At 40.8% G+C, this 72,089-nt stretch overlaps 2 long non-coding RNA genes across 2 annotated transcripts; one reads left to right on the top strand and one right to left on the bottom strand.

The window, feature by feature from the left end:
- The first annotated feature begins 31,049 nt into the window (after window positions 1-31,049).
- Window positions 31,050-42,817, top strand: LOC144382404 (uncharacterized). Its single transcript, XR_013449305.1, has 4 exons — window positions 31,050-31,220; window positions 31,779-31,904; window positions 38,347-38,558; window positions 40,858-42,817. It is a non-coding gene; the product is annotated as an uncharacterized LOC144382404 (long non-coding RNA).
- Window positions 42,818-60,723: 17,906 nt separating this feature from the next.
- Window positions 60,724-65,866, bottom strand: LOC118526693 (uncharacterized). The gene is made up of 5 exons (XR_013449304.1): window positions 65,551-65,866; window positions 64,899-65,049; window positions 64,245-64,353; window positions 63,537-63,619; window positions 60,724-61,263 (listed from the first exon to the last, which is right to left on the bottom strand). It is a non-coding gene; the product is annotated as an uncharacterized LOC118526693 (long non-coding RNA).
- Window positions 65,867-72,089: the final 6,223 nt, after the last annotated feature.

Here is a 72,089-nt window from a genome sequence, read left to right as displayed (position 1 = left end):
CCACAGGATGCACCATATCATTTGTGTTTATTTGAGGTGTCCTCCAGAGACCTCAGGGGTGAGGACTTACATTTATTAGCCACCTTCTGTTTGCCATGTGCTATGCTATCTGCTTTACACATGTTATCTCATTTTGCTATTTCGCAGTCCTGGGAGCTATGCCCTCCTGCTCCTATTTATAGACAAGGAGACTCAGGCTCAGAGAGGAGGTTCAATCACTTGCCCAGAGCTCATCGTTTTCAAGGGACAGCTGTCTGCATTATACATACACAGCCAATAGTTTAGTCAATTTTTAAGGTAAAAGTCAGGAGAGTAGAAAAATATAATATCAATGTCATTTCTAAACAAATATTTAAAATGTTGCCTGTGAGTGATACATCATTAGTAATCACAAAAATGAATTAAGTGGAAAAAAAAGAAAAATAACAGCAAAAAGAAATAAAATAAAACAGTTGATGTGTACCTTTCGGGACCCAAATGGCATAGAGCATGTCATGTAGCACATGGAAGCAGGATGTATGTGTGTGTGTGTGTGTGTGTGTGCACGCATGGTGTTGGGAGCTATAGTCTTCTGAATTGGCGCTCTGCACATTTTGGTACTTACTAATGGGGTCAATGTCTGATATATTAGAATTCAGCTACAAAATGATGAAGAGCAGTTCCACTCAGACTCTCAAGGTGACGGATGTTCTATAGCTAAAATATTGCTTTGGGAAAACCAGAATAGATCCACTGTACCCAAAATAATGAGCCAAAAATATGAGGGAAAAAAAGAGAAAATGGAGACTCAGGGCAAGGCAGAACATTTGATGTGAGTGACAGCTCTCAGATTTTCCTCTGTGGGTCGTATTCAGTTCTGGACTGTCTGTTCTTCTTCTTGTAAAGTCGTGGCCCTTTCCCACTCTTGGCCACCCAGCCTCTGCCGTCTCGCATGAACAGAGTAATGGAGGTTCCCGAATGCCAGCCCCCGGGGTAGTGGTTCGGGAGGGCAGGAGACTGGGGAATGTCATGATGTGACTTGAACAAGCAGCTCCTTGCAGACTACAATTTTGCCTGGTGTCCTTTAGCTATTCTTGGTAAATTTCCAGAAGGATAATGCCTTACAGTAAAGCCCCATTCCCTCCCTGACCCTTGTTTGGAAACATCACCTGGCCCTGTAGGTCTTGCGCCTGCGTTTTGGGCTCCTACATAGATCGGTGAAAGTGAGCATCCAGGGGGGCTACAACCAGGGCTCGGGAGAAGGTGACTTAATCTCTCCTGTGCCGCCCTCTCAAGTGTTTGTCCCTTCGGAGCTTGCTGAAAAGTGACTCAACCCAAGTGTTTCTCTTACCAGGACCACCTGACTCCATAATCTATGTCAGGCTATATTTTGAGGAAAGAAATGGCTAGACTTTTGTATTAAAACTTTGTCACGGGAACATAGGACACACATAGAGAAAAGTACACTGAACAAATTACATGGCCAGCACCTCAGAAGTTTGCTGAGTGCTCCTTTCCAACACACCCACCCCTTTTCTCCCAAGAGATCCCCTGCTCTGACTTAATTGGGAATCATGTCCGTGTGTGTGTGTGTGTGTGTGTGGGTCCCTGTGTGTGTGTTCCAATCGTTTCATCCATAAACACTATAGTTTGGAAACTGACAGACTCTTTTGGTCTTTGACCCTCTTGAGCTTAACATGGAGAGGCCCCATAACAGGCTGGGAGGTTGAGTGGCAGGAGACCTTGGCCTCGGACAAGGCTGGGGGAAATATCTGCTTTGCCTTTTTCTAGGCATGTTGGATGTTTCCAAACAGGGGTCAGGGAGGGAATGGGGCTTTACTGTAAGGCATTATCCTTCTGGAAATTTACCAAGAATAGCTAAAGGACACCAGGCAAAATTGTAGTCTGCAAGGAGCTGCTTGTTCAAGTCACATCATGACATTCCCCAGTCTCCTGCCCTCCCGAACCACTACCCCGGGGGCTGGCATTCGGGCACCTCCATTACTCTGTTCACGCGAGACGGCAGAGGCTGGGTGGCCAAGAGTATGGCGCTGGCAGATCCCATAGACACTCTAAAGTTCAGTTTCCTTATTTATGCAGTTGGAACAACAAACCGACCCACAGGGCTATTCTATTGGAAGTGAGGTGACAGACACATGAAGCCATTTAATGTGCTGTCAGATGCTTGGTTGTGCCCAGGGCCCCTTCTTGCTCAAGAGGAATTATGAGACATGCCATCTGGTGACATAAAAATGACTTCCTTTGCTGTTGCTGCCCCCCATTAAAGCTTCTGCCTTCCATCTTCTGCCCCAGACAAGGCTCTCTGGGTTGTGCGAGGTGATCATTCACACATACATACCACAATGCACAGGGCGGGTGTGCGGAGGGATACACACACCGCCTGGTAAATGGTCGTCATGGGCCGAGTGCTGGTGGAATGAATGGTGAGTGAATGGGTCATTTGCTCTGGCCCCTTCTCTCCGACTCTATCATCTGGTGGAGGAATTAGATGCGCAAAAATGACGAGGAAAGCATCCTGAGGAGGCCAAACGGAGCGTTAGTTGAGAGTTCCAGCCCAGCTGCTCCACTTCTTAACTGGGAACTGGGACAATTTATTCAACAGTCTCTGCTCTAGTTTATCCACCTGTGAAATGGGGCTAAACCAGTAACTATCTCATAGACTTCTTGTGAGAGATAAATGAGAACAATAGGTAAAGTGCTTACAGCAGAGGAGGGCACATTGTTAAGTCTTGATTAAATGCGGTTGGTGGGGCGCCTGGGTGCCTCAGTCGGTTAAGTGTCTGCCTTGGGCTCAGGTCATGGTCCGGGACTCCGGGATCGAGTCCGGCATCAGGTTCCTTGCTCCGTGGGGAGTCTGCTTCTCCCTCTGCCCCTCACCGCACTCGGGCTCGCTCTTTCCCTCCCTCTCTCTTTCAAGTAAATAAGTAAAATCCTTAAATGTGATTGATGTGTTCTTACTGTTATTTTTATGACTGACAAAATGCCAGGAGAATTTGCAGAAAAGCTGAGGTAGAGACGAAATATCTGAGGGGAAATTTTTAGAAACTTCTCGGGAGACGAGCTTATTTGCACTGAACTTTCCACCTGTGTAGGATTTAGATTTAACTTCTTTTCCAGCTTCGGGTACTTAGAGGTGCTGCCCTCACACTTGAGTTGTTCTTGCCCCACCTTCTAGGCCTGACTAACCCTTACTTGTCCCTTCATGTCATTTTGCTCCAAGAACGCTTTCCCTGACCTGCCTGCCAAGGTTAAGACATGTGGTCATAAAACACTCAAAGACACTACATGCTTGGGTTTTAGAGCACCGATTGCAATATGTATTTGTGAATTTATTAATGTAATTATTTTTTAAATTTCTAACTCCCCCCGCCATTGTCAGATTCTTGAAGGAAGTGTTTGTGGCTTTTTTTCCACGACTTTATCCTCAGTGCCTGTAAACACAGTGCTGAGCCTGTTGTAGACCCCAGGAAATACTTGCTGAGTGATTTCATGTATAAATATAGAAGTGGGGGAAGGCCTTTTAGGAAAAGGAACAAATAGAGTGAAGCCCTGTGGGAGGCCTCAGGGCAAACTAATGCGCCCTACTATGTGATAGCAGTGAGCTTAGTGGTCTCTTCCCTCCGTATTTTTCTCTGTATCTCTATCCAAGAAATAAAAAGGTTTAATTTCCAAGAAAACTCTTCAAATCTTTGAAAGTTGCAGGTGATCTTGCAAATTGCCTTCTGTTAGTTCTGCTTGACTTTCTCTCTTTTCAGGCAAAGCAAGTGACTTTACTGAAAGATTTATTTGCTTCTTTTTTGGAGAAAGACATGGCCTTCGATCTGGAGGATTTAGTCAGTCTCTGTGTCCTGTCAATTAGTTTTAATTTCCTCTCTTTTAGCCATGGTGTCATCAAATGCATGACATTTTTTTTTTCAATGCCCCACACATGTTTCCCGGTATTTTCCTCCTCTCTCCTGCTCTCCTTCTCTCCTTCCTTGATTTCCTTCCTCTCTCTTTCCCTCCCTCCTTCCCTCCCTCCCTCCTTCCCTCCCTCCCTCCCTCCCTCCCTTCCTTCCTTCCTTCCTTCCTTCCGTCTCTTCTCCCCCTCCCAATAGAAGAAAGAATATCTCTCTTTATGCAAATCCACCCACCTTGTATCTCCGGAAAGCTCTGAGGGCTTGGACAACCAACTTCCTTTAATGATTCCTCATTTATGTTTTTTGGCATTCTAAGACTTGTGCATTCTATGCATTGTGAAAATGGGAAATAATAGACATTTCGCAGGGCACAGAGGCTAGTGGGAGTCCGTCAGGGTGAGGGTTAGGCTGGGGAAGCTGTGGGCTCCTGAGAGGGAATGAGAACTTGATAGACTCCTGACTGGTGACCTTGCCTATAACGCCCCCACCACACCTGCTAGAGATTCATGCCACTCCACTCAATAAAACCATTTGCTGAACACTCACTGTGTACTAAACATGGTGCTAACCATACAACCATATTTCTCGAGGTATGTATTATCATTTCCCGTAATGGATGCCCTGCCCAGATCCCTTTTACTGCCGCTCACCCATCCCCTGGCTGCCCTGAGAGATGGCTGATTAACCATTTACTGCCACATCCTTGGGGATGGGGAAGGGACAGCTTCCCTTGGCCAATGGTAACCGCCTCCCCACCCAGACCTCAGCCAACGCCTGACTAACCCGGGGAGTACAAAAAGCCAGTTCCTTTATCTCAAGGCTGCACTAACTCTGATGTTATTTTATGCTTCAGAGTTTCCTTGTTTGGCTTTTTCCTGCCCTGTCCTGCTTCACCCACTCTCCTTCTCTGGAGAATACTCTCCCAATACACTGCTTGAAGAGAAGTCTCCAAATCAAGTTCTACTCCTAGGGAACCTGACCTAAAACACTCCCCATTTTACAAGTGAAGAAACTTGAGCTCAGAGTAATTAAATTGTTTGCCCATATCCCACAGAAGAGTAGGGATACAAAGTCCAGTTCCATCCGACTCTGTTCTCTTATCATTTGATAATTCCTCCCAATGTCAGTTTTGATCAACAAGCTTCCCCCTCCAAGGGGATGTGGAATTCTCCTGGCCAGGTGGGCAGCTCGCTGGGTTCAAGTCCCGAGCTGCAGGGCCGGGAGGCTGGGATCCAGCCAGGGAGCAAGCAGGTGGTATGTATGAGCGGTCTTTACACGGTGGTGCTTCTCCCCGGGGATCAGGGATGGTGCTATGCCCCCACTCCCCACCACAGACTAGGGTCAGTTTGCAAAGTTGTATCCATTTTTTGGTTGTCACCGAGACTGTAGAGGAGTCCCTACCTTAAATGAGCATGGCCAGGAAGGGTGCAGAATCTGTAGTATAAGGGGCAGTTCAGCTCAGCAAAGAAGTGTTTTGCACGGAACGCTAACAGTGCTGCTGTTGAGAAACACTGTGAAGTATTCAGGGTCAAAAAGTAAGTGAGCCAAATGCAGTCGTCAGGTCCAAAGGGCAAGGGAATGACGACAAAGGGCAGCCAAAGCCATCGAGGGGCTAGCCAGGCAGCTCTGGGGCTGGAGCCGGCTGTGCTGAAGGAAAGGGAGCGAGGGTGGTGGCTGTACCCACAGCTTGCTGTGCTTAGCCTCAGCTCTGTGGGCCATGGAGAGTCAGGAACACTTGAAAAGTTCAGGACAAAAGGAAGAATCGGGGTGGATGTCATGGGAGCCCAGGAAGAAAGAAATTATGTGGCCTTAGAGTCACTGTTCATTTATTTCTTCCAACAAACAGGCAGTGAGCAGAGCACTGTGATTTTCTGGAGCCGTAGTGAGTGCTAAGAAAACCCAACCACAAGAGGAGTTGGACTCTAGTCAATGCTAAGAAGTAGGTGCAATAATGATTTGCTGTATTTTAATTTTGGTTGCCCCCACATTTGACCCTTATCCTATGTAGGAATTCTTGAGCTTTTAGTCTTGCTGGGCAGGAGGCCATGTCTCCTGTGAGAGGCTGAAAGTGCTAGATTATCAACTTTCTTACCTCCCTTGCCGGCAGGCATGGAGAACCGTTCTGGATTTTTAATTGGGAAGTTGTTACCAAAGAATAGAAGGAGAGAGAGCAGAAGTATCTTTTTGCCCGATCAGTATCATTCATCTGGTGCTCTTGGGGGCCTTGTTTCTAGCCACACAGATCTAAAGTCTGGATCTTCAGGCTTCTGGGAGACTCTGGGAACTACCCAAAAGCCTTTGAATAAATTCTTTTCTTGCTTAAATCAGCCATAATTAGCTTCTTTTGTGGGTGGATAGGAACACTTACTACGTACCAGTTGTTGGGAAAACAAACATCCATCAGACAAAGGTCCTGTGTTCTCAGTCTGGATGACAAACAGGTACCCCAATCAGACTCAGGGAGTGCTCCTGCGTGGGTAGAACCAAGAACCGGGGAAGCCTGGGATGGAAAACTATGAATGATAACCGGTATCACGGTCAATTTGTCAGGGAGGCAAAGGGCCAGGGAAGCCAGTGTGACATATTAAAAAAAAAAAAAAAGATGAAGGGAGAAACTCATGGACATTTTGTTACGAAGAAGTATAGAAACGAGGCACATCCAGGCCAGCCTGATTTTAGGAGGGTAAATGCTGCAAGCAGGGATTATGGTGGGACAGGGCGACAGGGTGCTGGTTTCCCAGGCTCACATTCCTGGGAATATAGAGGACAAAGAGCTGTGTACCTAGCAGTCAAACTTCTGGCCCAGTATATCAATGGTCCTAAAGTTCCCAAAGATTGTTTTATTTCACCCACTGTAAGGTTGAAATCCTACAATTTACAGTAGACAATCCGGCCTGCTATGGTTTGTGCGATCTTGTGTAAATTAAATAGAATTTCACTTTAGGCAGTTGGGGGAGGGAATGAGTTCAATGCTCGATTTCCCTTTTACTACATCACTGTCTTTCATTGAGCATTACTTCCATGTCGGGCTCTTTCCACATATTATCTGTAATCTTCAACACAATCCTCCAAGCAGATATTATGGGGTTAGTTTTACAGGTGAGGCCCAATGATTTGGCCAAGATCACAGAGCTGGTCGGTGAACAAAAAATTTGAATCCATGTGAGTCTGGATCCAACCTGACCTGCTTTCCATGACACACACCACGGTGCCTCTTTCCCAGATACTGTAGATCGAGAAATCATGCATCTGACCTTAGGGATAATATGTCCATTGACCCATCTTAAGTTTGTAACTCATTCCTGGCCCTGGGTGCCTAAGATATATATCAAGCATTCTTAAGGGGTTAAGATCAATTACATAATCAGGAAAAATCTGTGGTGAATATATCTTTCTGACTTAAAAAAAAAATCTATGATTAAGACACTGGATTGTAAGACCTCTTTCAGGCCTGATTTCTCTGAATACTGATTAGTTGGGTTGGTGGGAGAATGCTGCTGCTAGTTGGAAGAGTGTTGTCCTGAGGTCAGAGGCACAGCTGTGGGCCTGTGAGCTCAGATTTGCCAAGCCCTCACCACTGCTCCCGGAGCGCAAGAAGACAAGCTACGTGAGCAAGCCAACTGTTAGTAGGAGTGATAATGATAATAATTCACATTTTTGAGCATCTACTGTGCATTAGCGCTGCAAAGCATCATCTTTAGTCCTCTGCACAAACCTATGAGGTCCCACTTTTTAAAGGAGGAAACAGACTCTGGGAGGTTTAGCAACTAGTTAACATCACCCAGACAGGAGGTGGACTATCTGGGGTTTAAATCCAGAGCTTTCTGCCTCCAAAGCCCAAATCTAAGGGTTCCTGTAATATTACCATAGATAAGCGGTTCAGCTACACCTATGAAGAGTTACTTTGAAGCCATTACCCATTTATTGAACAATTATCGACCAAGGCCTATTTTAAGATGAACAACGTCCTCCAGGGGCGCCTGGGTGGCTCAGTCAGTTAAGCGTCTGCCTTTGGCTCAGGTGATGATCTCAGGGTCCTGGGGTTGAGCCCTGCATTGGGCTCCCTGCTCACTGGGGAGCCTGCTTCTTCCTCTCCCTCTGCCTGACACTCCCCCTGCTTGTGCTCTCTCTCTCTATCATATAAATAAATAAATATTTAAAAAAGAAAGATGAACAATGTCCTCCTGAACAAAAGAGAGATGGCCTCTGCCTGCATGGTAGAGGAGGAAAAAAATCAAATCTGTTCACAAATAAACATATAATTATAAAGTGTGCTCTGTGCTACAGTGGAAAGGCAAAGGATGGTGGGAGAGCAGGAGATCATGGCACAAGGGGGCCCAATCTAATCTACCAGACCGGGGAAGATTTTTTGGAATCAGTGGCAATTGAGTAAAGACCAGAGGGATGAGTGTAATTGACCAGGAGGAAGAGAAGGGAAATAGGAGGAGAGAATTATGGGCAGAATAAAGGACTTGTGCAAAGGCCCTGAAGCAGGAGGAAAGAATTTTTAGTCTTTGGTCATTAGACACTGCTGGCCTGTGGGATAAATTTAGTTTGTAGATATTTGTTTTGGCTCACAGATTCTTCTGGTAACATTTGAGCCTCCCAGAGGAAATGTATAAATATTCTGACTTGAAGCTCTTCTCAAAAAAGCCTAAGCCCTGGCACCCCTTGGCCCTCAGGGCTTCGTGCCACAGTGACAAACGCCGAGCGTCTGAGCCCCTTAGGTGGGGTGCACACTCTCCGCTTCCTCAGTGCTCCTCCTCCGTGGTGTCTTCACACCCCCTCAGCTACCACTTGTCATCTTGTTTGCTCTGTTGCTTTCCTCGCGGTGGAGTTTTTCTCTGTATCCCTGTCTTGATCCTGAATGAAAGATAGACTGAGAAAACCCTGTGCTTTTCCTCAAACTCAGAGTCTGCCACTCAGGGGCCATGTCTTGGTGCCGTGGGCATTTAAATTCCCCCCACTCCTACCTCGGAGGAAACGTTGACTTTTTTCTCAGTGCAAATGACTGCAAATACTTAGTGAGAATGGGATGTACTTTACATATCGCAAATCCCACCACCGAAGAAAGCACGGAGAGCTGAAGCTTCGATTGATACATAGTCAAATGTATACAAAATGCTGGTTCTGTGCCCCTAAATGTCATAATACTGCATCAGTTTTTAATTGTTATTCAATTTATTAAGCATTTCTACTACACTAAGCAAAATAGATCATAAGATAGCCCTGCTCCGGAGACATACGTGTACCCATTCCTTCCTTGGTCAGATAAATTAATCTTAACATCTCCAAACCAAGATGGCAAAAAATTAGTTTTGATTTTTTTCTAAACATTTATAAGCATTTATCTATTTATTTTTTAAATTTTTAAAGATTTTATTTATTTATTTGACAGAGAGAGAGAGAGAGAGAAAGCACAAGCTGGGGGAGAGGCAGAGGGAGAAGCAGGCTCCTTGTTGAGCAGGAAGCCCGATGCGGGACTTGATCCCAGGACCCCAGGATCTTGACCTGAGCTGAAGGCAGATGCTTAACGACTGAACCACCCAGGCGCCCCATACATTTATAAACAGGTTAAGTCATGCAGACATCTTTGGTATGGTGTAAGAACCCTAGGCTGTGATGCAAGAAACCACTTGTTTTTCATCGTTAATCCGTTCTTGAAAGCCAGGGTGGAAGTCATGTCACCTGTTCAGAGCCCGAGAAAAACTCACTGGGGGAACTTGTGGTGGACCGTTTTGCAAAGCAGAGAATTTGAATGTCATATGCAAAAATCCTTCTTTAATATATCCTTTTTGTGAGAACAATGTATTCTGTTAAGATTTGACTAAGTACACATGCATCAACTATGTGGCATGATGCCTAAAATGTCCGTTTCCTTAGATGTCACTAAAATTAGCCAGTTTTTATTTGTGTTTGCCTTTTACCTCCTGGTCTGTGGTTTTCACCTTGCTTTCCCTTCTCTCTTGTCCGTGTATTGTCAGTGTCTCAGCCCTGCTACAAATCAAATCTTCAGCTCAAACTCAACCAGCAGAGGGTACTGTTTGAGCACTTAAGTGGACTTCTCATCTTTGTCCTACCAATCCAAAGAGAACAATTATCTGAATAATAGCCAGGGATGATATTCAATAGGCAAGGTGCTGCCAAGATAATATACATCAATGATCATGTTTCAGCATCATTTTGCAGGAAATTCCCTTTGTTCTCTGCTGCTCACAAAGGACATGCCCCGCAAAATGCACCTGTAGCTCCTGGTGGTAACTGTATATGAAGGCAGATGAATAGGGGTGGTGGAAGGGGAATGGAATCTGCCTCTAAATCAACCAAGTCCTTATATCCACGTTAGGTTTAGGGTTCTGCAATCAACACATCAGCCCCATGTGTTCTCAGCTTGCTGGTGAATGGGCATGAATAATTCCTGCAGTAGCAAATGACATAATAAAATAATCAGGCAGTCTGTGCACATTGTAAATCGATGAGCACAGATGTCTCCAAATGGAGGGGATATTTAAAGATACTCTACATCTTGGGTTTGGAACACTCGAGTGTTTGTTAGGGACTGTTTATCAAAATTGAGCATCTCTCCATTCTGGAATCAGTTCAGCATTAAATATAATTAAATATGTTGTAGAAGAATACTTTGTCATTTCGTTTTTACATAAATTTGATCAACTTGTGTATAGTGGTGGATTCTGCATTCTAGATAAAATGTATACACTTGGATTTTTATATTAATAATTTAAAAATTTTTATCAAAGCAAAAAGTGCATATAACAACAAAAGTTAGAAGCTTTTATGCTGACAAACAATAGTCTCCTGTAGCACTCCTTATCTTCAGTGTCTTCTCAGATGTGACTTTTAACTTTTATAGCATTTCTTTTTGTTATTTACCTCTGTATCTCTAAACAATATTCTTGTACTGCTCATTCTTGGGCTCTTAGTTTTAGATACTATACATTGTCTTCCCAGGCTGATAGATGAGATTGTAACTCAAGCCACCCAATACCTCTTGTTAGTCATATCTCTGCTTCAGATATTTATTAGTTACCTATGCAATTTTAGATAAAATACTTATTCCTTTAATAATTGACAATTTGCATCCCCACTGTTTTTGTCCTTCTTTCCCACTTCTCCATCTCACTTATTGTAACCTGGACCTCTACAGTATTGAGGGTATTAACATTTGCTTTCTGCTCTCTAATCAAATTCTACCATCTTTGTCTATAGGTTGATTCTAAAATTGTACACCAATAAATGGTGTTTACACTGGGACTCCATATTGTTTATTGCAGTGTTACATAGTATATTGTTTTGATACTTCTTGTACAGCTTTTAATTTTACTGGAGTTTCTAATTGCCTTTTTTTCTTATACTACCTGCCTCTATTGTGTTCTCATTTTTTTTTGTCCATGCAGAGATTTTGTTAAAATTTTTCCAGAAACTTCTTTCTTCTGAGCCTCTTCATCTTGCTAATCTTGTCTGTACTTGTTCTATAGGCCTGCTACACAGTGATCATCTTGGTATTAGCTTTTTTTTTTTTTTTGCTCTATTTCCTCATTTTTGGAACTCAAGTCTTTTGATTTCTTTGTTTACTTCTTTTTGCTGCAGTACATACTTGACAAAATTCCCAAGAAATTGTATGTGAGATGTCACTGTTCTGATGTTTTGAATGTATGAAAATCAGCACATACAAGTGTGATCTATGTTCACACTTGAATAATAGTTTAATTAGGTATAGAAAATACAGTTTAAAAATAACTTCCCCCAGAATTTTAAAGGCATTGTTCCTTTTTCTTGACCATCCAGGACTGCTGATATGAAGTTTAATGCCAGCTTGGTTCTCATTCTTTGATAATCTGATTTTTCTTTTTATATGTTATTGAAGTAATTGACAAACAATGCTATATTGGTTTCAGGTGTACAACATATTGACTCAACAATTCTATACATTACTCAATGCTCACCACAATAAGTGTAGCTACCCAATCTGCTTTTTCTTTCTGTTTTTTTCTTCCAGCAGTAATCCTAGATGGAGGTCTTTTTACAGTCACTGATGGGCTATTCCTGTCTAAAGTCTTAAGTCATTCAGCTATCCCAAATTCTCTTTCATCATTCAAATTAACAATTTCTTCCCACTCAGTTTTGCTACTTATTTTTCATAATTCCTACTAATTATCTATTGGTCCTCCTCGTTTGATCCTTTTGCCTATTTTTATTTTACATTCTGAGAGATTTTCTTAATTATATATTCTACATTTTTTCTTTTTCCTTTTGGCAATCATATTTTTTTAAAGTCAAGTTTCCTTCTTAATCTGTTTGTCCTTTTTTCACAGTACCCTTTTCTTGTCCAATGGATGCAATGTATTCTTGGATCTTTCTAAGGATGTTAGAATTTCTGTAAGAACATCTGTTTTCATATTCTCTCTTTTTATTTTAGAATCAGTATTTCCTATTTGTTTGATAAACAAATTCAGAATCTCAAATGTATGGAAATCGTTGGTTCTCTGTTCACATTTTAGAGTGAAGCAAACATCATGACTGGGGTTATGACTTACATAGTGGTGAAATCAGCTATCCCATAAACAGAGATTTGACTGATTTCCCCTATTTTTCAGTCTTATGTGTCACTCCCACTGCTACTATGTCTGAGTTATCAGAATTCTGAGTATCTCAGTGGTTCTTCTAGGCAGCTTTATCTCCATTTCTGTTACTACACCACCTCGCCTTCCTTTATTTTACTCTAAGCTAACCTCTTTGGATGCCTTTCATCTGTTATCATGTCTACATTCACTTGTCATCTTCCAAAAATTTGTTGAAATTTTTTATCAGCTAATGGCCACTTCTTACTCTTATTTTATCTTATGAGTTTATACTTATTTGCAGTCCTTTACTGACATTTTAATGGGTTTCTGGATAGAAGAGAATATAAATACATGTGCAAGACTTGCCATCTTTATCTGGAAGTTCGTGTTATTTTGTGAAGGCACATTTGTGTGATCGGAAATTTCTAGATGTATATTCAGTACTTATTTATAGCCCACATCATTTGTAAACCTGTATTTTCAGTGGACATGTTTAATAGGTCTTTTAGTATATGTCCTTTCTTTGGCTATGTTCTTAAAATTAGAAGGTATAATAGCAAGTCAAACATTTGTTTAATCCTTTTGAGGTATAAATTCCTTCAAATGTTTATATTTGTTCTTTAAAATCACACTGTGAAATAGGTATTGCTCTTTCATTTCACTGATGAGAGAGTCGAGTGACAAGCTTAAGATCATAGAGCTGGCGAGCACTAGCCTGGATTTAGATCCAAACCTTCCAGTGCTTTTCCTCCTAAGCCTCACCGTGTCTCCTACATGCTACTTGATAAAACCCAGTAAGTCCAACGGTGTAAATAAATAATTTAATCTGTCTACAGAATAAATCTCTATTCCCATAAAGTTTCATGTGAAATGCTTAGTTTTCATCTTGGTTGTACTTTTCAAATACTGTTTAAAGCTATTCCTGAATGTTTGATAAGAATGTAGCATTCTTAACTTCTCTCAGTGAACTTATCGAGACCTTCCACTGATAAAATGTGTCATGTTGCATAAAGGAAGAGCTGTTGTTTCAAAACATCGGGAGCAGGGCTCAGGTAGAGTCAGACTATTCCAGTTGTCTTCAACTATTATATATGTTACTACATTTTAGGTCAGATAATCTGGCTCATGACATTCAAAACTGTATTAATTATGGGATTTTATAACGAGGTTATGCAGTATATGTTTGCCAATTGGGAAAGAAAGATAATTATGCTTGAATGTAGGTCACATTTAAGAAACTCTCTTAGGCCTAATGGGAACCATGTTTCCTTAAAAATCAAGAATTAATGACATTCAAGAGAATGGTGTCTCTCTCATCCTCTCATCCTGTGACCCAATTCTTCTGGTCAGAGGGTTTTTTTTTTTACCTTTTTTTTGGTGGCTGTTCTTAAGAAGAGAAACTTGCATGATTTCCCATAGGGCATTTTGGACCATTTGGGGTAGGCAGGGCTGAAGTGGATCTTGTTGGTTGTAAGGAACTAGTGAATAAGGTAATACCAATGTGGGTGTCAGCCGGCAGACTTCTAGAGTTGGTATCATAAGCAGATCATTCTAACTCCCCCCAAAGTGTTTTATGCTGACTTCTAGATGAGAAGGAGATTTGTGTCTACTATGTGTTTGTCTTAGTCTTTGGCCTTGAACAGTTGCTGATATGTTCAAACTGTCCATGTTTTCTGTTTTTTGCTTTTTTATTCCCCCCTTAAGCTCTTTTGGTTTCAGCAATACCAAATAGCAAATCTGAAGAACCCCATTTAAAATGGGAGTGACCTCCCTTCAAAACTAACAAGTTTGTTATAAGGATTTGACATAATTTTGTAGCATCTAAGGAATGTCTTGTATCTAATGAGCCTTTTTAATTGAGGCATGAAAAAATGCTCCGCTGACCAATTTCCCAATCTCTGCCCCGCCCCTCCCAGGCCCACTTCTCACCACCAGGAGAAAGGTGGCGATGAAATGACAGAGAGTTTAAAATTTGTTGCATGGTCAAAGAAGAAACAATGCTATCCCTGGATTTCCTTGGAATGGTGGATGATTTTACAAGATATGTAGCAAAATAGATCTCAGCTCCCAATATCCAGAGCAAAGCTTTGATTTCACCACTGTAATTTAAGTGATTTTGTGGTTTAACTAGTGTTGGGGTTGGAGTAAATTTGCCCTTTGAAAGAGAAAGAGAGAAAAAGATGAAAAATAAACAAAAAAATTAAGAAAAAGAAGAGAGAAGAGATCTAAATTTTAGTTTACAATCTTATCTGGGCTGAGTTTTTGGTCAGTTTGAAATGTGTCTATGTTTAGTTAATGTTTTCATCTTTGCTTTACCTTATTGCTAATGGGATAGTAGAGTTATCCAGTAAGCTGATGAAATATTCCAAGGATGAATTTTATAGCCTGCATTTCTGTTTGTCTCTTTTCCATCTTTAGAGAATTAAGGTACTTGAACAAGCTGCTTTAAGGACTAACAGTGTCAAAATGCACTGCACTTTAAGATTGTTGGGCATTTTTCAGTGCAGACACTGAGCCTTGGAAAGACATATGACACATGAAGAATGATCCAGGCAGTGGAAAGATCTAGGTACTGAAATAACTCTCCTGATTGGATTCCCCAGCCCCTCTTCCCAGAAAATACTTTTTAGTTAGTTTATACATTTATTTACTTCCTTGTTTTTCATCCACCCCACCTCCCGATGATATTTGTGTGAAACTAGCTTCCTCCAACTGGTTTGATTCTCTCCATTGGCCTCTCCATGAAATTTGCATGGTGGTTACTGAACATAGCAAAAGCTCACAGCAAGCTGTGGATGAGCTAAACGCATATCTTAGCTGTGTACTTAGACCAAAAAAATAATCTTGGAATCAAGAATTGAGAAAATGTAGTTCTCCCGAGGTCTATTCAGGCCCATCTAGCTGTTAATTTCTACTTCGGGGTTCTTTTGTGATGAAGCATGAGTGATGTGAGAATTACTCAGGGTTTCGAACTTTATGTGAATAAAGAACTCTGAGATCAGCACTCACAAATAGGTGTGCTGTGGTATAGTCATCCAGCTGCTACGGGTCTTTGGGGTGTAGTATGTTTAGCTAATCCTATTGAATATAATTCTAACTGGGTGGCTCTTGTTAAGTCTTTGAGGAAAAGATGTAATCTTTAGGCCAAGGGCACGTGAAGAAAATACTCCAGCTCCCCATGTGTCAAAGCAAGGACTTGATTCATGCTTTGACACAAGATTTATAAGTTGCTCAGACTGATCTCCACTCCAAGGCTGTGGTTGGAACCTAACCAGGATAGTAGAAACACTGCTTTCATCAAGCGGTGAAGGTTGTTTGGGGTTATAATGCAGGATGAAGGAAAAGTAATGGATATGATGCTTTAAAGACATGTCTAATTGCTGGGAGATCTTTCAGGTACTGACCCAATAGATCTGCCCCAATGATTTATGGGAAGACATTCTTAAATGCTGGAGACGAGTAAGACTTTTAATATGGAAAGGACTGTGGTCAGCTGAGTCTCCTTAAATTCTTCTTAAAGCCCTGAGATGACTTGTTAGGGTGTGTACCTGAGAGAATAAATGCAAGTGTTTCTGAGACTCTAAGACTCTGTAAATACGGGGCTTTTAGGTAGATCCCAAAGAATTTGAAGTAGCAGAAATGGTGGGAGTTGGATAAAGAGTATCACAGGGTGAAAGTCTAAATCTGGTGAAAGTTAAAGATTCTATCTTTCCCTATTTGAATCATATTCAGTTTTGAAATTAGAATTGTGGGACCTTTGGAGAAAACTTTAGGCTCCAGAGCAAGGTGTCTGTTTTAATACTCAACATAGCAACTTATTTCTATGAGGAGATAAGTAATTTTTGGATGATTTGGGGGTTTTAGAACACTGTATTTGATAACCCTATTATAAACTTCTGGATATATATTTCACTCCATAAAATAGCTACAATAATTTGGATTTTTTTTCCCAAAGTCCAGAGCCATTATGTGCTACAGCGCTTGGAATTGACTCAATGCTTCACAGTCCAAAGCAATCTCTAGAGCCCGAACCCTGGGACTGATTCCAACAAAACAGGAGGTCAGCCCTGGAAGAGGAAAAAAAAAAAAAAATCATTGCCTGATTGCCACAAATGGAAACGAGAGAAGAGGAATGCTTATCAGGGTAAATGAACTCCAAGTCTTATTATTAATAAGGGGGCAGTGAATGGGTGGAAGGAGAAATAGGTGCAGGGTGACATTTACCCAACACTTACTTAATGTCCTACATATCATTAGATGCTTTAACACATGTTATTTTTCATCTAGTCCTCGCTAAATCCTAAAAGTTTTATTTCAGGAAACTGAAGAGAGGTTAAGAAAATTGTTGGAGGTCACACAGCATGCATACTGTGGAGATGTTTTTGAACTCAGGTGACTGACTCTAAAGCATATGCTCTTTCTACTCTGCCACAGAGAGTATTATTTAGATGAGTTGCTATTAATGTCTGCTGCGGATCTATAACTGTTTAGATCAATGTGCCATGGCCAGGGTGATCAAATCATCCTGTTTTCTAAGGCTTGAAAAAAAATCAAATCTAGAATTCATGGAACCTTGATCATCAGAATTAGCCATACATCTTTGGCTTCATTCTCTCATTCAGATAAATATCTGTAGAGCTCCAACTGCATGCCACGGGCAGCAGGAAATAAGAGAGATGTAACTCCAGTCTTCATGAGCTTACACTCGAGACATAGCACACAAGTTAGGAGGTAAACATATTCAAGCCATGAAAACTTTAGATCAGTGAGTGGAACTATAATCTTATTCCAATGTGCCAGGTTGCTGCAATAATGAGATGCACAAGGAAACAGAATGTTCTGGTGATCTACACAGACTTTATCAAAAAGTGAATCTGGCCTCACTGCATGGAAAAACCCATGGATTGTTTCACCTATGTATTAGCTGCTATAAAACGGTCCTCTTCATCCTTCTGAGTGTGTACCATTCAACTTGTTACTCCTTTAATTTTTTTTTTTTTTTCTGGTCTTCCCCTTTGGAGGACTTTCCTTGATTCCATTGATTACTAAAATGATACTGGGGCACCTGGGTGCCTCAGTTGGTTAAGTGTCTGACTCTTGATCTCAGTTCAGGTCTTGATCTCAGGGTCATGAGTTCAGGCCCTGTGTTGGGCTCCACACTGGGTGTGGAGCCTACTTAAAAGAAAAAATAAATAAATAGATAAAATGATACTAAAACCCTTCAATAGGGTTATGATATCTTTATTTTGGAATGGGGGTAGTTTTTCAAGAAAGGGAATGTGTTTTTCTTGTAAAGGTCACAGTGTTTTGATTTAGAATGCTCTTGAAGATATAGAGATGAATAAAAAAATACAATTTGCAGATTTATTAAAAAAATTCTGTTAAACATTACTGCATATTTTTAAAGGCACATAAATATGCAGAAAAACATCTAGGAGGAGACACACCAGAACTTAGGGAGAAACTTGGGAGGGCAGCTGGTGGCCAAATGGAATTTTGTCTTATTCATGCTATTTTACTTTTTTACCTAGAAAGTGTGGTCATCTATTATTTTTATAGTAAGAGAATTGTGTGAAAAGAGGTAAATTTAATGGTAAATAAATGGTAAATTTAACAGTTAAGAAGCTGCTGTAATATTGCAGAAAAGAGGTGATTCTGATCTGAAATAAAAATAGAGACGGTCTAGCCTAGTGGCTACAAGAACAGAGAACAAAGGCTCTGATTCCAGATGGCTTGGGCTTGAAAGTCTGCTCTCACACTCACCAGCCATGTGCCAACTGGGTACATTACCTAATCTATTTGTGTCATGGCCATTTCATCTGTAAATGAATATGCAAAAAAATAGCACCTACTCATAGAGCTGTTGGGATAATTCAGTGACTAGTACATGAAAAGTGCTTCGAACAATGGTTAGTACATCATAAAACTATAAATACTAGCTACTGTTTTTGGGGGGAGAAACAGGACTGAGTTGGGGAAATGGGAAGAGTGATGAATAACTGGAGATGCAAGTACATTCGATACCAAATTGATGCTGAATATCTTGTCACGTCTTGTGAATCATCATGCTTTTATGACCATCACTTCCCACTGTATGCTTTGAGGTCACAGGGGTGTAGAATGGCTTATAATGACTCTCTACTAATTCTGTGGCAGGTACTGGAAGTTGTTTTTCTAATTGTGAATTGCAATCTGGAATGAGATGGTCACATCACTTAGCCTCCTGTCGAGTTCTCTAATTAGTAAGTTGGTAACCATGTCACTTATCTTTAGTGCTGAGATATTTTTTTGGTAATTAATAAGGTGACTATACACATTTCAGTGGATATAAAATGCCTCTTCTCCAATTTCCCCTGTGTACTCTATTCCATTTTCAGTCACTGATAAATCTGCTTCTCTGGATAATGTTGTGGAAAACAAGACAGGTCAAAGGAAAAACTTATTACCTCTCAGGGTCTGTTTGTGTGAAAACACAAAGATAAATATCACTTGGGGGGTAGTGTGGGGAAGACTCTGGCATACTGCCTAGCACTGAATTATTTTAAGGATCCAACGAGGAAAAGTATGCTTGGAGAAAATATAAAGCTCTGTGTACATTAGGAGTTGGTCTATTGGCTTTCTGTTTGTCACTTTTTTTTTCTGTTCCATGTGAAAATGCTATAGAGAAAATTCTAGATGACTGCACTCTAAATAAACAGCACCCACTGAGTTCATATTCCCCTTTAGTTTTGTCTCATCTTTGAGTTTACTGACTACTGAGTGATTATTTAAACCTTGGCATTTTATTCCCTTCAATTTTTGTCCTACACTGGTAGGACAATTGCCGAGTCTTTGGGAAAGGACAAATATTTAATTTAGATGTTATTCTACCTTCTGTACTCAATATATTCCTATACATTTTTTTTTTATTATGACACTAAATAAAGTTTTGATGGAAGTGCTCAGGAGACTCTTGGAGCCTTTCCTGGAGGTCTTAATTTACCTTTTATTTGTCTTAATTTGGATCAGAATCTAGCCCAATGTCTAGCCTCTTTGATAAGTCTACAATAATCTACAAACTATAACCATAATTCTAGTCTTTTTTCTATGGTGATCTATATTCCAGCTCATAATGTCTTCTTTCTTCCTACCATAAGAATAAAAGTGCTTCTGTTACTATTGATTTTCTTCTTCTTCTTTGCTTACCAGCAGTATTAGTTTACATATATCTGGGCTTTTCCTTTATCTTGGCTTTTCTCACTTATATATCAGGAAATACCTTAATATGTTATCATGAATTTAAAATTTGATTCTCAACTCAGAAGATACTGATATTTTGTAAAATTTGCAAACAATGAATCATGGAACACTACATCAAAAACTAATGATGTACTGTATGTTGACTAACATAACATAATAAAATTTAAAAAAAAACATGCTTTTTAAAACATACCACTTCACTGAGGTGTAATTGGCATACAATAAATTATACATATTTTGAATGCACAACTTAAAATCTACTTTTGAATAACAAACCTCAATTCATTTTCCACAGAAGCTCTGTTTTTTAGGTACCAACCGATCTTTCTCCTAGTCTTCAAAGCTAAGCTTGTCAAGGGTACTGTCTTAACTCACTTTCCTTAATTACTCATCTTCCAGTAAAGTCCATTCTCTGTCCCTCCCAGTCAGGCTTCTGTTCTCATTCCTCAGGGGAAATTGCTATGGCAAAGCTCAACTGCCAAATCCAGTGGCCATTTTCTAGTCTTTTCTTTGGATTTTTGGTGACATTTGCCACCATTGACCATTGTCTGTCATCTTGAAAAAGTCAACTCTCTTGGCACCCACCAGGATAAACTCTCATGCTTCCTTTCTTACCACTGACATGGTAGCTTCTCAGTCTTCTCTACCTGCCCCTCAAGTGGCAGTAACACCGTGGCTGTGCCCTTCATTGCTCATCTTCTCAATCTCTATAGTCTCCTTAAGTGAGCTTGTGCACTCAACTACTGAGTCATACTGAACGTATGTTGGCAAATCACAAATACACAGTTTCAGCTTAGATTTCTCTTCTGATGTCAGATCCATACACATAAACTGCCTAGTGGACATCTCTACCTGCATCTACTAGGGAAATATAAAACTTTGTATCTTAGACACTCATTTCAATAGCATTCTCTCACAAACCTTCTCCTCCTTCTCTATTCCTTAGCCTAAGACATAGGCCTTCCCCATGGGGAACTTACTCTGTTGGTTGGTGAAACAAAATCCAAGTGCATGAAGTAATCTCAAACAAGCTGGTGTTGTTAATGTCAGTTAGGTAGAATAAAGCAGCCAAGGACTCAGGGGGACTATACAACCATCATGGAAGAGAAACTTAGCGAACGAAGTCCTGGTGATGGGGAAGAGCTGATAAGTGCAAAGAATATTCAGAAAAGTGAGAATGTCAAAGTTGGCCGGGGAAGGTTTGTCAAGGAAGACTTCACGGAGCTAATGCGATTTTCTTCCTTCATTTATTCAGCAGATACTTGTTGAGGTTTTTCCACGTGTCGAGAACTCAGGTTCTAGAGAAGTCTCAGTGGACCAGTCAGGCTCATTCTTGGTCTCATGGGGCTGATATTCCACCAGGAAGAATGAGACAATGAACATGTAAAACATGAATAAAAATATAATTTTAGATAGAGATAAATACTACGAAGAAGTTAATGGAGTGTAATGGACTAGGAAGTGATAGAAAGGTGGAGGGATTCCTTTAGACGCTGTGGTGAGGGAAATCTCTCTGAAATGTGACAGTTGAGCTTTTGGCTGAATGAATAAATGTATCTTTCCTTCTTTCTCAGCTCTGAAAAGAACAAGTTTTACAAACCAAATTGAACCATTAGAAAGAAGCCCATAGAGTGGGTGTGAGCCACTGAGTTTATTAGAATCCCTCTGAAAAATCTGGAACAACTGCTTCTTTGTTCTACTTTCTTTCTTTGACATTTGAGATAAGATGCAGACTTACTGGACTTTTCTTTCTCACCCAAATATTGTGCTTGTGCTTGCAATGCGGAGAAAATAGAAAAATTCTGAGGGAGGAGACACGTCTCTGCATTATCGGAAGTGAAAAATCCTTATCAAAGAGTAAACTTTGGTCTCCTATTTATCTTTAATGTTATCCCCAAATCCTCGTTTCTCCACCATGAGGGAAAAAATATAACAGAACTGTTTTTGCGAGAGGCATCCTGGATGTTTATTCAGGAAATTGAATTCAGGATGCTGGTTTCTGGGAAAATAGCAAAAACTAAGACAAATTCACATAAAGGTCTATCTTCTAGTAGGAAGAAAAAGACAGTAAAGAAGTAAACAGGTAAAAATATAATGTCAGATAGTGATAAATACTATTAATAAATAAAATAAAGGGGAGGACAGAAAGTGATGGAGGAGCAGTTTTAGGAGGTGTCTCCTGGGAAGTGATATTTGAGTGCAGACCTGAAAGGTGGGTAAACACCAGCCATAGGAGGGAGAGACAAATCAGAAGGGCAGCAAGTCAGTTGGCTAGGAGTCTGGTTTGTTCAGCGGACGGATAATTTCTCACTTCAATACATTGCTATCTATACCACACTATTTCTACAAACATGATATTAAGACCAGAAAGGGAAGTCCATTTGGCCTACAGACTTCTTATATTGAGGAGAATTACACTGATTTTTTCCCCCCTAAAGTTGTCTCATCATTTTGAATGAACTGATGCGCTCAAAAAGGGCATACTCTATTCTTCTGTTGGAAACAAGATTTATAAAGAGTTGGTGCCCTGCCTGTTTAGTTTTGCGATAGCAGCTGCAGGAGGATAAAAAGGACTAAATATAAAACTGGCCTTTTATAGTCTTGTTGAGTTTAAATTCAGTGAAATAAGATGTAAGAACATGAGTGTGTACTAAGCATTGTTACAGGGGAGGAAGGAGAATGTCATTCCTCAAAGTTTCATTTCCTCAGCTCATGTCTCTTTGTTCTGCCCTTGGAAAGCCCACAACTGCACTTGAGGGTTATCATTTTTTTCACACGGAAAAAGGAGAAAGAATGAAGACTCGCTACCACTGAAGAGAAACCAGAAGTCATTGGTACCTGGTTTTCATTGTTTTGGGTTTCTGTTTGAAGATGCTTGCTCCTGGAGAACACATAATCTGACCTGGGGAATTTCTGCTTGAGGTTTTCAAATGGTCCAGATGAGGTGGCTGATGAGACAGAAGTTTTTTCTTTAAAGAACATTTTAGGGAGATGATTGGATTTGAAGTCAGAGGCTGGGAGTTGAGTCCTGCCACCATTATACTTGTTGTGTGGTTTTCAGCACAGAACTCATCTTTTGGGATAGCGAGGACCCAAGGAGTCTGGTGTTTGGAAGTTGCCAAACACTTTGAAAATACTAGTTATTGGCCATTGTTGTGCTGATAATCATTGTTTTTGTTCTCTTCGTAGATTTCTCTTTCCATTCGTTTTCGCCAACAAATTTACTAATTTGAGCTTTTCCATACCGTCCTGGTTTTGAAGGAGTGTGTTCTAATTACTTAACTCAGTACAGAGATCTAATTTGAAAAAAAAGAAAAAAAGGAAATTACGTATTAGAAGAGGCTAACAAGAGAAGTAAGATATTATCTTAATGTAATGTAGGCTGAGAAGAGAGCCCGGGGGAGGACATAAACCAAGAGTTGAAGGAACGTAACAGGGTCTGAAGGGTGAGCTCTGTCGTGGAGAGCCGGGGAAAGGCTCCTTGCAGAAGTGGCCGCACAGAGAACGCTCAGGTCATGTGCACAGAGGGAAAACAGGCCGAGAAGGGCCCTGGCCTGGAAGCAGGCCCACCCCCTCTGTCGGGGCAGGCATGGGCCAGAGCGGGCAGGAAGTCCAGAGCAGCATGTACAATCGTGTCTGGGAAGCAGGGCAGCAGGTAGCATGTGATTTTCCAGTACAGCTGTCAACATCAGAAGGCTGAGAGCAGGAAGGAAGGGCAAGTCCCTGCAGGCCCAGTGACGGGGACACAGGAGTGAGGGCTAATCACAGCTCCTGGCAGTCTGGCAGCCGCTGATCAGGACCAGAAAATCTGGCAGGAGTAGCAGGATAGCAGAAAGCTCTCCCACCATCACCCCACCCTACCCGCCGCCCCCCCCCCCACAAGCCGCCCATCTCTCTTCTGTTGAAAGTTATAACTTTTTTTTTAAAGAGAGAGAGAGAGAACAAGAAGGGGAGAGGGGCAGAGGGAGAAGCAGACTCCCCACCGAGCAGGGAACCTGATGCGGGACTCCATCTCAGGACCCTGGGATCATGACCAGAGCCAAAGGCAGACAGACGCCTAACCGACTGAGCCACCCAGGCGCCCCAAAGTTACAGCTTTATCAAGCACAGCCTCTAGAGTCAGAAGGCCTGACTTGATTCCTGGTTCCACCATCTATTGGCTGTGTGACCTTGGGCAAATTGCTCAAACCCTCTGTAATGTGGTCTACTGACTGTGTGGGGTTCCCCAGTGCAGGGGTGTCGGGAGGAGTGTGAGATCATGTGTGGGAGGTATGTACCACAGAGTCTGGCACATAATAAATGCCCGATAAATAGGATGAATGAAAATGAAACCAGTGCGGGAGCCTACACTGGGCTCACATTATGACATTTGAGATGGTCTCGCATAGAGATGTGCTTGAACCTGGAGCAGTGGGAATTGTTAGCTAATGCTATACCTCGGAGGGTGGGGTGAGTTACCTTTATGTCTCCCATGCCTGACTCGAGGGGGCTCTATAGATTGGCACAGGGCTGCTCTACAGGTGGGGGTCGGGGGAGGGATGCAAGGTCGGGGAACCTGGCAGGTGCAGAGTATGCAGCAGGGCAAATGCACACGGGCCGGTGGAGAAGCCACATGACAAGGGCTGAGGGCTGAGGGGGGTCACTTGGAGGTGAAATCAAGGACCTAGCCGAGAGGTCCCCATGTAAAGTTCCAGGGAGTTGGAGGTTGGCGGAAAGATAAGCAAGACTGAGTGAGAAGCCTTCAGGAGAGGGGAGACTTGCGTAAACTGTTGACTTAGGAATAAACGGAGGTAAATGAGAAAGAAAGTAAATAAATAAGAGAGAGTGTGATTGATGGGAAATGTTTATGGAAGAGCAGAAAAAGAGAGGGATCACGTGGTTAGGTGGAGTCACTTTTGGAATGAAGAAGGCATTCCTCTCCAAAACCAGGAGGGTGAAGATGTAGGGGAAGAGAGAGATGGAACAGAAAGAAGATGAAGGGTCCTTTATCTGGTAGCCTCCGTGTCAGAGTAGGAGACAAAGTCATCTGGCAGGAAGGGAGGGGGGCGGGGAGGCAGAGGCCTAAGGAAATGGTGTCAAACAGTTACTGTGGGGAATTTGGTAAGGAGCCAGCTAGAGATGAATCAGTCCACCGTTGTGATTTTGGCGTTTCTGGAACGCACCTACCGAGGCTCGCTTGAATGGAAACTGAAAGTCGCCTATACCTATGGCCTGAAATAGTAAAACCCAGCTCATCCTCCCCTGCTCCAGTTAACACAAATTGCTCACCTACCGTCCCATCCCCACTTCCTACCGCAGACTCTCCAGTTCACACCCACTCCAGTCTGCAGACACTGCTCAGTCAGAGGTCGTCCAGGCAACCCGAGCAACTGCTGCCTCCTCTCACTTCTCATTCTTAACTGCCGTCCCTAGAGAATCAATATCCTCTTTCTCCCTGAAGCTTTCTTCCTCACCTTCTCCCCCTACGTTTTGCACACAAATTCCTTCCCATTTTTGCGGGTCTCTTTTTAAAAGTCACCAACTCAGAGACAGCTTTCCTGAAACCGTAACAGAAGGTTCTTTCCTCTACTGTGTTCTTATAGAATTCCTGCCCTTCTACTGCTGTAATATATAAAAAGGAAGAAAGAGACCCGTTGCTTTGCTCATTTTCTGGGTCCCCAAGTAGCTCATAAGCTTCCTGAAGCCAGAGATCCAGCATTTAACACGAAAAGGATCACATAGTAGGTGCTCCATAAATATTCGCAGAATGAAAGAATGGACAAATAAATGAATTAATTAACTTTGCTTCACCTCTGTTGTCTTCCTACCTCTTCTTGCCACTTTGGTTTCTTCCCCCTGTCTGAAAGTGGCAGACGGACGCATCTCCACACCCAGGGTCCAAGTGTAACCTTCGGGCTGTCAGTTCCATTTGCTCTGGGGTCCCTTCCTCCTTCAGGCCCCTCTGGTCCCCTAGGTTGTCTTGTGCAAGCATACCATCCAATTCTGTTCTTCCATGTCCTGGTTTACCCACCTTTGAGAACCTTCCCTCATGGACACATCTATTACTCTAGATCCAGAAAAATTTCTTATAATTTCAAATACTTCCTAGAATACACTCTCCAGTTTCCCGACAGACACAAACATGAAACCTAATGAGGGCTAAAAAGATGACCTGATCTAGAGGCAGCCCCGGAAACTGCAGTCATGATGTGTGAGGTGGGAAGCAGACTTAGCTCCAGCGGCCATAATGGCTGGCACGGGGCATCCACGTAGCACAGAATGGTTGCTACTCATGAGTCAGGTGGGGGTTTTCTGGAACTATTTCTTCCAGCCTCAGAGTAAGCTGATAAGGAAGCCTCCTGGAGAGACATCTGCTTAGGAGTGTGGCCTCTGGAGTCAAATACATAGAGGGAAATGCCAACATCACCTCTTACGAGCAGAGTGACCTTAGTCAAGCTGTTGGATCTCTCTGTAGCTGTTTTCTTAGCTGTGAACCGGGGGGCAGCAACTGTCCTCAAATCCTGGGGTGGTTGTCGATGTTAATGACATGGTACAGAAAGCCCTCAGATCTGTGCCTGGTACATCGTAAGTGCTCTCATGGGTTAGCTTTTAGTGACGGGAGAGAGTCCAGTCGTAGCAGAGGGCGGACGAGAGAGAAGTGGGGTAGGGAGCCTGCAGCGTCCAGGTGTGCTGCCCGCAGGGCGGGTGCCTGGGCTGCGTGCATCCGAGCCAGAGACAGTGACGGCGCCTCGCTCCCTGAGCTGCTGGTCTGTAGGGCCGGGGAAGGCCCAGAACACGTGTCCTCCGAGCTGAGGTCCCCACCGACGTTCGCCTGAGTTCTCTGTGCACGTTGATGAGTTTCCATGCGGCTTGTGAGGTGCACTCTCATTCCTCACTGGGGTTGGAGCCCTTCCTGGACCCCTAGCGCTCTGGCTGCCTGGGTCTCCTCTTTGGTCAAGACCATACAGGTAAGGATAACATATGAGCCTCCCACGGATTCTGACAGGAGAAGGGACTGGGGGTGGCTCAGAGGTTCCAGTCACTCTACTGAGGAGAGGTTAAAGACAGTCTGTACTGCCATCTTAATCTTCCCCATCCCCCTCTGCCTGTACCCCTTTGTGTCTTATGAAATCAGGATTTAGGGTTATTACGGAACTCTGCAGTCAGCCCACACCTACGTCTCCCGAAGTTTTGTCTATGACCATCATACCAGTATCTTAAATGCCTTCAAAACTTGTCTCTCTGCCATCCCCCAAGCAAATCTGAGAAATCTGTGGAGTCTTTCTCTCCTGAACTTTGGCTTCCTTTTCCTCTGCTCTCACTTATCCCATAGTGAAAGCTCAGCGATGTTGGAAGCTCCCTTGCAAGGGAGCAGGAAGTCCCTGTGAACATGTCATTGGTTTCTGAAATGAGTGATAGTCCCTTCCCTGAAGTCCTACCTGCTTTTGTTTGGAGCAGTGTGTCTCAAATGTGCATACCAACCACCTCGGGAGTTTTGGTAAAATGCATATTATGATCCTGGAAGTTCTTTGTGGGGCCCGAGAATCTGCCGACGCTATGGGTCCTCGTGTCAATTCGTGACACTTTCTAATTTTGTCATGTAGCTTGGTGCTATCTATGCCATTTCTCCCACTGTATTTTGAGCTAGTCGAGGGTGGCATCAGTACGTTAATGCATCTTTATATCCTCCTAAGTGCTGAGTATATTTTCTGGTTTCTGGTGCGCATTAAATATCTGTAGCATTCATGACAAATGCTTCAGAGTTCTACCTCATTGCAGACTGGGCTTACAGACAGAACTTCCCTTCTCCCTGACTTTTCCTTGATTGGTATCCCGTGTCACTTCCACTAAATCCTGGAACCTCAGTCCTGGGCCCAGTCTGTCACTAGAAAGAAGCTCCCTCATACTAACATGTTAACGATTTGAAGTATGACTTATCTCACAAATATCTGACGGAAAAAAGATCATCCGAGAGGTCAGTGTTTAACATACACGATACACCGTGGTCTATGCAATGTTTCTCGTGTTCCTCTAGGTAATTAATTTTATTGTCTCTTGCTGAGTACCAGCTCTTCTGGGTCTATGTGAACTGTAGGAAACACTTGCCCTCTGCGGAATGTTACTTAGAACTTTCATCAACTGGAGATCTTTAATTACACAGATGTCAGAATTGTTGAGACACTTACTATTCTTCTTCTACCTTTGCTTCTGAATAACCACTCGCCCACGTGGCAACCTGGAGTGGCTATTTATGATTCGGGCTTCACAAGTTCCTACTATCCTGGCACCTCAGTGAGCATGCTGATTGTAGTTCTCTTCATGGTCCAGCGTGGCATTATATGATAGGCGCAGTCTCGGAACATGGCAAACAAAAACAAAAACAAAACCAAAAAACCAAAAAACCCCCAAACCCCTAAACATTTCTAATCCTTTCCAGTGGACTTGCTCCCTCTGTTCTGCCCCTGCTTCTCCTGGGAGCTTGAGCTGCCTTCTACTGCAGTTGTTGCTTCTAGGCATTGGTGGGCTTGGTGGTCAGTGCCCAGCCAGCTCTCCACCCAGGATTCCATGTCCACGGGCTCAACCGGTGCTGGCGAGGGAAGGAAAAATCAGCTCATTTTAGACGGGAGCTCACTTACTTTCATTTTCTTTACCATCTGGACTTTGGATTGCTGGAGAGACTTTCCGGGCCCTCTGTGGGGCCTCCTTCATCCGTGGGTCCCTTTGCCCACAGCAGTTCCCCAACCTCATGTCCTTTCTGTGGCACATGCCTCTGTAACAGTAAAGGGCATAAAGGACTGGGTTCTCATGATGGGATTCCAGGACCTTTAACACGGAAGCGTAGGACATACTTGAACAGAGCTCTTCCTAGGTCCTTGACCCCATTCCACGTAGCCGATCATTCCCTACACCTATGCCTGAGTTGTGCCCTGACCGGGGCGGGGGGGGGGGGGGACCTTATTGGATGACTCATTACTTTGGGCTCTGCTTTGTCATCATAGCCTCATGTTGGCACAAAAATTTTCTGAGTGGGGCCCTTCCTCAGGTTACAAACAGCCCCTCACCTCGAACTGCTGATGGGTAGAGCTGCGTGAGATGTTGTGGCATGTGGGGCAGCATGCCAATGGAACGTCACGGATTGAGAAAGAGAGGCCTTCCGTGTCTCTCTTCCTTAGAGATTCCCTGCCCATTACCTCAATCCTCCAGTGTCTGCCTTAGTTTTTATTCTGGCCACGTTAGTAATTATTTGCCCTCACACAAAACACACGCATCTTTGTGCATCAACATCATACTTTATTCTCTTCTGTGGTAGAGGGTGAGGCTGTCACTGGCTCATTTAAAAAGAACATGTTCAAGGTGTGGCCAAAGGCTCACGTGAAACCCTAGAAATTGTAGGTGGAATATTTCACAGCGTGTTTGGGGGAGGCCATTGGGGGGAGGATTATTAATAGTCTGGAACAACAACGATCATGTAGGCTGTTTCAGAAATTAATTTAATGTGAAAATAGAGGTCATCTGACTTGCTTAAGTGTCAGGACAAGGCGCATGTGGGCCCACATTTGGCTTTAATTTCCCTTTGAAGTTAATGGGTGTGGCAGGTGCTTATCTGATCACGACATTTGGACCAATATGTTTTGCACATTCAGGACTTTGTAATGAGATGCGGTGTTTATTTATGTTCCATACTTTTACCTACAGGCTGCAAAAATACCCTTTGCTCAACCCTGTCTAATCACTGCCAGTGTCAACAGTCAAAGCTAGTGACAGAAGGTAGGTTTATGGGGTAGTAACCCTTCCCAGTTGGCATAAAAGATCTATTCGCAGAAGAAAGGTTTAAGCAATCATGTGAACTTCAGTCTGAATAAGGGAGCTTCTGTGGCTTAGTGATTACAAAGTAATGATCTTTTGGTCAGGTGAGGAGTGCATACAGGAGTGTGGGGTAGGTGGGGAAGGTTGCAGCTGATGGTTGTTAAATATATATAGAACATGAGTCTTGTCTCTTTCAAGGTAAAGCTTATATCCCTAAGTCTGGTGTCTCTGTCCACCAAAACACTCACTGGTCACTCCCTAAATTAATTTCTATTTATCAAACATTTACCAGATACCTACTAAATTCCAGGTGTTGGGTTAGCCTTGGAGAGTCAAAGAGTAAAAAGATGTGGGGCTGAGCTTTAGGATTTCTGTATTTCATTCTGAATCCCTACATCACAGTTTGTCTAGAGTGTGATTCCCAAACCTGGCTACTAGTTGGAATCACCACTGTAGCTTTTAAAATACTGATGCCTAGATCTTTCCCCAGATATATCAAAATCTGAATCTCTGGGACTGGGGCCCCCAAGCCTGTGTATTTAACAAGTACCTAAGACAATTCTTATGCAGGTCAGCTCTGCAAAAGTCTGCAGATCTCAGTCTGGGGACCACTCACCTATACTGCTTGCTTGATACATAACAATGTTACAGGTCTTTTATTAGTTGTTTCATATGTCAAACTCGTACAACCTGATTGAAAATTACTTGAAGAACTATGACTTCCTATATTCTCAAAACACATCATAGTATTGTGTGCAGGCCTTGGATAAATCAGTGTTTTTTAAATCTTGAGTGCATATTAGAATTTTTTGGAGAGCTTTTAAAAATGCTGAGAGTAGGAGCCCCTGCGTGGCTCAGTTGGTTAAGCGTCTGACTCGTGATTTCGGCTCAGATCATGATCTCATGGGTTGGGAGATCAAGCTCCATGTCGGGCTCCGTGCTCAGCAGGGAGTCTTCTTGAGATTCTCTCCCTCTTTGCTGCCCCCTCAAATAAATAAATAAAACTTAAAAAAAATGCTGGTACCAGGTCCTTATTCCATGCCAACTAAATTGGAAACTCTAGACACTGAGTCCTGGGCAATGACATTACCAGAAAAAAACCAAACAAACAAACAAAAAAAACTCGTGTTGATTCTAATGTGAATCCAGAGTTGAGACCCATTGGAATAAATGTTTGCTGTTGATGAGAATAAACATGTGGAATTACTATCTTCCTGGAACCAGCATGCATCTTTTGATTAATTTTTTACATTTGTGTGGTTATTTTCAGCTTTCAAAGCTTTTATCCGTCCACATACAATGTTGTGAACCACTGGACGAGACCTTAGAGATGGTTTATGCCAGGGGTCAGGTAACATTTCTGTGAAGGGCTAAGATAGTACATATTTTAGGCTTTGTGAACCTTATGTCACAACTACTCTGCTGCTGCTGTAGAATGAAAGCAGCCATAGACAATATGTAAATGAACGGGCGTGGGTGTGTTCTAATAAAAGCTATTAACAAAACAGGTTGGAGCTGGATTTGCCCTCAGGCTGTTATTTACTAAACCCTGGTCCATACCAGCACTCTAATTTTACAGATGAGGAAACCGAGGTCCAATTGGTGATGTGCTTGGACTCCTATCTTATGGCCAGGGAAAGGCAAAAATGAGCCTGAAGTTTAGGTACGTAGACTTAAAAAACCTAAAATGAACCCAAACAAAGACCCGTAATAGGTGAGTAGTGTTTTTAAAAATTGAAAACATTGCAGTTTTTCTCCTGCTTGCCGTCTGTGTTTGCCTGGCCTCGTTGTGCTACGGTGGCTGTGTCCATGTTTATGCGTGTAGCCGGACTGCAGCTGCTAGACACTAGAGTCTGAACTTGTCCAGTGTTGTCCACGAGCCTGGGGCAAAGTAGCGCCCAGTACATGGGAGTGAATTGAATGCATGGGAGCCGAGAATTTGGAGCTCAGTCTCAGGTGTTTATTTCAAGGCTACCTAACCCTGCCCTGCTCACTGACTTCCTTAACTATCTTTTGTTAATGTCTAGCTTACTAGGCTGTGCTTGTGCTCTTTGTAACTTCCAAATAATGTTTACATACGATAGAGAATGTTTTAGGGTTGTGGCCATGGCTAAAGCAAAGGTCAGAAGTCCAATTATTTTGACCTTCATGCTTTGCCAAAAAACTGAATGAAATCAATTTGACCACTATTCTCCATGAAATTGTTTTATCTTCACTTTTTCCTCTGTTCAGGCCTGTAGGACGGGACACATTTAATATGTTTCTCTCATAGATTACAGCCAGAAACCTTCCTCCCTCTGCCCTCCACTCCTGTGCAGACTCTCCAGTTTGAGGGAGGGACTGTTTACAGTTGGGTGAACCGTGGACTCTCCCTTCTTGATTCAAGCTCGGCAAATGGGTAAGAAAAACCTGCAGAACCTGTTCAGCAATTTCAGACTATAAGCAAGCAATCCAAAGGGAAGAGGGAGTAGGTATTACTTTACGAATGCAATTAAAGTCTTCTCTCCCTAAGTTGTCTGCACAGCAGGTTGAATGCAGCCTGAGAAAGGTGCTCATTGACCAGACAGGTTTGCTGCTTAGCATGCAAGCCGTGCCATCCTGGTTGCAAAGTCTAATGGGCTATTCTCCTACGTCCTTCACTTTATCAACATAAGTTTTTCACACACACATAATGTCTCAGCATGCAAGACGGAATGTTATGGTCTTATGAGGGAAAGAACTTTTAAAGATGATTTATTCTGGGGAAAAGTGGGTCAAATGCTTGGGAAATAAATGAAGAGGAAAATTTAGCCAACAAATACAAGATATGACTCTAATGTTATATGATTTTCATATCCATTGTACCGAACCCCATTATTTGATTTAAAATTTTGTACCATGATTGATAATTTGGGAGATACAAAAAAAAAAAAAAAAAAGAAAAAGAAAAAGAAAACAACATAGTTTCTGTCCTCTACTAGTTGACAATTATTTGAGGCGAAAGAACAATAATTGTGTATGTTATTGAATGAATAACATACACATTTTAAAAAAATGACAGAGATCCCAGAGGAGTAGACTGGCAACTTTTTACATGGATTCAGAGGAGAGGATGGCTGGGGGAAGGTATTTGATTAAGTCTTGAAGGACTGATTTGGATAGCAGAGTGGAGGGTAAGACACGCCAAGCTAGAGGCCGAGTCAACAGAGACAGAAGTGAAGCACGCAATCTGGCTGGGGTAGTTAGCATTTTCCCAGGGCGTGGAGGTACCTTGGTTGTAGAGTAAGGTGGAAGCGGCTTGTGGAAAACCAAATAATGTCGTGGTAAAATCTGTGGACCTGGATTCAAATCCCAGCTCTGCCACTCTCCATCCATGACTTGGGGAAAGTAGCTTAATCTCCCTGAACCTCAGGTTCCTCTTCCGTAAAATGAGTATCTATCTCGTAGGTTATTTGAGGATTAGATGAGATAATCCATGTTAAACTCTGTGCATGCTTAGCAAACAATAAGCACCCAATAATAATAGCTATTGAATTATGGTAGATCTTGAAGGTCAAAGGGAATCATAATTTCCCAGACATGTTGGTACTTATCTTTTTAGGGCATTTGCTTTGTGACCTAAAAAATCTCTTTTCAGACTAGTACTTCTATCCACTCTTTTTTTTTTTTTTTTTTAAAGATTTTATTTATTTATTTGAGACAGAGAGAATGAGAGAGAGAGCACATGAGAGGGGGGAGGGTCAGAGGGAGAAGCAGGCTCCTTGCCGAGCAGGGAGCCCGATGCGGGACTCGATCCAGGGTCTCCAGGATCATGACCTGAGCCGAAGGCAGTCGCTTAACCAACTGAGCCACCCAGGCGCCCTACTTCTATCCACTCTTATCCCTAATTTAAGCAAGACTGTCCCCATCATGGAGAGCTGCCCCGTGAGATCACTGCAGGACGCTCTGAGACTAAACATTGGACTGGCCATTATGAACCAGGACTTAGGAGTTCTTTTTCTTTTTTTTTTTTAGTCGAATATTTTAATGAGGAAAGTTAAGGGGATTTTAAACAGAAATAGACTCAGAAGAGAATCCATGAGACTTAAAGAACAATCATTGCTTACCACAGAGAAGTTGATTTAAGAGGACTTCATTCATAATACATAAATATACATGAACAACTATTAGGCTGAATATATAGACAAGCTCTTGTCCCCCTCTTGTGAAGATAATAGAAGAGAAGTTGAACTCAAGTGATATTTATAAAAATTAAAAATAAAAATTAATTTTAAAAAGACGATTGATTAAATCATGACACAATATAATTTTTTTAGTCAAAATGAAGTTACAAAGATTGTATTTATTGGCATGATTTTTTTATTGCCAAACTGTTTATCAAGTAACCATTAAGAGATTATTTCTTCTCTAAATAATTTCCTTTTCTTAATTTCTTAATTATATAAATTTCCAATTTTAGGTACGATAGTAAGCTTTCAAAATATTTTTTTCTTCAAAGTTTTTATTAAGTTCCATACAGTGTAATATTAGTTCCAGGTGTAGGATTTAGTGATTCATCACTTACATACAACACCTGATGCTCATCACACGTGCCCCCCTTAATACCCTTCACCTGTTTAACCCCAGCCCCCACTCCCCAGCAACCCTCAGTTTGTTTCATATGATTAAGAGTCTGTTTTCTGGTTTGCCTCTCTTTTTTTCCCCCCCTATGTTCATCTCTTCTGTTTCTTAAATTCCACATATGAGTGAAATCATATGGTATTTGTCTTTCTCTGACCTATTTCACTTAGCATAATATGCTCTAGCTCCATCCACGTCATTGCAAATAACAAGATTTCATTCTTTTTTTTTAAGATTTTATTTATTGGAGAGAGGGACAGGGAGCATGAGAGGGGGGAGGGTCAGAGGAAGAGGCAGACTCTCTGATGAGTGGGGAGCCTGATGTGGGACTCAATTCTGGAACTCTGGGATCATGACCTGAGCCAAAGGCAGATGCTTAACCCACTGAGTCACCCAGGCGCCCAAGATTTCATTCTTTTTGATGACTAAGTAATATTCCATTGTGTGTGTGTGTGTGTGTGTGTGTGTGTGTGTGTGTGTGTACCACAACTTCTTTACCCATTCATCAGTCGATGGACATCTGAGCTCTTTCCATAACTTGGCCATTGTTGATAATGCTGATATAAACATTGGGTTGCACGTATCCCTTCAAATCAGTGTTTTTATATCCTTTGGGTAAATCCCTCGTAGTGCAATTGCTGGATGGTAGGGTAGTTCTATTTTTTAACTTTTTGAGGAACTGCCATACTGTTTTTCAGAATGGCTGCACCAGCCTGCATTCCCACCAGCAGTGTAAGAGGGTTCCCTTTTCTCCACATCTTTGCCAACATCTGCTGTTTCCTATTGTTTCTGTTATTAATTTTAGCCATTCTGACAGGTGTGAGGAGATACCTCATTGTGATTTTGATTTACATTTTCCTGATAATGAGTGATGTTTAACATCTTTTCATGTGTCTGTTAGCTAGCCATCTCTGTCTTCTTTGGAGAAATGTCTGCTCATATCTTCTGCCCATTTTTTTAACTGGATTATTTGTTTTTTGGGTGCTGAGTTTTATAAGCTCTTTATATATTTTGGAAACTAACCCTTTATCAGATATGTCGTTTGCAAATACCTTCTCCTATTCTGAAGGTTGTCTTTTAGTTCTGTTGATTGTTTCCTTCGCTGTGTAGAAGCTTATTATCTTAATGAAAAGACTTGGGAGTTCTGAGTGATATAACGGACACATTCTCTGTACCTTTGATTATCTAGCTATCCATCTATAAAATATCCTTTAGTGCTGATACAAGGAGAGAATCAACATCTTCCCACCATCATTTCCACTCCCTGAAAGGTATGAAATTCAAAGAAAAATATATCTCTTTGTACACTTTATTGCATGTGGGCTAAACCTCACCTAAAAAATTTAAAAGGAAAAAAATAAATAAATTAGGGTAGGAGTATTCCAAAGAACCCATAAGATGTCCCCTAAAGAAAAGGTTTATAGGTGAGGAAACTGAAGAGCACAGCATGCTCAAGGTCACACAGAGCAAATCTCCTAATGTAAATTGGAGGGCTCCTGTCCATCATACTGATCCTACTTGCTGATTTATAGAAGTATTAGCCATTTTATTTTCCCAATAATTAGGACCTCAGTTAGGACAGTGAGTAACACTCATTATTGGGTCCAGAAAAAATTATGCCAAGTAAAGATTATGCATGGAATATTTGTTATGTGAAATGCTGCCCTTCATAAATACAGAGACCCCAGGGGCTGTGTTCCCCTTCCCGGGACTGCCAATGTGTCTACATTGCTGGGAGCGCCTCCCACCAGCCCACATCTATGGGCTGCTCCTTTGAAGGGCCTTTCATGGCTGTTTGATGGCTGTGAAACGTCATTTAGAAGAGAGGTCTGTGTCTTTTTGTTGTTGATCCTTAGCCTCCATGGAGCCCGAGCCTCCGAGGAGTCTGCTTTCATGCCATGTGCAGAGAAAGGTTTTGCTCAGCCTGAGCTGGTCTGGAGCTGGTTGCCAGGGCCAGCGTGTGCTGACTTCCACTGTGTCTCCCGGCAGTGCCGTGGGGTCCTTTTCTTCGTATCTGCCCGCCCCCCACCGGAGCAATTCTTCCCGGAAAGCTTCGTATGTGCTCCCCTGCGGGGCTGCGGGTTGGTGGCTTGGGGTCGTATACCCCGCGCCCTCTCTCCCCTTGCACCTGAGCTGTTTGAATCCGATTTCCAGAGCAATTGCTCTTTGGCTGCACACTGGGGCATCCTCTTGAGGTTACTCTGTCCCGTGCTGTTTGGACAGCCTCGAAAAGTCCCTCAGGAAGCTTATCAGATGGTCTGGTGGGAATGGCAGGTTTTCAACATCATCTTTACTATTGGGTTTCTCTGTAAAAAAAAGTGTAAGACAAATATACTCTTTACCAAAGAAGTGTGGTTTTATTAGGAGGGTTCAAAGGAGCCTCCCTGGGTAAACAGCTCCCCTCCCACTCTCATGTGGCAACTTCTTTGTTTGCTTTGAACCTGGGTAGGTGAGCCTAGGTGGTTTGATCAGCTCTCTTCTCCCCCTTTCGTCTCCCTTGGTTTCCGATTCTCACACAGTGGCCGGGCAGTGCTCAAGGTAAGCTTCTGAAGGTATCTGGACACCCGAAGACCCTGAGCGGGCACAATGACCACAAAACAAGAAATGATGTCTGAGAGACATTGACCTGGCCTGAGGTCTGGGAAAACTTGACACAATAATAACCATTAGCAAGGACGGAGCATTTCCTGTGAGTCAGACCAGAGATTAGCAGTTTACAAGGGTCATATTATTTGATGCTCGCAACATTCCAGGACGTTGTTTCTTCTATCATTCCCATTTTACAGATGAGAATAGTGTCGCTCTGAAAGGCTAAGTGAGTTTCCTGAAAGCACGTAGTTACTGTCAGAGTCAAAATTTGATCTTCAGGGCTGTTGGACCCTGGCGCCTGTAACTTTAACCACTATGTTATAATGATCGAGTTCTGGTGTGTAGAGACGCTTGCCAGTTTTAGGAATAAACTGTATCTAGATATAAATAATGCACAAATATGGGTGTGTCTAGTTCATGGACACATTCCTGTCAAACTCCAAAGGATAAGAGGTTATCCTTGTGACTTCGATAGGAAACAGAAGACAGTTTGTAAAGTTTCTTGGGTAATTCTAGGTATTTGGACACCTGTTCATTTATTCTGGGATTCTGTGGTAGGGTGAGGGGAACACGGGGAAGGTGAGGTCATTATTGCAAAAACCATTTCCTGAGGGTTCGACTTCAGGAAATGCTGGGGCATTAAAAATACCAGTTGTGTGGGAGCAGTGGTAGAAGCATGACTCATGTTCAACAATGGTGTCTATAGGTCACAAAGGATCTGGGGAACACAGGGGATATTCATGCAAGATTGTGTTTGTGGGCGGTTCATGGTGACATTTTTAGTAGGCTGAGCAGCACGGTCAAATTCTGAGAAGAGTGACATTTAAAATTTTCCATGGAAATGCGAAACTTGACTCATCCATCTATACATTGATGCATAATCATCAATGGCCCTCCTACTAAGTGCGTGGCCTTGCCCTGGGTGCTTGCGGGTGATGCAAGAGGGAGGGACAGCATGGTCCTTGCCCTTCGGTGCAGTCTTTAGGAATTGGTGACAGTGAAACAGGCTGTTTTCTCCAATTCTTTTTTTCTTTGCCTCATGACACTTTGATTAAAAGAGGACTAGTTCTTAAAGAAAAACATTTTGTATTACTTTCCAACATAAATAATCTCCAAAAATCTGGTCTGGTGACTCTCAGGTCTTCGGACCGGGAGGCTGTGATTGTCAGGAGGAGAGAATCAGGTGCTCGGCCTGGTTGAGATACTTTTGGTCACTATAGAACGAGGTGGGGTGGAGAGAAAAGGAATTGTTCATTGACTGCTCATGTTCTTTACCTTTGAGATGTGCCCAGAGGATTTTTGTTTTGCTTTGTCTGATGGTTTAAGATTATATTTTTATATAAAATTGGATACATACTGGAGTATAATAATATAATGATGACACGTGAAACCACCATATAACCTAAGGACCAGACTAGTATCAGTAACTTGTATCTCCCTGTGTGTTCCTCCCCTGACTCTAACCAGCCCCTCTTGCCTCTTTTCCCAGAGGTAGCCACCACCTTGGAATTTGTATTTACTAGATAGAGCATAGACATTTCAAATCTGCCCATCTGTCTGAGATGCTGTGTGTGAGGGAAACAGAGAAATAGCTTAGTGTCCAGGGCTCACTTCGCTGCTGCCGATAGATCTGTGACTGTGTTTGTTTCCAGACAAGGGCACGACCTCCACACAGATGCAGTCCCTCCTGAAGAGACTGCACAGCATGGAGGTATGAGTATGGACCCGAAGTCTGCTAGATCTGGCTTCAACTCTCGCCTCCGTTGGCGGAAAGCAGCGGTGTGACCTCAGGCTAGTAACTTAATCTCGCGGAGCCTCAGTCCACTGCAGATGAAGGGAGGAGTACCTGCATCTCGTAATGGAGGTGAGAATGAAAGGAGTAAGTGCATGGCAACTGCTTGGTACATGGTCAGTACTCCATGACAGGTAGTCAAAGGAAAAACGAACCCTTTGGAATACTGTGCAGTGACCTACTATTACTAAGAAAATACACAGATTCCAAATTTGGTCATCTATATTATTTCTTCTGTTTTTTTACTCTCCCTTTTTATGGCCTTTCTCTCACTTTCCCCCACTGGGTCTTAACATGTTGGCCGGTATTATCTATAAGTCATCAAGAGAAAAGTAACCGGAACAGTAGCTATTTTAGGGAAGATGTGATATGATGAAATTCAAGGTGAAAGTGTAAATGCTTTAGTAGTGAGCAAACATAATGTAAATTAAATATAACCATAAGGACCAATTTAATCCTTTTTCTGTGTTAGTAATACCTGATCAACAAAATTCGTTATAATTTTTTCAAGTACGTTAATACAAGTAAAACAATTTTTTAAAAAGTGTCTTTATTTTTCCCATAGTAAACAAAACTTTTCTTCCTCTTAGGAAAACTTTGTGTCTGAATAATACATATAAAATGTATATATATATGTGTATATGTGTACTTACTAAGTTTCCAAGTTCCTTTTTCTAGACTTGACAAAGAAAGGGGTATTCAGCTGTGAACTGCTGCTTATGAATTACCTACAAAAAAATTTTAGTTTTTTTTTTCAATTAACTGAGCTCATTCATTCAATAAAATAGTCAGCAAATATTTATTGCATAATTATGAAACACGTGTATTTTTAGGGGTTGGAAATAAGTCATAAATGCCAGGAGACATAAAACTGTAATGGTTTTCAAGTTGGATTTTAATCACAAAGTAAGTACATTTAAGAACTATCCATTTATAATAGAAACATTAGAAATTTAGGAATAGAAAAATAGATTTTCTTAATAGATAAATAATGTACTCTGATGGAATTAAAATGTCCTGGGTGTTGTGAGTACCAGGCACTTTACATATGATGTCTCAGTTAGTCCTGTAATGCTGATAAGTGTTCATACCTTGTCTTGTTGGTGAAGAAATTGGGGTGCAGAGAAATTGTGGGATTTGTTCTGTGTTTCAAGCTAGTAAGAGACATCATCAGTACAAAGCAAATGTCAAGTCTTGTTCCAAATTGTCCTTTCTCCTGTTAGAAACTTCCTCTTTTAAATCAGTAAGAAAATAAAATGACCATTCTTGTATATGTTCAATGTTGTTTTTCAAGTTCTGGTCACTGCAAGGGGATATTAAGAAACTAGAAGAATTAATATTTGCAACAAAATTAAGATGTCATTTTTTTTTAGATACTGTGATTGTCTTCTAACTAAAAGGAATAATCTGAAGAAAAATGTATAGGCCTCAAGAAAGCAAAACAATGAATGCAAAACAAGTATCTATAAATGACTAGAGCTCTTTATCCCATGTCAGAATAATCACATGATGTCTAAATGATTTAAGAATAAGTATTCGTATAAGAGAGTTGCACGTCTTATTTAATATAAACAAAAGTGTAAAACTTTACTGAATATTAAAGATGATGAATGGAGAGGCATATTGTTGTCCTTGAAAGTAATAATAAATCAGAAAGGCTTCTATTTCTTTCAATCAGTTTATAGGTTGAGGATAACCTGACTCAAAAATCTTGATAAGATTTTTGAATTTGATGAGTGTATTTTGTATGTGCAGAAACAGATCCTATTTATTCAGCACTTACTATACGGCAGGCACTATGCTAAAGGACTCACATACAGTAAATAACTCATTTAATCATCATAGAAAACAAATACATGTCTTTATTATCCTCATTTTACAGATAAGGAAACTGAGGCCAAGGGAGGTTAGATAACTTGGCCAAGTCCACATGATGACTAATAAATTGCTGAGCCGTGGTTCAAATCTCTGGTGCCCATGCACTTAACACCACCATGCTTGATTAAGAACATTAACTAGTATTTTGCAAAATGGAACATTAAAGTAGAGCTAGGTCTTCCCTGAATAAGCATGTAGATAAATGGGACAGCATAGTTCAGAAATGAGCATACCATGTTTAAGGATATAATAGATAACAAGAGAGATCTCAAAAGAACAGCAAAGAATTATTTGATACTCTTTATTTAGGATACTTAACTAACATTTTTTTTTGGAAAAAAAATCAATTTAATACCCCAATTTCATACCTCCCTGATCAAAATACATTTTAACTGGCTAACGTGATAGATAATAGAAAACTTAGCAGAAAGTAGAAGTTATTGCCGGACAGATATCTGGAGAAGCCATTATTTTTTCTTTTTTTCCTTTGAAGTGACAGAAGAAATCACAAAGGAAAAGACTGACAGATTTGGCTACATAAAAAATTGTAAACACATGTACAACAACGAGAACAAAGTAACTTAGGTCAGCAGATGGGAAAGGATCACATCAAACATGACACACAGAGGCTATCATCTGTGATGAACACCTTCAAAGGAGAAGTGAAAGCAGTGGACCGGTTCTTCTCCACGTGGGGGCCGTGGGAGCAGAGGAAGACCCACTTCCAGGTGGGAGTGGGGTTGGTGTGGTGGGGATCCGCCTGGGATCTCCCCATTGCACTTCCCATGCACAGGGAGAAGGGGGCTGACCTGACGCTCGCCTCAATCTGGCAAGGCTCTGGGGACTGATGAATTGGAATGGCCCGAGGGGAGGGCAGGATGTGGTCACCCAGGCAATCTGTCTTCTACCAGGCTCTTTTCATCAGAAGGGAGAAAGGAAGAAGGAAGAACAAAGAGGATACAGCTCTGGATGTGCAAAGTATTGGGAGAGCTGTCCTAGAAAATAAGCTCAGTGACAAGGACAGAAATTGCTTCCCCAGGCAAAGAAGAAGACGGGGACAGTGTCTCCCAAAGACCCACTGGAAAGTGGAGGGTCTGCAAGCAGGGGAAACAGGATCCCATGGCAGGTGGATTTTTCTTAGCTGCGAGTAAATTTTTTATGGGGTGGTGACAGGGCAGTGATTTCTGAAGACAATCATCCCAGGACCCAGGAGGCCACATGGGAAGTTGGAGGGAAATCGAAGCTGCAGGGCATCTTATGAGACTTCACATTATGAACTCATGTAATACATGGAAAAAATGACACAAATCAGCAGTTCACACTACTGCAATGATAGGCAGCCAAGAAACACGGACTAGTGATCGCCTTCACATATAACCAAGAACATGAAGCCGAAGTGACACTGAAAATGACTTTATGTCTAGTAAACCGGCCTCCTTCCATGGAATCTAAGCTCCCTGAAGAGAATTTTGGGGTTTGATCACATAGCAGATACTCAATTAAAATGTATTCAATATAAACCACAATGCCTAACTGTCCCATTTGTGACAAAAGCTGGATAACTCAAACATTGCTGATGGTAGGCTAACTTAGTTCAATGTTTTGGGAAAACAAGAAGGCGGTGTATCATACCTATGCATCTGTTCAAGTCTTTGGAACCCATTAGCGCACCCTTGGAAATTTGTTCTGGGAAAATAATTGAACATCAAAACAAAGCTGTATGTATAAACTTCTATAATACTAGAAAAAAGTGAAAAAAAGAGAAAAAAAGATTAATAAACTACATATACCAATAAAATATTATTTATCCATTTAAGATGATAACGAAGAAGACCGTGGAAGTGTGGAGAAAGACTCCACAATAAGTGAATAAAGCGTAACAGTGAGGGGTCTCGCTGCTGCCTCCAATGCTCGTTATTCAAGCAGACCTTCCCTCTGCTCTGAATCTTCTGCTGTGGGTGCAGAGCCTGGAGACACCTGATGAAGCTTCCAGTGTCATCGCGGTGCTCCTGTGCCCACCAGTGAGACTGCTGGGCTGCTACTGGTATGAGGGGTGCTTCCTGCTAATGCCCCTGAAATCCCACCATGTCAGCACCCACTGCAGGGCCACCTCTCCCACACTGGTCCCCATCTTGTACAACCTTGCCTGCTCAACTGGGTAAGAAAACGTTAAATAGTAAGGAGGTTATGGTCACCTTCTTTCCATACGCCGTGCTCCAAATCATTGAACTCCTCCCTGCACTGTTGGACCAAAAGTAAGTGTCCACTCTCACTTGTTTAAGAGGGATTTTCTTAGGAGTTCTTTGAAGTTCCTCATGGAAATCAACCCCCAGTGGCTGTGAGTCTGTGCATGCCCCAGCATGTCTGAATCCTATGCTGGCAAGAACGACTTAGGTGCAAATTAGGACCACTGATACGAAAATAATTTTTTTGTTAAGTAGTGAAATGAGATATGTGCTTTTACTTGAACAATGTTCTTATATTTTGTACTTACACTTTAATATAAAATATAGAAAAATGAAAAAAAATCACTGGTATCTGTTAATTTTCTGGCAGTTCTTGAGTTACTATTTTGTATGTTGTTCTTACAGTTTTTAGTGTAATTTAAAAAAAATTATTAATATAAGGAAGGTTTGAAACCATCCACGGGTTTATAGAGAAAAAGTTGTTAATCTTCCCTATTCCATCCAATCCATTTTGACTCCTCTGAAAAATAAACAGTAGTTTGATGGATGCCCCTCCTCACATTTCTTTTTCTGTATGCTTAGACAATAAAACTAAATGCACGTTCTCATATATGGGGAAGCTGTGTGCTGATGAAATCAACTTATACACATAAATTTGACATTTGCTGTTTTTCACTTATTAATTCATCAGGACATCTCTTCTAGCCAGCTAATATAGATCCCACCAATTGCATCTATAGTAGCATAATATTCTGTACTATAAATGATTCATAGTTAATTCAAGTATTTCTCTATTTTTGAACAATCAACCAACCCATTTTTGCAATTACTCAAAAATGCTACAATAAATATTCTTACATATACATATTTTAAATAAATATACAGTTACAAACACACATATATTTACACATACACATAAAAAATTTTGGTGCTTTTGTTTCTTTCAAGTATGAAATTGACATTGTTTCATCATGTGTTTTACATTTTAAGATATGTTGCTATGTTTCCCAAAATGAAATGGTAATTTACAACTCCATCAGCCACATGTTGAGTGGGCACATTCGTTTCCTTACCTCTTCGCTGAAATTGAACATACCTTAATTTTTGCCAGTTTAATGGATGAAAAATGGAATCCCACCATTACTTTAATTGGCATTTCTCCAACTCTTGCTAGGTTGTATATATTTTCATTAGTTTACTGTCTTTTGAAATTCTCTTTCTGGTATATGTATTTGTTTATATATTTTTCCATTTTCCCTTTGGGGCATTAGTTCTCTGCTTGTGATTTTGTAGGAGTTTTTATCATATATGTTACAGTCTGTGATATAGGAGAGGAAAAATTGTTTCCCTGTACCCATCTTAGGTCTATTGGCTGAGGCCCTATAAATTAAACTGACAAAAGATAGGTTAACAAGAGGAAAAGAAAAGATGTTTACAAACATGTGAATTGCACATACACATGGGAGTATGCAGTGATGAGTAACTCAAAGAGGTGGTAAGAACTTGGCCTTACATAGCACCTCAATGAAAGAACAAAAAATTCTTGCAGAAGTGACTAGACAAAGGAAAAGGATTTTGGGGGGGAGCAACTGTTGGAAGATAAATACATGGGTGCGCTAATGGAAGATAGGGGCTAGTCAGTAAATTTTGTTATCTAGATTTCTTGGGTTTTGTCTCTGGACTGATAAGGGTCTGGCGTGTCTCCAATAATTAACTTCTGTCTTTCCTGGGGGGTGGGTCAGCTTTACAAATTTAAGTCTTGCTTTTATGCAAATAGGGGGAGAACAGAGAGCTTTTCTTATATCTGCTTTATCTCAATTGCCTTCACCTCCAAATAATCCTTATGCCAAAGTGACATATTTTATGGTGACATATTGTGCTACTCTTCAGTTGTTTACCTTTTAACTTTGCTCAGTGGTGTCACTTGTCATAAAAAAACTAAAATTCATTATTAAATAATGAATTGTTTAATTAATTAATGAATTGTTTAATTATTAATTAAATAATGAATTAATTAAAATACAGCTGTCATTTCCTTTATGATTTCTGAGTGTCCTAATTTGCTTTTAGGAAGACCTTCCTTCCCTAGATTATTTAAATTGTTGTCTACATTTTCTATTTTTTTGTTTTCCTGTTTACTTTTAAAATGTTTTCTGGGAATCCAGCTTCAATTTTCTTCTTCAATTTCTACTCTGTTCTTGGGTGATCTCATTTACTCCCACAGCATTAACTCCTGACGATACACCGATGTCTTCTAAATCCGTATTTTTATCTAATTCCATAACTCTTACCATATCTCCAGAGCGAGCCGCATCTACTCTCCAGCCTACTGAGTGTCTCGCAGGCACCAAACTGAACTCACGATTATACTCGCTATCCTCTCCTGACTTTAGGTTCCTGCCTCTCTAACCATGGATGGCACCACCATCGGCAAGTAACCCACATTAAGAAACCCAGAAGGGAAGTTTCAGTCCTCCTTTTCGTGTAACTCAAATGTTCAACAAACCTGGGGCACCAGGTGATTCAGTTGGTTGAGTGTCCAACTCAACTTCGGCTCAGGTCATGATCTCAGGGTCATGATCTCTGGGCCATGACATGGAGCCCTATGTCAGGCTCCACACTCAGTGGGGAATCTGCTTCTCTCCTTCTACAACTCCCTCTCCCTCTGCTGCTCCCCCTGCTCACTCCCTCTCTCTCTCAAATAAATAAATAAATAAATCTTCAAAAAAAAATGTTCAACAAACCTTCATCTCCTATTGAGTCTTTCCAGTTAATTTCTTTTGAATCTGTCCACTTCTCTTATTTCAACTACCTGGGCTACTGCAACAGCCTCCCAACTGCTTTTCTTAACAAATATTTTCCCCATCTGATTTAACACTGAAACTATCTTTGGAATTATTCTGAAATGCAAATCAGATTAGACCTCTATCTAAAATCCTTCACTACTTTCCCCTTTTAAGCAAGGTGTAAATTTTTAGGCATAGCCCAAAAAGCCACTCATGATAATAAACTCTTTGAGAGTAAGTCCACATCCTATCTCTTTTGGTATAGTAAAGAGCTTAGTACATATTAGTGGGATAAATGAATATATGAACACATTTCTGGAAAAAAGCTATCACATACATGTATTCCATTAGTGTCAAAAGCTAGAAGTAATTTTATATACCTTCTTTGTAGTAATTTGAGTAGTTTTCTATAAAATCATAAATAAGAACTAATGTTATAATGGATGTAATAAAAAAAGGAGGCTCAGATTGAGGAATTAAAATAAAATATTTTTTGAACAAATGCTTAAATGTGAAATTATTATGCTGATTTCATGTCTTGAAGGCTTTGATACATCTTTCCAAATTGCTTTTGTGAGGTTTTGTTCATGTTTGAAACACCTCCAGCTGCAAGTTAAAATCTTTGAACCTGAAGTATCATGATGTTTGCAACTAGCTTTCAAATAGTTCAGCAAGAAATTATGCATATTATATGTGTGTATGTACACATACATGTATGTATATACATAAACACACAGATATACATATGCATATATGGAGAGAGAAAGAGAGAGAGAAAATCAGTGTGGCAAATGATAACAACTGAATATAGTTGATATACAATATTCATTGTATTGTACTATACATTGAAATTTTCTGAAAATTCAAAAATTATCAAAAGAAAATATTAGGAAAAAGAGCCCCAGGAGCAGTGTTTGAAAACATGCATTTTAAAACAATTTCAACAGCCATAACGTTATAATAATTTAAAAAAATCTTCCTGATTCAGTAGAAGTCGTATACGATTCTATTTTTTTACTTCTTTAGCTATAAACATAAATATTTTTCATATGTTTATAAGAAATTTTATTTCTCCTTTCATGAGTAGTCTTTGTCCATATTTCTATAGGTGGTTTATTTCTTATGAGCATTTTATATGTAAGTATATTGATGCTTTGTAATATATAAACAGATAACAATGAAACATGTCATTATACAAGAATTTCATATATTATAAAGAAAGTACTAGAAACCAATGGAAAAGAAATGAATTGGAAAAGTTGGCGAACTCTCACACACACATAGAAGATTTTTACTGTATCTCACCCCAGGATAAATAGCAAAATCAATGTTGTATGAGTAAAAAGTTGATTGTAAGAAAGCGTGAAATCTTAAAACAGTTAAAACAAATATAAATAATTATTGGTTGATCTTGGAAAAGAACTTTCCATAAAAACAATGGAAGAAAAGATAAAGGAAAAACAGCCAATATATTCAATTACATACAAACTTAAACAAAAAAAAATACATAGACAAACACAAGAGTTGAAATCCTTAGTATAAATTCCTGAAATCAATAAAAACAATAATGTCACAATAGAGAGAAACATAAAGTTACCAAACCAGGAGGAAGAAAATTCAAGTCATGAAAGAAGAAATTTAAATGTCATAAAAGCATATGAGCAGATATTTCAAAACAGAATGCAAGGCATTGGTTCAGTTGGCTCAACGCAGTTGGTATGAGTGAGATTAAACCTCAGCTGACGACATCCAGAAAACTGGCAACAATTGTTTCAGAAATGCTAATATAACACTCAACTCTCTTTTAGCAAGAGCACAGCAGGCAAGAAGGGCAGATCCTCTAGCCGTAGTTGGCATTGGTCAGGCCCTTATTAGAGTAATGCAATCAATGTGGGGTTCCACCCTTTAAAATGCATGTGGAGAAACTAAGAGGCACTACCAAAATGATTACAGAGAAAATCAAACCAACTGGGGAAGATTAAGGGGATTGTATTTATTTAGTCTAGTGAGGTAAAAGCTAAATAGTGAATAGTTATTTTCAATTATATAAGTATTTGAAAAAAATGATTATCCTAAGGAAAGCTAGGTTATTCTATCTATATGATAGACAATAAACTAAGAGGAATATGGTTAAATTGTACCAAGAGACGTTAATTAACATCAAGCCTTGCAAAACTTCAGGGCAGACTAACAAAGAAACAAAGGAACCTCTGTCTTTGTATAACTTTCTGAGCAATTTAGACAACTGCCTATCTTGTGGCTTAGTTATAGAATGGCAGGTGGCTGGGTCCTTGATTAGAATTATAGGTTTATAGAATCTTAGAACTGAAAAATAGCCTCAGTAGATTAAAGTTTCTCATTTACATGTTTTGTAGATTTCTGTTGCCACCCACTCACCAATAACATATACAAAGAAAAGTATAGGATATGAAGCCTTGAAGGTTAGAGTTTTATCATGGTTGAGTGACTGGAACCTTTTAAAGCATCTGCTCAAATAATGTGAACAGATTTTAGTTATCTAGTATGAGAAAACAAACTGTAAATTAGGGCTGGGTAGGACTTTGATACTTAAGGTTTTTTTTTTTTTTTTTAAGTTTACAGATAAAAACTAGTCTTTCATTCAAGAAAAATGCATATAATTACATGCATCCATCCCGGTCCCTAGGCCCCCACATGTAGCGACCAAGGTGGAGGTAGTGGGTAGTGTGATATAGTGGTTAAAAGCACAGCACTTAGACTTAGATCTACATTGAAATAATCCCATTTTCACTTACCAGATTTACAATCTTAAGAATGTTAGTTAATTTCTCCACTTCTGTTTCCTCATTTCTAAAATGGGAATAACATAGTCTTCATGCAATTTTTTGATAAACATTAATTAACAAAAGGAAATGAAAAAAATTTAAGTAAATAGTTTGCTGTATAGCAGATGCTGTAGAACAGTGTTTTTCCAAATTCAAGTTGTGATCCACTGTAAGAATTTGGTAGTAAAATTGATTCAATGGGTAATGATTGATGTTAAAAAAATGAAAAAGTAAAAAATATTAATTGCACTTAGTAATCCTAAGTATTGCTTTGAATAATTTTTTTCCTGTTATATTGTATTTGTGTGTATGAGAGCATTGTGGAGAACTTGTATATTGGTAGTGATAGATATATAGTATTTCTTATTGCAGATCACGGTCAAAAGATTGTAGTCATTACATGTTATTGTTTTTGTTGTTTTTAATTTTATCCCTTTGTTTTATTTTTCTAGTGCTTTCTGTAGGACCTCAATATACATCCTCCACCTCACCACTGTCTAGTTTGAAATAACATGACACCACTTCATATATAAAGCAACAATGTGTGTGTTGCCTACATACAATGTACCTACACCAGTACACCTCTTACAGCAATATACCTCCATCCACCCTCTCGAAACTTGGGTGCCATGATCCTCATGTAGTTTTACTTCTACATGTTACAAACCCTAGAATGTACTGCCATCATTTTTGCTTTAAATGGTCAACATTCCACCAAATAAATTGAGAAAAAGGAAACAAACAAACTTCCGTATTTATTATGTCTGGTGAACTTTAGTGTTTCCTGTAGATCTGAGCCTCTATCCTCCACTAAAGGTCCTCCCTCAACCTAAAGAATCTCCTTTGGCATCCTCTGTCCTGTGAATCTGCTGGCAATAACCTCTCTCAATTTTGACAGTCTGAAAACATCTCTATCTCCTCCCCACAATTAAAGAGCATTATTGCTGGTTATAAAACTCCAGATCAACAATCTTATTTCTCAACACTTCAAAGATACTGTTCCATGACTATCTGGCCTACTGGGCTTTTGATGAAAAGTCAGCAATTATATCCATCATTGTTTTTCTATGCAATGTCTTCTCTTCATTTATTACATATTAGTCTTGGTTTTCAGCAATTTGACCATGATGTACCCCAGTATTGTTTGGTTTGTGGGTTTGTTTTTGTTTTTTCCTGCTTGAGATTCATTGAGTTTCTGGGATTCTGGAATGGATTATTTCTTTTTCTTTCTTTCTTTCTTTCTTTCTTTCTTTCTTTCTTTCTTTCTTCCTTCCTTTCTTTTTTTTAGTATTTTATTTATTTATTTTGATAGAGAGAGCATGAGTAGGAGGGAGGGGCAGAGGGAGAAGCAGACTCTGTGCTGAGCTGAGCAGGGAGCCCGGGGATGTAGGGCTCTATCCCAGGATCCTGGGATCATGACCTGAGCCAAAGGCAGATTGTTTAACCGACTGAGCCACCCAGGTGCCCCTGGGGTGGATATTTCTAATCAAATTTGAAAGTTGCTCAGCTATTAGCTTTTCAAACATTTTCTCTCTTCTGTCCCTCTGAGACTTCAATTGCATGTCTGATAGACCAGTTGACTTGATCCTTCAGGATACTCTCTATTCTTTTTTCCTCTCTGAGACTCAGACTGGAAAATCTCTATTGATTTGTCTTTAATTTTACTAATGATTTCTTCTGAAGTGTACAGTCCTCTTGTGTTTGGATCCACTAAGAAGCAGATGCAAAGATAGGATCAGACTTCCAAAGATATATTGGGGAAATGTCTGTGAATGATAAAAGATGAGGGAGTAGGAGCAGGTAGAGAGAACCTTCAGACCATGGTTAAAGTTTGATGCCTGTGAGGGAGAGAAGGGAAAGGAAGAAAGATTATATAGGAAATTTACTTTTGCACAGAAATAAACAAGTTTTCCCAGGCTGCTGGGAGTTACTCAATCTAAAGTCACCCATTGGAGAAGTCCAACAACTTACAGGAATGGGCCTATATTGATATCCCTGTCATGCCATTGGCTGGGAGCAGCCTATAGGAAGCATGATTTTGGTGTGAATGCCAAGATAGATCAAGAGAAACAGTAGCCGGGCTATTAGTCAATTTTACTCCCCATAGCATGAAATCTGAACAGTACAAATTTATAATTAATTTATTGCTATTAAGCCCATTTTTAAAAGAATTTTAGGGGGCGCCTGGGTGGCTCAGTTGTTAAGCGTCTGCCTTCGGCTCAGGTCATGATCCCAGGGTCCTGGGATCGAGTCCCGCATCGGGCTCCCTGCTCAGTGGGAAGCCTGCTTCTCCCTCTCCCACTCCCCCTGCTTGTGTTCCTGCTCTCGCTATGTCTCTCTCTGTCAAAAAAAATAAATAAAATCTTTAAAAATAAATAAATAAATAAATAAAAAAAATAAAAGAATTTTAGGTATTGTGTTTTTAGTTCTATAATTATTTTTCATTTGGTTCTTTTTTATTGTTTCCATTTCTATCCTAGAAAATCCCATCTCTTCATCCATTACATCTATCTTTTCCTGTAAATTCTTTTATATATTTATAATAGTTATAATAGTTTCAAATCCTTTTCTGCTAAGTCCAATAGTTTGGTCATCTGCTGGTCTGATTCTTTAGACTATATTTTCTCTTCAATATGGTCACATTTTCCTGTTTCTTTGCAAGTCTCATAATTTTTACAGTTTTTTTCTGGATATTGTGCATAAAAGAAGAGTGGAGACTGAAGTACAGTATTTTTTTGTTTTGTTTTGTTTTGTTCGTTATCCAGAGAGTGTAAGTTCCTTCTTCTGTCTTTTTTATTAGGATGGGGAAATAATAATTCAGCTCTCTCCTAGAGGGGTGTTGAGCTGGTGCTAGATTGCAGTTTTTGCTAGATTGCATTCAGCTGTGATTAACCACATTCCCAATTTCCTTCAGACTTTTTGACCTTGTCACTATTTGAGCTGGAGGAGGTTAGGCTGTTGTTTTACTTTTGAACCAAAATCTGGAGGATCCCTGGAATTTGAGCATTATGAGAATGTGAGAGACTATGTCATTATGTTCTTTTATTCAGCCTCTCCTCCACTGTCTCCTTCTCACTATAATTTGGAAGTTGGGACAAGGAGAGCACTGTCAGGCTGAGTGATTTATTTTTTATCTAGGGCTCGATCAGATTCTAGTCCTCCCTTCTGGGCTTCATTGTTGAGTAACATCTGGCTGTATGTCATCCTCTTTGAGAATCTTTTCTAAAATCCTTTAGGGCAAGAGTCAGTAAACCTTTTCTGTAAAGAACCAGAAAATAATTTAAGATTTACGGGCCAGTCTCTGTCATTAATACTCAACTCAGCCAGTGTAGCATGAAAGCTACAGGTTGCAAGTCCTTCTTGGTCATTCTTGCTTTCTTGCAGGTTCTAAGGTCACTACACAAAGAGGATGTAAAGGAATGAGCATGGCTGTGTTCCCACAAAATTTAACTTACCGAAACAGATTGTAGTTTTCTGACATGTCTCCTAAATAATTAGCAGACCTAAAGAATTGTGCTTATCAAGTTGTAAGGTGTTTAATTGTTCATTTGGGTTACTTTGAACATGGTCACAGTGCAATGTACTCTTTTCCTAGCACATATGTTGAGCACACAATAATTCTTTGCAGACTAAATGAAAGAAAGGGAGAAAGTATGAGATGACTGTGGAAATGGAAAGAGAAGCGAGTACGAAAACAGTATTTGATAAATAACGCTAGCCTCGGTAGCATACCCTCCCCCACCTCCACCGCCAAACCTGTGTACTGACCCAACAAAAATTTATTTCTTGCTTACATCACAGTTCAATGTGGGATGGCTCCACATGGTCATTCAGGGACACCAGTCCTTCCATCTAATGTCTCCACCAACCTACCCTAGGGCCTCAGAGTCTTCTCCATTCAGCCAGGAAAAAAAAAGCCAGGATCACGAGTGGAAGGTTCTAATATCTCAGGCCTGGAAATGGCACCTATGTTCTGTTGTCAAGATCTCAGTCACAGGCACTGCCCTAGGGTGACAAATGGAGGATGAAAAATGTATTCTAGCTCTGTGCCTCGAAGGAAGAGGGGATTATTGCTATTGATGAGTGCTAGCAGTCTAGTTTGAGTTGCATTAAAACAAGGCAATGAGGGGATAGAGCAGTTTAGATGAGAAAGCAATCAAGATGACACTTCCCAGAGGGAGGAAACAGCATTTTCAGCGATGGCACACAAGTTAATTTTCTCAATAGAAGCTTGCAGTGCTTGTAAGTGCTATCATTTGCAAATACATAAACTATCTTAGATAAATATAATTGTGTGCCAGTGTAGGAAAAACCTTCACAAAACTGTGATTGGCCACACTCCAAGGTACACTAACACACAGTAGCAGATGTATGGGAATGAACCTGTCCTTGGTCTGGGTGAGGTTACAGGTTTTAGGTTTGGTTATTTTAAAGCCCAGGGTACAATTATCAATCTCTGAAAACAATTTTATCCTAATTTAATCTTAATTACATTGAGTCTCTTTCTCAGTAGCTGCAATTATGTCTTTCCAAATAATCCCACTGGACATTTCTCAGAGTTACAAAGAGTGCTTCCTTATCAGGGTTGGTGGGAAATAGTGGTAGGAGTGGGAAGGCAGAGATCATATAGGAAAGCACTTTATAAAGAGCTGAATGAAAAAAAAGGCATTGATAATGTAATGGTGTGCGGTCATTATAATATTATTATCATCATCACTTTAGTTTATTTATTGCAGTTGAATTGCTTATGGAGTTTAAATACCAGTAATGGTACCTGCCTAAGGGAGATTAACCCATGAGACTTTTTTTTTTTTTAAGTAAGGATTACAGAGAACCTGTTTCCTGGTGATGCAAAAAAAAAAAAAAAAAAAAAAAAAGGATTGTGGGTCCCTTCCAAAATTGCACTACCTTTAAAAATCTGGTTTCAAAGTAGGCTTTCCAGGGCAGTAGATAATTTGGAGATGCTGCAATTTAGCATTCATTCCTAGGCCTGAATTCCTGTCGTCCCTATAGTGGTTTACGGCACAAATGAAAAATATCTGGAATTAAATTCAGGCTCTTGAGCTGAGATAGCTTGAAGAAAGCCACCAAGGAGGTTGGAAGAAAACACTGCCCTTTCATTTACAAGAAGATGAAGCATCCCCACTGAAGCCGCAGTTCCTTAAATTGGCCCTCCACTTTATCCCTGACAGCTCCGCAAGTACCCACACTGCTCTCCCTCAGGGTCTCCAGGAAGGTTGCCAGCATTTCAGCCTTGCTGTCATGACTGTGGCTCCCTTGGCAGAATATGCAAGCCTTCTTACTGCCATAGAGCTTGGGTCTATTTGGCTCGGTAACTATGCTTAGAAGTTGGGTAGAAGGGGTTGTCATGACTGGCTTCTGTTCTGTCTTTTCTGGTAGGATGTGAGTTATCTTGGTTGACACTGAAGAATGACTAGAATGCAGATGTAGTAGGGGTGAGTGAAGGCTATGTATTTGTTTTCATGTTTGCCAAATTTTCCTTTTCTATATTCAAGGAATTTGCAGGTGCATAGGAGAATGTAAAATTTACCATTACAAAAAATTAGAATGACATAGATATGTGTACTATAAACTAATGATTATGCTAGCCAAAGAAAGGAAACATCAGTATTAAACAACTAGTTGAGATTTTATTTCACTTTGGAAAGTAGAAATTCATGGGAAGAATTCTAAGGGATGTGTGTGCTACATTACTGGGCTCTTAGAAATGTAGTACACTCTCAATAGGTGATAGTCATTAGTAATAATTGTAGTTAATATTCATTGAATGCTCATCTTGTCCCAAGCAATGTTCCAGTAACTCTATAATGTAAGGAGTATGATTCCCATTTTATAGATGAGGAAATGGAGGCATAGGGAATTTATGGATGTTGTCTAGGTCCATAAAGTAAGCTTAGAACCAGAATTCAATCTCAGCTAGCCTGATTCCAGATCCTCACCTGATAACCTTTCTTACATTCTATTGCCCACCAACTTGGCATATGAGTTAGCTTTCCTGTGCCTCTTTTCTTTTTCCTGATTTTTCAGGGTATAGTTCTAAGAGAAGGAGGGAATCATCCTTTCTCATGTGTTGCCCATTTTCTGTCCTAGCAGGAGCCCAAGCTCCAGGTGGAAAAAGCAACCTACTCACTGAGGAGGTTCTAACCTCTGCAGCCCAGGCTGAGGGTATTTGGAAGAGGTAAGGAGGTTCTAGGCTAATGGGAAATTGGAAATGAAGGGTCTTCTGCTCTCTTCCAAATGTCCCCAAAGGCTCCAGCACAGATTAGCTGGAGTAGTTGTCTTGGGGCAGGCTGAAAAAACTTTTTTACTGAGAACAATTAGACACAAATAACTGCCTCACTCCACTATGCCCAGATACACACATTCACACGCATGTGCCCGTGCATGGATGTGCACACACATACACGGTACATGTTTGAAATTTTATAATTCAAGCACTAATAAACTGAGATTTGTTGGCATTGTGGCTTCATTGAGTAGTTGAAAATCATGACAGCTCAAATGTTTCTGCCCTTTTTGCACAAGGAAGAAGAGATGTAATAGTGTAAGATGTGTAGCAGGGACATTTTCAGCTTTGGCTTCAAATTACCTTATAGAAAAATTTTAGAGAGATACCCATGAGAGTGTAAACTATATGATGTTGGTTATTCAAGTCAAAAAGACTAATGTTTAAGAAGTGTGCCAGAATGTGTTCATATTGATGAAATCAGTCTCTTCCTGTAGTAGAAATTAGAAGGTCATGAGTTTTCCAATGTTCTTGCCATGGCTAATCCGATTTTCCTTAAATATTTTAAAGAACCTGATTAATATTCTTTCCAAGTGATATTGATTGGTAGCAGACCCGTGCCTTTGGAAAACAAATTTTATTTATTTTTTAATAGGAGGAAATAACCAGGAGCTGAGTCTGAAGAAAATGTGGGGGATAAAAAAAAAAAAGTGATAAGACTATGGTGAAACACAGGGTGTGGCTATAATAGTAAGATTAAATTTAATTGTGTAAAGTCGTTGCTGTGAAGGCAATTTCCAAAAAAAGCAAATACTACAACAACAAAAATTGCGCAAGTGTGTGGCAGCATTGAGTTTGTGGTGTCTTGATCTAAGTAACGGGTGTCTGCTCAATCTGACAGCAGCCTTGTGTATGTTTGAATTCAGTTGAGGGTGTTTACAAGACTCAGTTTCATATTTTATGGTCACATTATATATATATGAATGTATTTGAGTAATGAATCCAGTATAATATCAATTTAATAATAGAAAAATTAATGTTTTAGACAATAATGTTAATGACAAGAAGAAAAACGAAATTAAGTCAGCATTTCTGATTTAGAGATAATTTTACTCTAGAGCCATGTCTTTCTCTTTTGTACCTCATATATAATTCTTCACCTTTAGGGATATTCCAAATGGGTAAGAGTAATGCAATGTTACTTGGAGCAGAAAATTTATGAACTTCTCTTGGTAGCTTGATATATGACTAGCAGGTCTTTTATTTTTTTACAGCACAGGGGGGAAAATGAACATACTTGAAACTTCTTTAATAGGACTTCATTTTTATTTTTGTTACTAGATTCAAAAATTTCAAAGGGATATTCTATAGTTCTGAATCCTAATTGAAAGCTTCACATTTCGTGCTTGTTCCTCTTAGATTCAGTTTTGGGAACCAATGTTGGTTCCCCAGTGACATGGCAGAGAAGAAAGACCTGAGCTAGGAGTTTACAGACTTGGGCAAAGTCCTTTGCTACGTTCGTTATTACTAGATATGTGATTGTTTTGGACACGATAGCCTGCCTTTCCTGGTCTTCGTAATCGCATTGTTAAAATGAATGGAATGAACAAGATGTCTGTAAATTCCACTTCAGGTTCTCACCTTCAGTGACTTGGTTTCTCTAAAGTCACAAATTGGGTATTTTGTGGTTTTGATAGCACAGATATCCTAAGACACTGACTTACTTGGGATCTGGCATTAAAGAAAAGAGCCAGCTCAGCAAATCCATTTTGTCTTCCCTCAAAGTTTGAGCTGGTGTAGGGAATGACCTACCCAAGCACTAACACAATCATCATTCTTATGGTGAGGCAGCATAACAACTAGCTTGCCTCTTTCTTGGTTGACATACCCAGAAATTATCGTCATTACATGCTTCATGTATTGCTTAATTGATGGACTGTAGTATTTTTGGAGTGGTGAATTTTGCAATACTCCCTTTCTTTTGATGGTTTTAAACCATAGAGTCATTATGGAAAATCAGCTCTCTTCCGTATGTATACATAATTAGCATTGAATTCTCATGCAGATCAATCTGATTATAACTATTCGACATTGAACTAGAGCAGTTCAGAACAAAGAGCAGTTCATCATATTCATGGTCATGAAATTGTAAACCATTTACATTTTTTGTTAGGTTACAAAAATATTGTATATAAAACCCGTTTAGAAATCCCTCAGTTCCTAACTTGGCATCCAGAACTCTTTTCACTGTATCACAAAACTACAAAAATAAAGCAAAATATTTGCCCAGAGTAACTCAGTATAACTCCTCAGATTACCAGAAAATCTTTGCAAATTCAGACACCATGGCACATAAATTGAACTGCTCCTACTCCTGGTTTAAAATGTGTTTAGGGACTGAACACTGAGGTGTCTAAATTGCATATCAATGCTCGGCTTCCAGCAAGCGACTTGAGTGATTTAATGGTAAGTTTAGCTTTGCACACCTCCTATTGAATATTTTAGAAACTCAGCACATTTAGAGGAAGGGCAGTATTGCTTGATAATAGGGAGTCATAACTGACAATGTGCACTACAGTTGAAGTTTAGGAATACTGGTGTGTGTGTGTGTGTTTAGGGGAACTGACCTTGGGATAGAAAGCTCATGGCAAAAAGATGATCTTCAGTAAGATAATCCACACTTTAAAAGTACAAGTTCTACATGAAGACAGATTTATGATCCTAGCAGGTACTCAGGGAAAGCTTGAACTGAAGCTGTTCATGGCTGGGCAAGCCTGGGGAAATGAGAATACACTTTGGCATTTCTTAAAAGAAAGTGTCAAAAGCCTTCAAATGTAGTTGTTTTTGGAAGGTTTTTCAAACGTTAGAGGTTTAGGGTTAAGAAGTTCTTTTAATATTTTAGAGTTATAAATGGACTAAACTCCTCGAAATAAGAGTATATTTAATTTATCTTTTGCTTTCAGGAAGGAACATCTCTATATATCTATTTATATTTATTATCCTCGCATCTTCCAAAGATGGCCATGAGTAGATTTAGGGTAAAGACAAGGAAGAAAGACAGAGAAGGGAAATGGAACAGGAATGGGAGGAGGAGGAGGAGGAAGGAACATTAAGCAAGAACTTGGCCCATCTGTACAAACTCTTTTTGTCTTGAGTGAGTTTCTTTTATACTTCTCTATGTGATGTTACTATTAAAAATGATATTACGACGAGCTCTGACTATTCTTGTTTCTGTATAAATCAGCAGATAAATCTCTTCCCCCCCACCATTGATTTTCCTAACTAGGAAAGGAAATCCCTGTCTGATTGATAGCAATCTCTTGTTGCAAATTTTCCTCCAGATCTCAGATGGGATCCTCTTGGCACGTCCAGCAGAGCTGCAAGGCAAGCTGGCTTCCATATTGTTGAAGTTGGTGAATATAAAAGTTAGCCCACTGGCTTTACTGGTTGAGAATTCCACTTCATCATGATGGCATTTATGCCTTCCTGAAGCTTTGCACCTGGAAAACACTGATGGACGACTCACCCAAATGGGAATGACCATTTTTTCATGAGGCGTATAGCTCTAAATTTGAGTCAAATGATATATAATTTTTGTGAAGGAAAGTGTATCGGTCATCTTTCCCTGGGTTAAGCCACAATAACAAACGACCCTCAAATTTCAGTTCCTTACAAGAATAAAAACTAATTATTTTTTATAGCTCGTGTTCCATATTGGTTGAGGTAAACTCTGGCTCCATCCCTCATCCTCTTCACTTTGGGATCCACGTTGATAGAAGATTCCCATCTGAGAACATGATGAGCTTTGGGTCAGAGGGAAAAGGTGGTGGAACCTCACGATGACTCTCAAAGCATCTGCACCTGTCACTTCCACTGCCATGTCACCTGCCAGAGGCAACCACATGGCCGAATCAGAGAGGAATGTACAATCATCCCGTATGCAGACATAGTGAATATTTTGAAGAATAATAAAATCTATCAGAAAGAGTGTGAGGCAAAACTGTTTAGAGTCTTGGTCTCTGCTGGGGGACTAAAATGCCAGTCCGATCCTTGTCTTCCCAGCCTTTCTCATAATTCATAGCTTTATCCTTATGACAATAAAACAGAAAAGCTGAGGAGCAAGACTTGCGGGGAAAATCTTTTGTTGGCACTCAGGGTGCCAAATATACTTCAAAAAAGAAGTGTCATTAGAGACCTTTCAACAATTAGCAAAGGACTAGGTGCTCCAGGAGGCTTTCCTAAATTAGCCCAGAAGTCTCCTACTCACCAGTTTTTTAAAAGAGAGCCCCCTTCCACTGTCCTTACCCCATCAGTGAGCCGTTCTCTTTGTGGCAATATAAAATAATGATGAAAACATGTTTTGCTGCTTGTTTCTCCTATTGGATTAGAAGTTATCTAAGAGCAGAGGTTGCTACACAGCACAGTAAAAGTCATTGCTTAAATGTAAAGTTCCTCAAAATCATAGCAAATCTTAACTTGGCTATTCTGTTCATTTCTCAGAATGAGAAAATAATTTAGTTTCAAGATCCTTGACCACTTAATTTTTTCTTTTTCAAACTACAGAGCAAAGCATAGGCACTATCCATTCATTCATTCATTCATCCATCCATCTATCCATCCAACAAATATTAAATGCCTATTACAGTCCATGCACTAAGTCAGATACTGAGTTGTCATACCAGATGCTCACAGTTTCTGCCCTCGTGAATTTTACCTGTTAGTGGAATGACACAGACAAATCAAATAACCACACACACATTGTTATAAACTGTGATAAACATCAGGGGAAAAACTTAAAGCATACTTTAAGAACATATAGAGGACTGACTGACTTGGTGTCTTTGTGAAGTCTTCTCTGAGAAAGTGACAGTTGAGCTGACATCTGGAGGAAAAGTGACAGTTAACTACATAAAAAATGAAGACAAAACAATTCAAAGAAGCTGCAAAGGCATGTGCAAAGGCCCTGAGGTAGGAGAAAGGAAAGAAAAGCCAGTTATGAGAGAGTACAAAAAGCAAAGCAGCTCACAATGTGAGAAGCAGGTGGGGCCAGTTTACTCAGGGACTTTTATTCCATTTTAAAGGTTTAGGTCTTTATTCACTGAAAGGTTTTTAGAAGGGACATGCTGAAATTCAAGTTTTTAGGTGTCACTCTGGTTGGCATGTGAAGTGGGTTGGAGAGTGGCAGATGGATGGCAAGATATCAACATAAAATCTTTTGCAGTAACAGAGATAGGAATTTCTGCTCAGTCCAAAACTAGTCCCTCAAAGCTGGATAACACACTATTGATATTCTGGATTCTTAGTTCTAACAATTTTTAAAAAAAATTAGACCCCAGTTTGGCAGGAAAAAAATCTAATTTAGGTTAGCTCATGGTTCATGACTTACAACACTATTCAAAATATATCTCTGAGCTAAATAATCTCCACAATACCACAAGTGTAGGCTTATGACCCTCCAGGATCTCAGTGGATGGCCTTCAGGAATCCATGGAGCTTCTGAAATGCCATGAAAATTATGTGTGCTTATTCTTATATGTTTTTCTAGGGAGAGGGTCTATCAATTTTATCAAATTCATGACCCCAAAGTGATGAAGAAATACTGATTTACCTTACCACTGGACCAACTCATAGTTACTCTAGCACCTCCATGCAGTCCTGGGAATATGTCTTGGACTGGTGGAAAAGGTTAGCTGACCGCCAAAAGTTTGAGCTCCTCTTCCCCAGTGCTAAGGGGGTGCTGGGAAGTGGCTGCCCAGTCAGAGACTTTTTATGCCTTTTTACATGGCACCTGTGTGTGAAGTTGGGTATGTATCTGATAGGCCTTTCCCATAATTTTTCCACCTCCTCTAGTGACCTTGGAGGTCATGTTTTGAACCTGACAGCACCACAAGAGGGAAGAATCCTCAATTGCTGAGTCACGGAGTCAGCCAGGAGAGCGGTCCAACTATGAACACCTGCATCGGATTTTAGTGATTAAGAAATTAATTTTTATTATCTTGTGCAATGGAGATTTATGGTTATTTGTTACAGCAGTTAATCCACCTGGCATAGAAAAAAAATAACATCTTATACAGGAAGATACAGTAATATGGGTGTGTTGGCTGGAAAAAAAGTCCTCTTTGGATTTCTTCCTGGAATAAAGAAACAGCACCGTCTTCCCGGCCATAGTTTCTTCATGTCATTTTGCAATGTGTAAATTACTCTGAATTCCAATTTCTCATAACCCAGGTCTTGGTTGGATGGGTAGCTACTGTAAATGGCTTTTAGCCACACGAAAACAATTTTAATAAAGTAAAAGAGAAACGTGTTTAGGGGGTAGAGATATCCATTCATTCATTCATTTAACAAATATTTGTTTATTGAGTTTCTTTAATGTATTTTAAAATGTACCTGAGATTTGCTTTGATCAGGTATGGTAAGATAAAAGCCACAGAGGTAACTCTTTTTGAAAAAAGCTTTTTGTTTACAATTCACAAGAAGATGAGACACGTTAAGCCATGCAGAGCCACACGGAGAAGCACCAGGGTTGGTCAGGAGGCAGGAGTGAGGGGAAAGCATGAGCAACAGTGTTTATGTTGGTTTTCTCAGGAAGAAATGGGCAAGGCAGGGTAAGCACCTACGCAGGTTTAGGATTAAATAGTTTGAATAATTTTGACAGGCTAGAAGGCTGGTCTCTAGTTGTCTAGTGATTGGCCTTGGGATGATTAAGGGCACAGGGTAGAGTCCCAGACCACAGTGCCTGATAGAAGGAAGTGGATGAGAGTATGGATTCCGGACGGGTTGGCTTGCATATGAAAGCTGTGCTTGCAGGCAAATTGTTTAGTATCTCTAGGAATTAGCGAATCCTGGGAGGAGTCCTTCCCGGATGTCAAACCACTGCAAAATATAGGAAATAAAAAAAATGATTAATGTATAAAGTACCAGACATATTTTAAAAAATAAGGCACCAGGGTCTATGTGACTAAAATTGACTACATAATTACAAAGACACAGACTTACTAACATTTAATAGACATAATTAGTGTCTTATTATACCATGGAAGTCATTTTTTTTTTTAAGATTTTATTTATTGATTTGACAGAGAGAGACACAGCAAGAGAGGGAACACAAGCAGGGGGAGTGGGAGAAGGAGAAGCAGGCTTCCTGCTGAGCAGGGAGCCCGACTCGGGGCTCGATCCCAGGACCCTGGGATCATGACCTGAGCCAAAGGCAGACGCTTAGCGACTGAGCCACCCAGGCGCCCCACCATGGAAGTCATTTTGATCACTGAACATTTTTACCAAAATTATTCACTTATATATATACGTCGAGTTGTTCAAGATTAGAATAAAGTCATGGGTATTTCAAATTACTAAAAGGAGGTCCATGATTGGGGAGGGTATGTGCTATGGTGAGCGCTGTGAATTGTGTAAGACTGATGAATCACAGACCTGTACCCCTGAAACAAATAATACATTATATGTTAATAAAAAAAATTAAAAATAAATAAATAAAAATAAATAAATAAAAGGAGGTCCATGAAAAATTGTCTAAGTACTTTAGGGTTTAAATTAGACTTTATATTGAAACATGAACCTAGAGTTCAGAGTTTACCTTAGTTCTGGAAGGTAAATACAATTCCCCCTTAAGAAATACCTCAAGTTCTCACACAAGACCCCCCCACCCTCGCCCCAAGAACAGCCTTCTAGAATATAGTCCCATGCCTAAAACTTATCAGGGGTTCCCCATTGCTTATTGCCAACATTTTCAAACGTCAATCATTTATAGACCACCTTCTCAACTTTTGCTATATTTTCATAACACCCTTTTTAAGGTATTTTCTCAATTGTTTTCTACAGATCAACTCACCATGCTACTATCTATGTTCGCCTCCTCTTAAGCAGTTTTTATAGCTGTATAAAGTGCTCATGTATTTCTGAGTTGCACGCAATAAACATAGAGCTACGAAAAATCTTTAAAACACCGTTTGTGAACCACGTAACAACACACTGGTAATGGTCAGTGGTGGCATTGCTACCCCGGGGGGGTAAGGGGGGGAAATCCCAGCTGGGAGGACAGTTCAGTCCACTGACCATGCTTTGCAAGGCTCCTCGTCGTAGAGCCCCTGACTCTGCCTTTTCTACCATCCTTTTCACTTGTCTGGGCGTCGGTCATGAGGACTGACCTTAATTTCTTGACAAGTTGTACTTTTCGTTTCCACCCTGCCTGAGCAGGGTCTATGCCTTTAACACTGCCCTCCCCCACCGCAGACAGGCCTTTAGGCTGCCTCTAAGAATCCCCTACAGCTCTGTGCAAAGGCTTCTTTGCAGCCTCTACCTCCTACTCACGGCCTCAACCCTTTGCTGCCTCCAGCTTCGCTATCGCTGGGTTTGTCTTTTCTGCTCCGTCCCTTTAGGATGCCGTGCGGGTGTGATTTTCCACTAGGTTTAATTCTACCTCTATCCCTGAATGCTGCCTTTGGGGGCTCCTTGCTTTCAAACTCTGAACCCCATGAGCCAGTTCTGTCCCATTCCATTCAGTTTTTCATCCTGGGTTCTTAGAACTCCAATCAGAATTAAGATATCACAGACTTGTCCAGTTACCCAAGGGGGAAAACAAGGCTTTTTCCATGGCTCTTCCCTTCGCCTGTCATGCTCTTCCTCTCCTCGGTCTCCTGGTACGCTCCTACTTAGCTCACAAAACTCAGTTCCAGTATCACCACTCCCTAAATGTCTTCCATGCCCTTCCTAGGCAGCATTATTTTTTTCCGGTTGTGCCGTGGCATAGAACTCTCTGTAATTGCTGGGATTGTCGCTCTGGATACCTGTCTCTCCTATTTATTTGAGGATATACAAGGCAGGGGATATATTTTAGTTATCTTTAATTCCCCAGCACTTAACACAGTGCTTCGCAGGATATTTATTGAAGGCATGAATAAATTAATAAACTGGAAATACATGAATTAATATGTACTTCGGAATAGAATTTTGAAATTTAGTTCCTGGATAGGCAATCAGAATGGGAAGAGAAGTGTTCTTACAATAAAATAATGTCAGAAATACTTGTCATTGAGCTTCCCCCCCATCCCCCACTCCGACCCTCTGAGCCCCCACCCCACCCCCACTCCTGAGCACGGGAGACCCATGGGACAGTGAGAACTTTTACTTACATGTCGGAGCAGGAAGTGGCCTCTGACCCAGGGGTGAAATGTCACGTTCACGCCCAATCCCCAGAGATCCACTAAACTAAGTCCTGTGAAGAATTTTGTTAAGACTAAATACTAGGAAAAACACTGAATATTTACACAGTACATTTTTCCCCCGTTTAAGCTGAAGAAAAAAAAAGTAAAAAGGGGGGAAAGCCAAAATTAAATAAGCCAGCTGGTTTAACTTCTCTTTTTACATATTTTCCATTGCAATCCTCTCTTAGTCATAAAGTCTTTCTCAACCACTTTACTGCTTTTCATTTGGCTGAAAATTTTCAGGTTTTTTCTACATTAAAAAAAATACAGAATGAAAGGTTGAATGGATTTGACTTTATTCTCTCTTTCCCTTCTCTTCCTCCCCCTTCTACTGAGACACACACACACACACACACACACACACACACACAACACACGCACAGAGTCCAACTGTGTTTAGTTAAAACCAGTTTCTGATAACAGCTACCCAGAAACAGGATCTCTGCTCTTTTTGAGAAACAAAGCCCATCATTCCTGAGGTGCAAAAACTATTCGATGTTACTCCTCACTGCCCCGCGTGCCTGTGCCACACTCCATCCCCGAGTCTGCGCTCAGGCCCAGCTTCAGAAGAACAGCTGCTGAGCAACAATTGTTCCTAACCGAGCCAGTCAATAGACAAGGCCTAATTTTCCTGACCTTTTCCACCTCTGCTCCATCCTCCGAATAGTGTTTTGATTCTGGGCTGTTGAGGGGGAAGGGGAGGAGGATAAGGGGAGGCTCCTTTTTCACTTTGTCTTTCTCTGTCCTTAAAAATAAAAGAGAGAAGTGTTCATTGGGAAATTTTGCTTAGTAATTTTGTTCCCAGTCTTAAAAAACAACCAAAAAAAAAAAAAAAAAAAAAAAGGTTACATGGTGCGTGTGTGTGTGTGCGCGTGCGTGCATGTGTGGATGGGTTTAGCAATTCCATTCGAAGAGGCTGGGTGATTTGCTCAGTGGAGGAGACTGAGGTAGGTCACTCCACCTGGACAAGCTGGCCAACGAGGGGGACTTTGGACCCTGCTAGCAGTTCAGCATTTCCAAGTAGGGAAAAATAACGTTAATTCTTCCAAAGAATCAAGTAGGCATCCGTATGCTCTGTTCAGCTCTCAGAAAAGGACCACCCAATAATGCCTTTTGCCGTGTGATAATGAGGCATTTCTTTCAACATAGAAGAATGCTCCCAACTCTCTCTCTCTCTTTTTTTTAAGATTTTATTTATTTGAGAGAGAGAGAGAGAGAGACAGGCAGAGCCAGAGAGAGCACAAGCAGGGAGGAGAGGGAGAAGCAGGCTCCCCGCTGGTCTCTTCTTACCAGGTTGGGGACACTTTATCTTTATGGAGCTCAAATGAAACCCTGGCTTGGTGGCTGTGAACTGGATTCTGGAGACGCCAGTCACCCCAATCGTTGCCATCCAAGCTTCCAACAGAGCAGCCTGACGCGGAGGATCCTTTTTTGTTTTTTCCTTGAAAAAGTCAGCGAGTGAGAAGTAAATCAAAGCTTTGAGCTTTGCCTGCGAGGCGGCCCATGTGTGTGAAGCTCAAAGGAATTGCTTCTCTCCCTCTCCCCCTTACTAACAAAAGACCCACTAATCCTGATTCCCTTACACAAAAGCAAAGTGTAAAACCAGCCTAGGGACTGGAAATAAAATGAATAAATGAATGCTGTGGGAGCAGCTGGCTCGTGAACCCCCCCCCCAAAGCCCTCGCTGCAACCTCACCCTGAAACCCAATCACCCGGTCTCCGTGGGGGCTGAGGAGGGATTTAGTTCTGCTAAACTAAAGGCAGCGAAGTATATTTAAACAAATAAACGCAATTTTGGCAGAGTATAGGCACCTCTAGCCAGTAAACGCTTTATGCACCCGCTATCAGCCCTCTGTACCCCTGCCATGCTCCGCCAGCTCCCCCCCGCCCCGGCCCCCGCCCCGGGAGTAAAAGCTGCCCCGAGACGTGAGTGCCCACAAACCTGTGAAATCAGAAAAGAGTAGGCTGTGCCCCCACTGGACAACCAAATCTTACTTTCCCTTCTGATGAGCCACTGCCAGAGCAAGCCTCGGTATTTTTATTTGCATTTTCTGAAGTCTCGAATGTTGCCTAATAGCTAGAAAGGTTTGCCCTTCAGCACCATTTTCTGAACTCTGCCTCTTGTTGGCTTCACCTTTTCTCAAAGCAAACCCAGTCCAGACTTTCTGGGAAATCGAAGTGCCAGATCTTCAAGGCAGGGTAGAGAAAGAGTTGTATTTGGAGGAGCGACCTCGGCTTTCCCCAGCTGCCCTGGTGTCAGTGTGGGCTGATTTCTGCGGGGCCCGGGCTGAGCAGGGGTGAGGAACGCGGCCAGCTGGTCTCCGCCACGGCCCCCGCTGGGAGTTCGCAGCTGCCGGGGGGTGGGGGTGCTCGGGGGAGACTGATTGGGAACGAGTACGCTTTAGTTAATTCCAACAGCTCGTGAAGTCACATGCCACTCTCACCCAAGGGTCCAGATTCTCCCTCGGAGGGAGAAGTGAGAAGGATCTGCTGAGAGCAGGAAATGCGAATCATGGAAGAGGAAGACCATTCACGTGGGATTCGGGCTGCCATCAGGGAAAATACCAGAGAAAGAACCCCTTCTTTTTCCGAGGGCTACTCCCAGCTCCCCGTGGCTCCCAGCCTCCCTTAATTGAGGTCTGAATGGCAGGGTTTCCCGAGGCTGCTGAGTGTGATCACACTTAATTTCAGGCAGCAAAGTCCATTTCAGCCCATCTTTTCACACTGACGGGGTGCATCTGAACAATAGCTGCATTGAGGCTGGTTTTTGAGTGACTCGCCTGGACGCTATGAATGCTACTTGCTCAAAAGCGAATGTGTTTCATAGCTCAGGAACAACCTTTTGCGGACCCCAGAATCACCTCAGGAATCCTGTCAAGTGCAGCTCTTTGAATAAGCTGGTCTGGAAGGATGATTGTCTCCCCGTTCTCCCTCTCAAGTCTAACTCACTCTCTCTCCACTGGAAAGTTTTACCTCAGCCCAGCATAAACCCTGTCAAAATCCCTGGCTTCTTTTCAATTCCCTGAGACCTAGGCTTCAGAGCCTAACTTGATTTTCTTTGTCTTCCTGGCGTCTGACTAATCCTTCTCTGTGTTTCACTGCATTTGTTTTCTCCTCCAGTTCTCTGCATCTGAAGGATTTCCCAAGGTTTGGTTTCTGGTTATCACAGGATGCTTGTGCCCAGTGAAGCCTGACATCCAGGGACCCAAGACGGCAGAGCTGTCCCAAGTTTCATGTCAAGACAGAGATGGAACAACTTCCAGAAGAAAACAGGAGGCCATCTTCTCTCAAGCCTCCTTAGGGGCTTCCTAGCCAACTTCTTAAATCTCATTGCTTAGATTTGTGTCCTGTGGCCATGCCTAGCGGAGATGGGAATGACCATCATTAGCTTAGACTAATTAGGACCCACCTTCTGGATCTGAGAACAACTTCAAGTGAAGCTCATGGCTGAGGGGAGGTAGGGTGATAACTGAACTAAAAGAAAATTTCACAAAGAAGGTCAAGGTGGGGAACAGAAGTTGAAAACCCATGGGGCACCTGGGTGGCTCAGTTGGTTAAGTGACTGCCTTCAGCTCAGGTTGGGATTGAGTCCCGCATCGGGCTCCCAGCTTGGCGGGGAGCCTGCTTCTCCCTCTGACCCTCTCCCCTCTCACGCTGTTTCTCTCTCTCTCTCTCTCAAATAAATAAATAAAATCTTAAAAAAAAAAAAAAAGAAGTTGAAAACCCACTGAAAGCAGTCTACTACACTGCTTGTCTTCATCTCTCCTTGGGAACTCATTAACTCTCAAAGTTTCAATTGCCTCTATGCAGACTTCCCTGTTTCTGTTTAGGTAGGACCATTCTCTTTATCATTAAGCTTCTTATTTATTACCTCCCTTCCCCAGGCTATGCTAACTTAGTCTCTAAAATCCTGTTGATTCTTCTTTGGGGGGGATCGTTCTCATCCCTTTCCTTCTTTCCATGTACCTAAACAAGCTCTTCTAAACAGGTACCTCTTCTTTCAGTGTTTTCACATTTACACAGACTTCAAACAAACCTTCCAAAACAACACTTCCATCATATCATCCCTTTACTAAGAAAGTCTTTATCTTTATTATCTAAGATTTAATAAAAGCCGCTCAGGCTAATGTTCAAAGTGACCTTCCTCAATCTGATTCCAACCTACCTTTTCAGATATTTCTCCTATTACTTCCATATATGAACACTTAACCACTCATAAAATTCCACAAACACATCTTGTACTTAGAGATGAAGTTAGTTTGATTTCACAGTTTGCCCCTTGCTAGCCACAAGTATTTAGACACATTACCTTGCTTTTAGGAGGCTTGGATTTTTTATCTGTAAAATAATTTTTAAGTGAGGCATAAATAATAAGAATATTCCTACACTGTTTATTATTTAGGCCTATTTAATAGGAAGGATTATCTCTGTACTTATCAAGTATTGGTCAGTGTGTTATTATCTATTGCTGCATAACAAATTACCACAAAAACTTAATGGCTGAAATAATATTTATCTTACAGTTTCTGTAAATCAAGGACCTGGAGGTGGCTTAGCTGGTGATTGGGACTCAAGGTTTCACTTAAATTGTTGGCTGGGGCTGAGGTCTCATCCAAAGGCTCAACTGGGGTGGGGGGATCCACTTCCAAGCTCATTCATGTGGTGTTGGCAGGTCTAGATCCCTCATGACATGAGACTCTACACAGGGCTGCCTCATAACATAACAGTGGTGTTCTCCAGGGTCACTGACCCCAGAGAGAGCATGAGAGAGGACACCCAAAATGAAAGCCACAATTTTTTTATAACCTATTCATTAGAAGTGAACCAGTAAGTTCAGCCCATACTAGAAATCAGGAGATTATACAAGGACATGAATACCAGTAAACAAGAATCATCAGGGGCCATCTTGGAAGGTACCTACCACAGTCAAAGACTCTTGGTTGACAGGGAGTGAACTCAAATTACTTTAAAAAATAGGACATTTATTGGAAGAATACTGAAGTATCTCACAGAGTTGAAAAAAGAGATGCAGAAACAAAGGGTCCCAGGGACTGCTTATAGTACATGTTAATTTTCTCTTGAACATTTTCTTCACATTACTTCTAGAACGTCACAGCCCCCTTGACTTTTCTCCTACTCACCTAGATGGTTCTTCTCAGACTTCTTTGCTCATTTTCCTTTTTCCTGATTTTTAAATGTTGAAGGACTTCAGGGATTAGGCTTCACCAAATTACTTCTTTTTTTTTAAAGATATATATATTTATTTGAGAAAGAGAGAGAGAGAAAGAAAGAGAGAGAGAATAGAGTATGGGGGCAGAAGAGAGGGAGAGAGAAACTCAAGCAGACTCCTCACTGAGCGCACAGAGCCTGAAGTGGGGCTCGATCCCACAACCCATGATCACAACCTGAGCCGAAACCAAGAGTCAGATGCTCAACTGTGCCACTTAGGTGCCCTGCAAATTACTTCTATTCTCCATCTAAACCTACTCCGTAGGAAATGTCTTATAACCTCATGTTTTAAATGGCATTTATATATGAAATAATTCCTTTATTAAATGGCTACTATAACAAATTCAGAAATATGCTCTGATTAAGCATGATGGACAGTTATTTATAACTGACAGAAAGTCCAAACTGGAATTAATTTCTTTCTTTCTTTCTTTCTTTCTTTCTTTCTTTCTTTCTTTCTTTCTTTCTTTCTTTCTTTCTTTCTTTTCTTTCTTTCTCTCTCTTCTTTCTTCTTTCTCTCTCTTCTTTCTTTCTTTCTTTCTTTCTTTCTTTCTTTCTTCCTTCCTTCCTTCCTTCCTTTTTTTTTTAAGATTTTATTTATTTGAGAGAGAACAAGAGAGCACAAGCAGGGGGAGTGGCAGAGGGAGAGGTAGAAGCAGGCTCCCCGCTGAGCAGGGAGCTTGATGTGGGGCTCCATCCCAGGACCCTAGGATCATGACCTGAGCCAAAGGCAGACACTTAACTGACTGAGTTGCCCAGGAGCCCCTCAAACTGGATTTCTTGATCAGTTGACAACACTCCACAAAGTGGAAGTTTAGGCTCCTTCCCTTTTGTGGTTCTGCTGTCTTCAAAGTATAGCTTCCAAGGTTGTCATATTTGTTTGTAACAAGCCAAGAAAAGGTGAAAGTATGAATGATTAGGCACAAGAAGTTTTTATGGCTTAAGCTTGCCATGGCATCCATCATGTTCATTCATATGCACTGCCTAGAATTCAGTTGTATGATTAAATTAAATTGTAAAGGTGATTGGAAATTTTAGTCCAGATATGATCCCAGCAAGAAAAACCGATAAATTTGGGAATTACTCTCTAATCACACTCATAAATTTTTACCTTTTACCTCTTGCCCCAGCCTTTCTCTCCCTTTCAACTCCTGACTTACTTATCTACTGACCTACTTGTCATCTGCCGAGGTAACATCCCATAAGCAGTGTGACGAGAAAGGACAAGCAATCTCTCTTTTGGAATTTCAGTCTCAAATATCCCAGGGAAGATTCTTACTGGCCCTGATTGGATCACCTGACCTCCTAGTTGGATCTATCACCATGGCCAGAAAAATGGAATGTACTGATTGGTCTTGCCCACTCTGTGACCAAGGAGACTGAAACTCACCACAGAATCAGAGATGGCCACTGGAAGAATTTCTGTAAGTTGGGCGGATGCCACAATTTGTGCCTTTTTCATGAGTTCTGACGCTGATGTAAAGCACAGAAGTTGAGGTAAATACTGCTGAAGCTGGACTTTAACTCATCAAGATCATAGGGCTTGTGTGATACCATATAGCAAACACTGTGACGTTAATTCTATTCATTCATTCATTCATTCATTCACTCATTCATTTCAGTGTTTATTAAGGCCCTGATACATACAAGGCCCTGTCTGAGATGGGTTGGAGTACTATTATTTGTGGGGAACATGGTAGGCACTCAGAAACTACAACTGAATCACTGTCATATTGCTGTGAATCAGAGATTCTTTTTCTCTGGGCAAGAAATTGTCTAGCTTGATTTCACCTTAGCTCCATGACTCAGTCTAATTTGTGTCATCACTGGAATCACTCTTTTAGGGGTTTCTGCTGGTTATTCTTAGATTCCACTATTAGGAAGATAAACTAAGATTCTTGTTAATATGGAAATTAAAATAAAATCATGTAGTGTTTACTGGCTCTTTATCAATGAAGATTGCTGAGGATAATCTTATTTCCAGCCTACTTCCTCTAAAAGAGTGATGAATAAGCTGCACTTATTTATAATTGTTTGAAGCAGTATCTACTATATCTCAACATTGCCAACACCCCCAAAGGAGGTAATCTAGCAGGTGGATGGATTAGGGGTCTGGATCTCAAATTGATTGCAAATTGATCCACCCTTCCCTATTTCCCTTTCAGCTGCAGGCATTGAACTAATTAGATAAAGCATTCATGTTCTCCTTTCCAATGATATCTTAAGGATGTGGTTCTCATCTCCTTACACTGTTGGTGGGAATGCAAGCTGGTGCAGCCACTCCGGAAAACAGTATGGAGGTTCCTCAAAAAGTTGAAAATAGAGCTACCCTATGACCCAGCAATTGCACTACTGGGTATTTACCCCAAAGATACAAATGTAGTGATCCGAAGGGGCACCTGCACCCCAATGTTTATAGCAGCAATGTCCACAATAGCTAAACTATGGAAAGAGCCCAGATGTCCATTGACAGATGAATGGATAAAGAAGATGTAGTATATATATAATGGAATATTACACAGCCATCAAAAAATGAAATCTTGCCCCTGCTCCCCACACACACCCCAGGTGACAGGATGTCAGGTAAAGTTTTAGAACCACTGACTTTTCTGTTCCACAAAAATGACTTTTCTGATGATGAATAAAATGGGAAATTGATCTTTGCTTGGATCTACACTTCTGGTGATATTTTTCTAAGATTTACAGTGATAGTAGTCCAACTGATATCCTATTTTTAATTATGACTCTCTTCCTATATGAGGAATGAATTAAAAAAATGTGTGCGTTGAGTGTGTGTGATTTACATTTCATTTGGCTTACTCAGCTTGATAAGAATATAGGCATGGTCTTCAAACAAATTTATTCCAGTCCCAGTTGTTTTGAGTGAGAGATAAATACAAGGAATAATTTTGTTTTTTCTTCCATTTCCTCCCATAAGCACACACCTGTGGCTCCAGGAAATGCACAAATTGACTTGATAGCCTTTGCAAGGCAGGAGATGCAACCAGATTGAGATGTGCTGAGATATATACGTATATCAACTGTAATATCAGCTATAGTATATGTATGCATGTGTGTGTGTGCATATATATATATATATATATATATATATATATATATGCATATATGTATATGTAAAACCAAAGCCAAAAACAATGCCATCCTTTCTGAATAAAGAAGAAAGATACTATTATAATCCTAGGTCCTTGTAATGACTTAAATTTTCAAAATTATATTTGACTATACATAGAT

This window comes from Halichoerus grypus, chromosome 6 (assembly GCF_964656455.1).
Source record: "Halichoerus grypus chromosome 6, mHalGry1.hap1.1, whole genome shotgun sequence".
In the NCBI taxonomy this organism is placed as follows: domain Eukaryota; kingdom Metazoa; phylum Chordata; class Mammalia; order Carnivora; family Phocidae; genus Halichoerus; species Halichoerus grypus.
Note: the sequence above shows the minus strand (reverse complement) of the source record. Positions and strands in the feature narration are given on the sequence as shown.